We start from the raw sequence: 69,673 nt of genomic DNA on the forward strand, positions 1-69,673 counted from the left end.
AAGTGTAATGTTATTAATAGGAAAAACTGGCTCTTGCCCCCCGCTGGGTCCGATGACATCATCACATTCTAGAACCTGCAACCCACCAATAGGCCCGGCTGTGCAGAGCCGTGCTTTATCCTACCACTAAAACATGTACAATAGGCCCGTGCTTTATCCGACCACTAAAACATGTACAATAGGCCGGGCTGTGTGCGTGAGGCAGTGGTGTGAGGGTAAAACAAACACGACGAAAGCTGATCAGATCATTCTTTTATTTGAGTGAAGTCAAAGCAACACGGTACATAAACATTACGTCACGTCCCAAAAACATAAAAACAGCGGCGGTTCTGTCGAGTTTCCCCTGAACGCACCACGGCCCAAACACAACCCACTGATTTGGTTCTAAACGTTCCCTAAAAATCCCCCACACCAGAAAAAACACCACCCAAACTCCATTCATTTCCCCATAAAAGGTTCAGTTTGAGCTGACACTTAAATATGACTTTATTTTCTTATATTTCTATATTTATTTACACTTCTTTAAACTTTATTACATCTGATTTAAAAAAAAACTCACATCTTTATAGTTGGGTTTTATTTATATATTAATAAGTAATAATGTTATAGTTTTAATAATGATTTTATATTTGTCACGTCTGCAGGAAGAACCAAAGGGAAATACTTGTACTTTTACCCTCACACACAGTAAAAGGATTAGCCCTGTTCGTCTCCATGGAAACCAGACTGTGGACTCTCCGTCCAAACGCTTCCTTCACAGTGAAGGATGTGGGTTCCTCTAATGCCGAACATCCTGTGACTGACAGCAGGGGGCGCTGCATCAGGGGCACATTCCTGTTCAGTTCTAAAGATGCTCCGATCCAGGTTTTCTGCTTCAGATACTGATCCTGGAGGTTTGAGTATCGGCCGATATCCCATATTTAGTGAAATCCCTTTAAGGCGAGACACTTTAGGTGAAAGTATTGATGTTTCCCGCAGTGGTGGAAGTGGAGATTTGTATCTGTTTTCCTCCCTTTACATCTTAGTTTTCATGTCAGATATAAAAATGATGATGTTTATTTGATGATGTTTTGTCTGCGAGGTGGGGGCGACCCGGAAGTAGAAAGGCCGTCTTTCCCGCGGGTTTTCATTCATAAATATTGACAGATTTGACATCCACGTGTCCTGCTAAGGGGCCCCGTGATGACGCTTTCACCCAAATATGGTGTTTTTCCTCCTACGAGACGCTGGAGCGGAAAAGTGGAAGAACGGGCCGAGCATGCGCACTCGCTACAAAACTTCAGGGCTGGTTTTCTCTGAATGAGAGAAGCCGCACTCGGGCAGAGCCTGAGCCCTTATAGAAGCTCCCACAGACTCCAAACTTTACAGGCTGAGACACAACAACATTCTGAAGGTTTTTTCAGAGGGATTTTTTAATATCTAATTCCTAGCCTGATTTATTCAGCTTTGAAACCAAAAAAACAGGCGGAATTTGAGTTTTTACAGATTTTTTCACTGATGATTAGTTTATTGAAAAACTAAACAAAACTATCCAAAATCTGAAAAAATCTTAGTCACTAATATGTCAATAAAATAAAACCATAACATTTAATCTGGCTCAATCCATTATTTTGATTTCGTTGCCCAAAATATAGTTTTAATGCTCAAAATGCCTTATTTTTATGTGAAAACATAAAATGACAGAAAAAATGCAACACATATTTATATCTGTGATGTTCAGCAAAAGTTTCAAACTGACGTCTCTACATTTATGTTTTTCCCTGTTCACCTGCAGCGTCTCGCCTTAAAGTGTGACAAAGTGAAGGTTCCTCTTTTCTCCGGAGTCAAATCTGTAAAAACGTCTCCAGGTTCAGAGCTTCAGAATGAGGGACACGTCCATGTTCATGGTGATGCTTCTCTGACTGAGCTCTTTCTGATCCCAGAGATATCGGCTTTGATCAGCGTTAGATCGGCCCGATATATCGGTCGACCTCTAACACTGACCTGTGATTCTGCCTCCTGTGTTGAAGCCACGCCCCTCAGTTTACAGTCACAAAGTAAAACACATGGTTTCAGCCTCCGTCACGTCTCGCTCTTGTGTTAGCGTGTTAGTGTGTGCTAGAGCGTGCTATAGCGTGTGCTAGAGCGTGTTAGCGTGTGCTAGAGCGTGCTATAGCGTGTGCTAGAGCGTGTTAGCGTGTGCTAGAGTGTGCTATAGCGTGTGCTAGAGCGTGTTAGCGTGTGCTAGAGCGTGTTAGCGTGTGCTAGAGCGTGTTAGCGTGTGCTAGAGCGTGCTATAGCGTGTGCTAGAGCGTGTTAGCGTGTCTTAGCGAGAGGGGTTTCCCAGAGGGAGAGTCCGTGACGTCACTGTAGCGCCCTCTCACTTACTCAGGAGGGGGCGGAGGTCGTTCTGATCCAGGGGCCGCGGAAGTGCCCGGGGCCCCGCGCTGGTGTGAGGTTACCCCCGTGCGCCGCCCCCTGCTGTCGGCCACTGTAACACGAGCCGCAGACCCGGAGGAGGGGCCAAGAGGGTCGTCCCGGGACAGGGGAGAGTCAGGGGGAGAGTCAGGCCCAATTCCACTTCTCCGCCTTCGCCCTTTGCTTTCCTCCTTCTACCCAAAAGGACGCCCCCATTCTGTTTGCCATGAGGGGGGGCGAGGGTGAGGGTAAGGGAGAGGGGGAAGGAGAGGGCGAAGGAGGAGGTGAGGGTGAGGGCAGAGGGAGAGGGCGAGGGAGAGGGGGAAGGAGGAGGTGAGGGTGAGGGCAGAGGGAGAGGGCGAGGGAGAGGGGGAAGGAGAGGGCGAAGGAGAGGGCGAGGGTGAGGGCGAAGGAGAGGGCGAAGGAGAGGGCGAAGGAGAGGGCGAAGGAGAGGGCGAAGGAGAGGGCGAGGGTGAGGGCGAAGGAGAGGGCGAAGGAGAGGGCGAGGGTGAGGGAGAGGGTGAGGGAGAGGGTGAAGGCAGAGGGGAACCAAAGAGAATTGGAATTGGGCCTCAGTGCCCCGAAGGGCGAAGGCGTCTCCAAAGCGTTTGTATCTTTGTCTCTTTGCGTCGCCGTTAATCATGATTCCAGAAGCTTCTGAAAGAGCAGTTTCCTGTGGAGTCTTTATTACAGCAGCCTTTACATTCACGCAGTCGCCTGGTCTGGGCCGCTCCGCCCCGAGGAGCTCCGCCCTGAGGAGCTCCGCCCCGCGCCCCGCAGCACCACCAGGATCTGGTCGCCGTCGCGGATGCCGTAGGAGTGCAGGGCGCGGCTGGGGCACCTCATCTCCGCCGGGCCCAGGACGTGGCACATCTCGCGGTCCACGTGGAAGAGGCGCAGGCCGGAGGCGGGAAGCTCCAGCCGAGCCCGCAGGGTCTTCTTCAGGTCCCCCACCGTCTGCTCCAGGGACAGGCCCAGGGTCTCCACACGCTCCCCCCACAGCACCTCCACCAGGGGGCAGCGCGGCCTCAGGTCCACCTCCGCCAGAGGGGCCAGCTCCCCGTACTTCTGCACCAGGACGCCGTACCTGCCAGGGAGCAGAGGTCAGAGGTGAGAGGTCAGAGGTGAGAGGTCAGAGGTCAGAGGACAGAGGACAGAGGTCAGAGGTCAGAGGTCAGAGGTCTGAGTCAGAGGTCAGAGACAGCCCGGCAAGAGCAGGCGAGAGTCAGCCCCAAACCCGGATAAATGTATGTTAGAGTCAGCCCCAAACCCGGATAAATACAGGTGAGAGTCAGCCCCAAACACGGATAAATGGGGGTCGGCCCGATGTTCCCCGGGTCCGATGTTCCCCCGTACCTCGGGGAACATCAGACCCTCCGAACGCCGGAGGGCCCGGTGTTCCCCGACAGATGCAAGCAGTGAACACGCCCCCGCCTCTCTCTTCACCGCTTGGCACAGAGCGGCCCTATGCGCGGATAAAGGAGCAACAAGCGGCTTGGGTTCGCTCATAACTAGCCTACTGATTAGGCTACTTTATAACATACTATAAGTCTTGTAGACCTCGCCTTGTAACAGCCTACAACATTTTTGTACAACCTCAGAATAAGAACGTGTCGCAGCAACACCAAACTCACCCACAGCCGCTTTTCTTTTTTGTAAACAGATCTCCCCCCGTTTATCCTCGACACCTGCTTGATTGGTTCGTTGTTGTAGCTCGATCGTGCGTAAATCCATGTTTTTTTCTTGTGATTGTCCGTGAGCCCCAGCGTAGTCCATCACGCGGCGTGTGGAGAGCCAAGTGCAGCGGCTCGTGCCATCGCCGCTCCTAACTCTCAGCAAGTCTTTTCTGATGGCTGCGCTCCAGCCTTATACACATTAAATTAGGATCTTTTTACGAATGGGGCAACATGCATTGCGTCCTCACTCCTCTCCCAGTGCCGCCGCCTGTCATACCTGCATTACGCACTGTGCTTTGGCCATCAGACGCTCTGAGAGGCCCCACTGAGGCCACTGTGCTTTGGCATCAGACGCTCTGAGAGGCACCACTGAGGCCACTGTGCTTTGGCATCAGACGCTCCGAGAGGCACCACTGAGGCCACTGTGCTTTGGCATCAGACGCTCTGAGAGGCACCACTGAGGCCACTGTGCTTTGGCATCAGACGCTCTGAGAGGCACCACTGAGGCCACTGTGCTTTGGCATCAGACGCTCTGAGAGGCACCACTGAGGCCACTGTGCTTTGGCATCAGACGCTCCGAGAGGCACCACTGAGGCCACTGTGCTTTGGCATCAGACGCTCTGAGAGGCACCACTGAGGCCACTGTGCTTTGGCATCAGACGCTCCGAGAGGCACCACTGAGGCCACTGTGCTTTGGCATCAGACGCTCTGAGAGGCACCACTGAGGCCACTGTGCTTTGGCATCAGACGCTCCGAGAGGCACCACTGAGGCCACTGTGCTTTGGCATCAGACGCTCCGAGAGGCACCACTGAGGCCACTGTGCTTTGGCATCAGACGCTCTGAGAGGCACCACTGAGGCCACTGTGCTTTGGCATCAGATGCTCTGAGAGGCACCACTGAGGCCACTGTGCTTTGGCATCAGACGCTCTGAGAGGCACCACTGAGGCCACTGTGCTTTGGCATCAGACGCTCTGAGAGGCACCACTGAGGCCACTGTGCTTTGGCATCAGACGCTCTGAGAGGCACCACTGAGGCCACTGTGCTTTGGCATCAGACGCTCTGAGAGGCACCACTGAGGCCACTGTGCTTTGGCATCAGACGCTCTGAGAGGCACCACTGAGGCCACTGTGCTTTGGCATCAGACGCTCCGAGAGGCACCACTGAGGCCACTGTGCTTTGGCATCAGACGCTCCGAGAGGCACCACTGAGGCCACTGTGCTTTGGCATCAGACGCTCTGAGAGGCACCACTGAGGCCACTGACACTGAATGACGTTGAACTGTATTTGCGCCGCTGTTTTTTGACATGAAAACGATCCATAGCCTATATTAAATGAGAACGCTGAGGAAGCGCAGCAAAGGAAAAGTGCTCGGGGCTTATGGCACAATTACGCGGCACCGCGGGTGGACCTGTGAACACATCTGGCCGTCTCTGTGCAGATGTTGCATCGTGTACCAGTTCCTTGTGCCTCGACATGTCATCCCTTCTTGCACCCTCCGCTGTGACCGGCTCCAGAGACACTACAGGCTAACGTAGTGTTGGGGCATGAGTAGCCTTATATTTGCTGCTGATTGTTGTACGTTTTGCCTGATGAATGAAGAGCTGCATTCTGCCTGTGCGTAAGTCTGCCCTGATCGCAGCGCTGGCACTTGTATTGACGGGGGAACATCGGGACTTTTTAATATGCGAGGTACCGATGTTCCCCCGTCAATACAAGTGGGGGAACATCGGACCCGGGGAACATCGGTACGCACCCGATAAATGTATGTTAGAGTCAGCCCCAAACCCGGATAAATACAGGTCACAGTCAGCCCCAAACACGGATAAATATGTCAGAGTCAGCCCAAAACAAGGATAAATATGTTAGAGTCAGCCCCAAACACGGATAAATACATGTGAGCGGGGAAACCGGGTCAGAGGAGGGAATGCGTGATGGAAACGAGGTCGGACCTTCAGGCCCAGGTTAAAGTGAGTGTTTGGAGGTATTTAACACACTCCTCAAACACACTCGGTCTTGTCCGCTCGCCGTGAGAAAGCACTTAGCGGCCGCCGGGGACCGCGCTCCTGATAAGGCCCTAGCAACCGTTAAAAAAGCCCCTAGCAACCACTAAAAAGGCTTCTGTCACAGCTGGCCACAAAGACGTCCCCGCGGGCCACGTCCGGCCAAAACTGTCCCACTCGGGGAGTTCTGCTCCACAAAGTCTCCTTCAAGGAGCTCTTTGCTAAAGTCTAATCATGATCCAGAGATAAGGCTCAACGGCACTTTGTCTCCAGCGCTCTTTCCTAATGGACGTTAAATAACGGCCGCTCTTTCCTAATCAGTGTCCCCCCCCGGCCCCCCCCCCTCGATAGCCTTTGATTATTCCACTTATTTACTCCGGTTTGTGCTTTTTCAGATACTACGCCTTCTTAATCCAGTCTGAGTCGGTAGTTTTTAGTTTGTTTGAAGCTAAATGTAAGAGTTTAGGTGAAGCATCATCAGTTTCACATCAGTGGCTGAAGCTCGGATTCTGGAGAAAGTCTGAACTTGGCCTTCAGCTGATTTCGGCTCCTCTTGTTTAACACAGAGCTGTGACATTTGGTCCAAACTGAGGAACTCACTGATGAATATGAAACATGAATATGAGGAAAACTTAAATAACATCAATCTAATAATAGTATTTAAACACAGTGTTTCCTCCATCATCACAATGTATTAGTTACTTAAACTGAATAATAATGACGGCATGTGGACGGGCGTGGTACCTCTGAGGCGGCTCCTGGTCCACTCGCTCCAGGTGGTACCGGATGAAGAACCTCTCTGCGTCCTCACGCTCGCCCTCAGACACCGTACTGCCGTTCAGCTGCAGGACGGCGGGCAGCCTGTCAAAGAGAGGAGACACTGAGGAGACTCTGAGGAGACACTGAGGAGACACTGAGGAGACACTGAGGAGACTCTGAGGAGACACTGAGGAGACACTGAGGAGACACTGAGGAGACACTGAGGAGACTCTGAGGAGACTCTGAGGAGACTCTGAGGAGACACTGAGGAGACTCTGAGGAGACACTGAGGAGATACTGAGGAGACTCTGAGGAGACACTGAGGAGACACTGAGGAGACACTGAGGAGACTCTGAGGAGACTCTGAGGAGACACTGAGGAGACACTGAGGAGACACTGAGGAGACACTGAGGAGACACTGAGGAGACACTGAGGAGACTCTGAGGAGACACTGAGGAGACACTGAGGAGACTCTGAGGAGACTCTGAGGAGACACTGAGGAGACACTGAGGAGACACTGAGGAGACACTGAGGAGAGTCTGAGGAGACACTGAGGAGACACTGAGGAGACACTGAGGAGACACTGAGGAGACACTGAGGAGACACTGAGGAGACACTGAGGAGACTCTGAGGAGACACTGAGGAGACTCTGAGGAGACACTGAGGAGACTCTGAGGAGACACTGAGGAGACTCTGAGGAGACACTGAGGAGACACTGAGGAGACTCTGGGTGAGGGTGGATGAGGGTGGGTGAGGGTGGGTGAGGGTGGGTGAGGGTGGGTGAGGGTGGGTGAGGGTAGGTGAGGGTGGGTAAGGCTGGGTGAGGGTGGGTGAGGGTGGATGAGGGTGGGTGAGGGTGAGTGAGGGTGAGTGAGGGTGGGTGAGGGTGGGTGGGTGCGGGTGGGTGCGGGTGAGTGAGGGTGAGTGAGGGTGAGTGAGGGTGGGTGAGGGTGGGTGAGGGTGAGTGAGGGTGAGTGAGGGTGGGTGAGGGTGGGTGAGGGTGGGTGAGGGTGGGGGAGGGTGGGTGAGGGTGGGTGAGGGTGGGTGCGGGTGGATGAGGGAGGGTGAGGGTGGGTGAGGGTGGGTGAGGGTGGGTGAGGGTGGGTGAGGGTAGGTGAGGGTGGGTAAGGCTGGGTGAGGGTGGGTGAGGGTGGATGAGGGTGGGTGAGGGTGAGTGAGGGTGAGTGAGGGTGGGTGAGGGTGGGTGGGTGCGGGTGGGTGCGGGTGAGTGAGGGTGAGTGAGGGTGAGTGAGGGTGGGTGAGGGTGGGTGAGGGTGAGTGAGGGTGAGTGAGGGTGGGTGAGGGTGGGTGAGGGTGGGTGAGGGTGGGGGAGGGTGGGTGAGGGTGGGTGAGGGTGGGTGCGGGTGGATGAGGGAGGGTGAGGGTGGGTGAGGGTAGGTGAGGGTAGGTGAGGGTAGGTGAGGGTGGGTGAGGGTGGATGAGGGTAGGTGAGGGAGGGTGAGGGTAGGTGAGGGTGGGTGCGGGTGGGTGCGGGTGGGTGAGGGTGGGTGAGGGTGGATGAGGGTAGGTGAGGGTGGGTGAGGGTGGATGAGGGTAGGTGAGGGAGGGTGAGGGTAGGTGAGGGTGGGTGCGGGTGGGTGCGGGTGGGTGCGGGTGGGTGAGGGTAGGTGAGGGTGGGTGAGGGTGGGTGAGGGTGTGTGAGGGTGAGTGAGGGTGGGTGAGGGTGTGTGAGGGTGAGTGAGGGTGTGTGAGGGTGAGTGAGGGTAGGTGAGGGTGGGTGAGGGTAGGTGAGGGTAGGTGAGGGTGGGTGAGGGAGGGTGAGGGTGTGTGAGGGTGAGTGAGGGTGTGTGAGGGTGTGTGAGGGTGGGTGAGGGTAGGTGAGGGTGGGTGAGGGTGGGTGAGGGTGGGTGAGGGTGAGTGAGGGAGGGTGAGGGTGGATGAGGGAGGGTGAGGGTGGGTGAGGGTAGGTGAGGGTGGGTGAGGGTGGATGAGGGAGGGTGAGGGTGGGTGAGGGTAGGTGAGGGTGGGTGAGGGTGGATGAGGGTAGGTGAGGGAGGGTGAGGGTAGGTGAGGGTGGGTGAGGGTAGGTGAGGGTAGGTGAGGGTGGGTGAGGGTGGATGAGGGTAGGTGAGGGAGGGTGAGGGTGGATGAGGGTAGGTGAGGGAGGGTGAGGGTAGGTGAGGGTGGGTGAGGGTAGGTGAGGGTAGGTGAGGGTGGGTGAGGGTGGATGAGGGTAGGTGAGGGAGGGTGAGGGTAGGTGAGGGTGGGTGCGGGTGGGTGCGGGTGGGTGAGGGAGGGTGAGGGTGGATGAGGGAGGGTGAGGGTGGGTGAGGGTAGGTGAGGGTGGGTGAGGGTGGATGAGGGAGGGTGAGGGTGGGTGAGGGTGGGTGAGGGTGGGTGAGGGTGGATGAGGGTGGGTGAGGGAGGGTGAGGGTAGGTGAGGGTGGGTGAGGGTGGATGAGGGTGGGTGAGGGAGGGTGAGGGTGGATGAGGGAGGGTGAGGGTGGGTGAGGGTAGGTGAGGGTGGGTGAGGGTGGATGAGGGTGGGTGAGGGAGGGTGAGGGTGGATGAGGGAGGGTGAGGGTGGGTGAGGGTAGGTGAGGGTGGGTGAGGGTGGATGAGGGTAGGTGAGGGAGGGTGAGGGTAGGTGAGGGTAGGTGAGGGTGGGTGAGGGTGGGTGAGGGAGGGTGAGGGTAGGTGAGGGTGGATGAGGGTAGGTGAGGGTGGGTGAGGGTGGGTGAGGGTGGGTGCGGGTGGGTGAGGGTGGGTGAGGGTGGGTGAGGGTGGGTGCGGGTGGGTGCGGGTGGGTGAGGGTGGGTGAGGGTGGATGAGGGTAGGTGAGGGTGGGTGAGGGTGGGTGAGGGAGGGTGAGGGTAGGTGAGGGTGGGTGAGGGTGGATGAGGGTAGGTGAGGGTGGATGAGGGTGGGTGAGGGTGGGTGAGGGTGGATGAGGGTGGGTGAGGGTGGGTGAGGGTGGATGAGGGTGGATGAGGGTGGGTGAGGGTGGGTGAGGGTGGATGAGGGTGGGTGAGGGTGGGTGAGGGTGGATGAGGGTGGGTGAGGGTAGGTGAGGGTGGATGAGGGTGGGTGAGGGTGGGTGAGGGTGGATGAGGGTGGGTGAGGGTGGATGAGGGTGGATGAGGGTGGGTGAGGGTGGGTGAGGGTGGGTGAGGGTGTGTGAGGGTGAGTGAGGGTGGGTGAGGGTGGGTGGGGGTGGGTGAGGGTGGATGAGGGTGGGTGAGGGTGGGTGAGGGTGGATGAGGGTGGGTGAGGGTGGATGAGGGTGGGTGAGGGTGGGTGAGGGTGGATGAGGGTGGGTGAGGGTGGGTGAGGGTGGATGAGGGTGGGTGAGGGTGAGTGAGGGAGGGTGAGTGAGGGTGGGTGAGGGTGGATGAGGGTGGGTGAGGGTGGGTGAGGGTGGATGAGGGTGGGTGAGGGTGGATGAGGGTGGGTGAGGGTGGGTGAGGGTGGATGAGGGTGGATGAGGGTGGGTGAGGGTGGGTGAGGGTGGATGAGGGTGGGTGAGGGTGGGTGAGGGTGGATGAGGGTGGGTGAGGGTAGGTGAGGGTGGATGAGGGTGGGTGAGGGTGGGTGAGGGTGGATGAGGGTGGGTGAGGGTGGATGAGGGTGGATGAGGGTGGGTGAGGGTGGGTGAGGGTGGGTGAGGGTGTGTGAGGGTGAGTGAGGGTGGGTGAGGGTGGGTGGGTGAGGGAGGGTGAGGGTGAGTGAGGGAGGGTGAGGGAGGGTGAGGGTAGGTGAGGGTGAGTGAGGGAGGGTGAGGGAGGGTGAGGGTAGGTGAGGGTGAGTGAGGGAGGGTGAGGGTGGATGAGGGAGGGTGAGGGTGGGTGAGGGTAGGTGAGGGTGGGTGAGGGTGGGTGAGGGTGAGTGAGGGAGGGTGAGGGTGGATGAGGGAGGGTGAGGGTGGGTGAGGGTAGGTGAGGGTGGGTGAGGGTGGATGAGGGAGGGTGAGGGTGGGTGAGGGTAGGTGAGGGTGGGTGAGGGTGGATGAGGGTAGGTGAGGGAGGGTGAGGGTAGGTGAGGGTGGGTGAGGGTAGGTGAGGGTAGGTGAGGGTGGGTGAGGGTGGATGAGGGTAGGTGAGGGAGGGTGAGGGTAGGTGAGGGTGGGTGCGGGTGGGTGCGGGTGGGTGAGGGTGGGTGAGGGTGGATGAGGGTGGGTGAGGGAGGGTGAGGGTAGGTGAGGGTGGGTGAGGGTGGATGAGGGTGGGTGAGGGAGGGTGAGGGTGGGTGAGGGTGGGTGAGGGTGGATGAGGGTGGGTGAGGGTAGGTGAGGGTGGGTGAGGGTGGGTGAGGGTGGGTGAGGGAGGGTGAGGGTGGGTGAGGGTGGGTGAGGGTGGGTGAGGGTGGGTGAGGGTGGGTGAGGGTGGATGAGGGTAGGTGAGGGTGGGTGAGGGTGGGTGAGGGAGGGTGAGGGTAGGTGAGGGTGGGTGAGGGTGGGTGCGGGTGGGTGCGGGTGGGTGAGGGTGGGTGAGGGTGGATGAGGGTAGGTGAGGGTGAGTGAGGGTGGGTGAGGGTGGGTGCGGGTGGGTGCGGGTGGGTGAGGGTGGGTGAGGGTGGATGAGGGTAGGTGAGGGTGGGTGAGGGTGGGTGAGGGAGGGTGAGGGTGGGTGAGGGTGGGTGAGGGTGGGTGAGGGTGGGTGAGGGTGGGTGAGGGAGGGTGAGGGTGGGTGAGGGTGGATGAGGGTGGGTGAGGGAGGGTGAGGGTAGGTGAGGGAGGGTGAGGGTAGGTGAGGGTGGGTGAGGGTGGATGAGGGTGGGTGAGGGAGGGTGAGGGTGGGTGAGGGTGGATGAGGGTAGGTGAGGGTGGGTGAGGGTGGGTGAGGGAGGGTGAGGGTGGGTGCGGGTGGGTGCGGGTGGGTGAGGGTGGGTGAGGGTGGATGAGGGTAGGTGAGGGTGGGTGAGGGAGGGTGAGGGTGGGTGCGGGTGGGTGCGGGTGGGTGAGGGAGGGTGAGGGTGGGTGAGGGTGGATGAGGGTAGGTGAGGGTGGGTGAGGGTGGGTGAGGGTGGGTGAGGGAGGGTGAGGGTGGGTGCGGGTGGGTGCGGGTGGGTGAGGGTGGGTGAGGGTGGGTGAGGGTGGGTGAGGGTGGGTGAGGGTAGGTGAGGGTGGGTGAGGGTGGGTGAGGGTGGGTGAGGGAGGGTGAGGGTGGGTGAGGGTGGATGAGGGTAGGTGAGGGTGGGTGAGGGTGGGTGAGGGAGGGTGAGGGTGGGTGCGGGTGGGTGCGGGTGGGTGAGGGTGGGTGAGGGTGGGTGAGGGTGGGTGAGGGTGGGTGAGGGTAGGTGAGGGTGGGTGAGGGAGGGTGAGGGTAGGTGAGGGTGGGTGAGGGTGGGTGCGGGTGGGTGCGGGTGGGTGAGGGTGGGTGAGGGTGGATGAGGGTAGGTGAGGGTGGGTGAGGGTGGGTGAGGGAGGGTGAGGGTGGGTGAGGGTGGGTGAGGGTGGGTGAGGGTGGGTGAGGGTGGGTGAGGGAGGGTGAGGGTGGGTGAGGGTGGATGAGGGTGGGTGAGGGAGGGTGAGGGTAGGTGAGGGAGGGTGAGGGTAGGTGAGGGTGGGTGAGGGTGGATGAGGGTGGGTGAGGGAGGGTGAGGGTGGGTGAGGGTGGATGAGGGTAGGTGAGGGTGGGTGAGGGTGGGTGAGGGAGGGTGAGGGTGGGTGCGGGTGGGTGCGGGTGGGTGAGGGTGGGTGAGGGTGGATGAGGGTAGGTGAGGGTGGGTGAGGGAGGGTGAGGGTGGGTGCGGGTGGGTGCGGGTGGGTGAGGGAGGGTGAGGGTGGGTGAGGGTGGATGAGGGTAGGTGAGGGTGGGTGAGGGTGGGTGAGGGTGGGTGAGGGAGGGTGAGGGTGGGTGCGGGTGGGTGCGGGTGGGTGAGGGTGGGTGAGGGTGGGTGCGGGTGGGTGAGGGTGGGTGAGGGTGGGTGAGGGTGGGTGAGGGTGGATGAGGGTAGGTGAGGGTGGGTGAGGGAGGGTGAGGGTGGGTGAGGGTGGATGAGGGTAGGTGAGGGTGGGTGAGGGTGGGTGAGGGAGGGTGAGGGTGGGTGCGGGTGGGTGCGGGTGGGTGAGGGTGGGTGAGGGTGGGTGAGGGTGGGTGAGGGTGGGTGAGGGTAGGTGAGGGTGGGTGAGGGAGGGTGAGGGTAGGTGAGGGTGGGTGAGGGTGGGTGCGGGTGGGTGCGGGTGGGTGAGGGTGGGTGAGGGTGGATGAGGGTAGGTGAGGGTGGGTGAGGGTGGGTGAGGGAGGGTGAGGGTGGGTGAGGGTGGGTGAGGGTGGGTGAGGGTGGGTGAGGGTGGGTGAGGGAGGGTGAGGGTGGGTGAGGGTGGATGAGGGTGGGTGAGGGAGGGTGAGGGTAGGTGAGGGAGGGTGAGGGTAGGTGAGGGTGGGTGAGGGTGGATGAGGGTGGGTGAGGGAGGGTGAGGGTAGGTGAGGGTGGGTGAGGGTGGGTGAGGGTGGGTGAGGGAGGGTGAGGGTGGGTGAGGGTGGATGAGGGTGGGTGAGGGAGGGTGAGGGTAGGTGAGGGAGGGTGAGGGTAGGTGAGGGTGGATGAGGGTGGGTGAGGGAGGGTGAGGGTAGGTGAGGGTGAGTGAGGGTGGGTGAGGGTGGGTGAGGGTGGGTGAGGGTGGGTGAGGGTGTGTGAGGGTGAGTGAGGGTGGGTGAGGGTGGGTGAGGGTAGGTGAGGGTGGGTGAGGGAGGGTGAGGGTAGGTGAGGGTGGGTGAGGGTGGATGAGGGTGGGTGAGGGAGGGTGAGGGTAGGTGAGGGTGGGTGAGGGTGGATGAGGGTGGGTGAGGGAGGGTGAGGGTAGGTGAGGGTGAGTGAGGGTGGGTGAGGGTGGGTGAGGGTAGGTGAGGGTGGGTGAGGGTAGGTGAGGGTGGGTGAGGGAGGGTGAGGGTGGGTGAGGGTGGGTGAGGGTGTGTGAGGGTGAGTGAGGGTGGGTGAGGGTGGGTGAGGGAGGGTGAGGGAGGGTGAGGGTAGGTGAGGGTGAGTGAGGGAGGGTGAGGGAGGGTGAGGGTAGGTGAGGGTGAGTGAGGGAGGGTGAGGGAGGGTGAGGGTGGGTGAGGGTAGGTGAGGGTAGGTGAGGGTGAGTGAGGGTGGATGAGGGAGGGTGAGGGTAGGTGAGGGTGGGTGAGGGTGGATGAGGGAGGGTGAGGGTGGATGAGGGAGGGTGAGGGTAGGTGAGGGTAGGTGAGGGTGGGTGAGGGTAGGTGAGGGTAGGTGAGGGTGAGTGAGGGAGGGTGAGGGTAGGTGAGGGTAGGTGAGGGAGGGTGAGGGTAGGTGAGGGTGAGTGAGGGAGGGTGAGGGTGGATGAGGGAGGGTGAGGGTGGGTGAGGGTAGGTGAGGGTGGGTGAGGGTGGGTGAGGGTGAGTGAGGGAGGGTGAGGGTGGATGAGGGAGGGTGAGGGTGGGTGAGGGTAGGTGAGGGTGGGTGAGGGTGGGTGAGGGTGAGTGAGGGAGGGTGAGGGTGGATGAGGGAGGGTGAGGGTGGGTGAGGGTGGGTGAGGGTAGGTGAGGGTAGGTGAGGGTGAGTGAGGGAGGGTGAGGGTAGGTGAGGGTAGGTGAGGGAGGGTGAGGGTAGGTGAGGGTGAGTGAGGGAGGGTGAGGGTGGATGAGGGAGGGTGAGGGTGGGTGAGGGTAGGTGAGGGTAGGTGAGGGTGGGTGAGGGAGGGTGAGGGTAGGTGAGGGTAGGTGAGGGTAGGTGAGGGTAGGTGAGGGTGAGTGAGGGAGGGTGAGGGTGGGTGAGGGTGGGTGAGGGTAGGTGAGGGTAGGTGAGGGTGAGTGAGGGAGGGTGAGGGTAGGTGAGGGTAGGTGAGGGAGGGTGAGGGTAGGTGAGGGTGAGTGAGGGAGGGTGAGGGTGGATGAGGGAGGGTGAGGGTGGGTGAGGGTAGGTGAGGGTAGGTGAGGGTGGGTGAGGGAGGGTGAGGGTAGGTGAGGGTAGGTGAGGGAGGGTGAGGGTAGGTGAGGGTGAGTGAGGGAGGGTGAGGGTGGATGAGGGAGGGTGAGGGTAGGTGAGGGTAGGTGAGGGAGGGTGAGGGTAGGTGAGGGTGAGTGAGGGAGGGTGAGGGTGGATGAGGGAGGGTGAGGGTGGGTGAGGGTAGGTGAGGGTAGGTGAGGGTAGGTGAGGGTAGGTGAGGGTGGGTGAGGGAGGGTGAGGGTAGGTGAGGGTGGGTGAGGGTGGGTGAGGGTAGGTGAGGGTGAGTGAGGGAGGGTGAGGGTGGATGAGGGAGGGTGAGGGTGGGTGAGGGTAGGTGAGGGTGGGTGAGGGTAGGTGAGGGTAGGTGAGGGAGGGTGAGGGTGGGTGAGGGAGGGTGAGGGTGTGTGAGGGTGAGTGAGGGTGGGTGAGGGTGGGTGAGGGTGAGTGAGGGAGGGTGAGGGTGGATGAGGGAGGGTGAGGGTGGGTGAGGGTGAGTGAGGGTGGGTGAGGGTGGGTGAGGGTGGGTGAGGGTGAGTGAGGGAGGGTGAGGGTGGATGAGGGAGGGTGAGGGTGGGTGAGGGTAGGTGAGGGTGGGTGAGGGTGGATGAGGGAGGGTGAGGGTGGGTGAGGGTAGGTGAGGGAGGGTGAGGGTAGGTGAGGGTGGGTGAGGGTGGATGAGGGTGGGTGAGGGAGGGTGAGGGTAGGTGAGGGTGAGTGAGGGTGGGTGAGGGTGGGTGAGGGTAGGTGAGGGTGGGTGAGGGTGGATGAGGGAGGGTGAGGGTGGGTGAGGGTAGGTGAGGGTGGGTGAGGGTGGATGAGGGTGGGTGAGGGAGGGTGAGGGTAGGTGAGGGTGAGTGAGGGTGGGTGAGGGTGGGTGAGGGTGGGTGAGGGTGGGTGAGGGTGTGTGAGGGTGAGTGAGGGTGGGTGAGGGTGGGTGAGGGTAGGTGAGGGTGGGTGAGGGAGGGTGAGGGTAGGTGAGGGTGGGTGAGGGTGGATGAGGGTGGGTGAGGGAGGGTGAGGGTAGGTGAGGGTGAGTGAGGGTGGGTGAGGGTGGGTGAGGGTGGGTGAGGGTGTGTGAGGGTGAGTGAGGGTGGGTGAGGGTGGGTGAGGGAGGGTGAGGGTGAGTGAGGGAGGGTGAGGGAGGGTGAGGGTAGGTGAGGGTGAGTGAGGGAGGGTGAGGGAGGGTGAGGGTAGGTGAGGGTGAGTGAGGGAGGGTGAGGGTGGATGAGGGAGGGTGAGGGTGGGTGAGGGTAGGTGAGGGTGGGTGAGGGTGGGTGAGGGTGAGTGAGGGAGGGTGAGGGTGGATGAGGGAGGGTGAGGGTGGGTGAGGGTAGGTGAGGGTGGGTGAGGGTGGGTGAGGGTGAGTGAGGGAGGGTGAGGGTGGATGAGGGAGGGTGAGGGTGGGTGAGGGTAGGTGAGGGTGGGTGAGGGTGGATGAGGGAGGGTGAGGGTGGGTGAGGGTAGGTGAGGGTGGGTGAGGGTGGATGAGGGTAGGTGAGGGAGGGTGAGGGTAGGTGAGGGTGGGTGAGGGTAGGTGAGGGTAGGTGAGGGTGGGTGAGGGTGGATGAGGGTAGGTGAGGGAGGGTGAGGGTAGGTGAGGGTGGGTGCGGGTGGGTGCGGGTGGGTGAGGGTGGGTGAGGGTAGGTGAGGGTGGGTGAGGGTGGATGAGGGTAGGTGAGGGAGGGTGAGGGTAGGTGAGGGTAGGTGAGGGTGGGTGAGGGTGGGTGAGGGAGGGTGAGGGTAGGTGAGGGTGGATGAGGGTAGGTGAGGGTGGGTGAGGGTGGGTGAGGGTGGGTGCGGGTGGGTGAGGGTGGGTGAGGGTGGGTGAGGGTGGGTGCGGGTGGGTGCGGGTGGGTGAGGGTGGGTGAGGGTGGATGAGGGTAGGTGAGGGTGGGTGAGGGTGGGTGAGGGAGGGTGAGGGTAGGTGAGGGTGGGTGAGGGTGGATGAGGGTGGGTGAGGGAGGGTGAGGGTAGGTGAGGGAGGGTGAGGGTAGGTGAGGGTGGGTGAGGGTGGATGAGGGTGGGTGAGGGAGGGTGAGGGTAGGTGAGGGTGAGTGAGGGTGGGTGAGGGTGGGTGAGGGTGGGTGAGGGTGGGTGAGGGTGTGTGAGGGTGAGTGAGGGTGGGTGAGGGTGGGTGAGGGTAGGTGAGGGTGGGTGAGGGAGGGTGAGGGTAGGTGAGGGTGGGTGAGGGTGGATGAGGGTGGGTGAGGGAGGGTGAGGGTAGGTGAGGGTGGGTGAGGGTGGATGAGGGTGGGTGAGGGAGGGTGAGGGTAGGTGAGGGTGAGTGAGGGTGGGTGAGGGTGGGTGAGGGTGGGTGAGGGTAGGTGAGGGTGGGTGAGGGAGGGTGAGGGTGGGTGAGGGTGGGTGAGGGTGTGTGAGGGTGAGTGAGGGTGGGTGAGGGTGGGTGAGGGAGGGTGAGGGTAGGTGAGGGTGAGTGAGGGAGGGTGAGGGAGGGTGAGGGTAGGTGAGGGTGAGTGAGGGAGGGTGAGGGAGGGTGAGGGTAGGTGAGGGTGAGTGAGGGAGGGTGAGGGAGGGTGAGGGTGGGTGAGGGTAGGTGAGGGTGAGTGAGGGAGGGTGAGGGAGGGTGAGGGTGGGTGAGGGTAGGTGAGGGTAGGTGAGGGTGAGTGAGGGAGGGTGAGGGAGGGTGAGGGTGGGTGAGGGTAGGTGAGGGTAGGTGAGGGTGAGTGAGGGAGGGTGAGGGTAGGTGAGGGTAGGTGAGGGAGGGTGAGGGTGGATGAGGGAGGGTGAGGGTAGGTGAGGGTGGGTGAGGGTGGGTGAGGGTGGGTGAGGGTAGGTGAGGGTAGGTGAGGGTGAGTGAGGGAGGGTGAGGGTAGGTGAGGGTAGGTGAGGGTGAGTGAGGGAGGGTGAGGGAGGGTGAGGGTGGGTGAGGGTAGGTGAGGGTAGGTGAGGGTGAGTGAGGGAGGGTGAGGGTAGGTGAGGGTAGGTGAGGGAGGGTGAGGGTGGATGAGGGAGGGTGAGGGTAGGTGAGGGTGGGTGAGGGTGGGTGAGGGTGGGTGAGGGTAGGTGAGGGTAGGTGAGGGTGAGTGAGGGAGGGTGAGGGTAGGTGAGGGTAGGTGAGGGAGGGTGAGGGTAGGTGAGGGTGAGTGAGGGAGGGTGAGGGTGGATGAGGGAGGGTGAGGGTGGGTGAGGGTAGGTGAGGGTAGGTGAGGGTGGGTGAGGGTAGGTGAGGGTAGGTGAGGGTGGGTGAGGGAGGGTGAGGGTAGGTGAGGGTGGGTGAGGGTGGGTGAGGGTAGGTGAGGGTGAGTGAGGGAGGGTGAGGGTGGATGAGGGAGGGTGAGGGTGGGTGAGGGTAGGTGAGGGTGGGTGAGGGTAGGTGAGGGTAGGTGAGGGAGGGTGAGGGTGGGTGAGGGAGGGTGAGGGTGTGTGAGGGTGAGTGAGGGTGGGTGAGGGTGGGTGAGGGTGAGTGAGGGAGGGTGAGGGTGGATGAGGGAGGGTGAGGGTGGGTGAGGGTGAGTGAGGGTGGGTGAGGGTGGGTGAGGGTGGGTGAGGGTGAGTGAGGGAGGGTGAGGGTGGATGAGGGAGGGTGAGGGTGGGTGAGGGTAGGTGAGGGTAGGTGAGGGTGAGTGAGGGAGGGTGAGGGTAGGTGAGGGTGAGTGAGGGAGGGTGAGGGTGGATGAGGGAGGGTGAGGGTGGGTGAGGGTAGGTGAGGGTAGGTGAGGGTGAGTGAGGGAGGGTGAGGGTAGGTGAGGGTAGGTGAGGGTGGGTGAGGGTGGGTGAGGGTGGGTGAGGGTGAGTGAGGGAGGGTGAGGGTGGATGAGGGAGGGTGAGGGTGGGTGAGGGTAGGTGAGGGTAGGTGAGGGTGAGTGAGGGAGGGTGAGGGTAGGTGAGGGTAGGTGAGGGTGTGTGAGGGTGAGTGAGGGTGGGTGAGGGTGGGTGAGGGTGAGTGAGGGAGGGTGAGGGTAGGTGAGGGTAGGTGAGGGTGAGTGAGGGAGGGTGAGGGAGGGTGAGGGTGGATGAGGGAGGGTGAGGGTGGGTGAGGGTAGGTGAGGGTAGGTGAGGGTGAGTGAGGGAGGGTGAGGGTAGGTGAGGGTAGGTGAGGGTGAGTGAGGGAGGGTGAGGGAGGGTGAGGGTGGGTGAGGGTAGGTGAGGGTAGGTGAGGGTGAGTGAGGGAGGGTGAGGGTAGGTGAGGGTAGGTGAGGGAGGGTGAGGGTAGGTGAGGGTGAGTGAGGGAGGGTGAGGGTGGATGAGGGAGGGTGAGGGTGGGTGAGGGTAGGTGAGGGTAGGTGAGGGTGAGTGAGGGAGGGTGAGGGTAGGTGAGGGTAGGTGAGGGAGGGTGAGGGTAGGTGAGGGTGAGTGAGGGAGGGTGAGGGTGGATGAGGGAGGGTGAGGGTGGGTGAGGGTAGGTGAGGGTAGGTGAGGGTGGGTGAGGGTAGGTGAGGGTAGGTGAGGGTGGGTGAGGGAGGGTGAGGGTAGGTGAGGGAGGGTGAGGGTAGGTGAGGGTGAGTGAGGGAGGGTGAGGGTGGATGAGGGAGGGTGAGGGTGGGTGAGGGTAGGTGAGGGTAGGTGAGGGTGGGTGAGGGTAGGTGAGGGTAGGTGAGGGTGGGTGAGGGAGGGTGAGGGTAGGTGAGGGTGGGTGAGGGTGGGTGAGGGTAGGTGAGGGTGAGTGAGGGAGGGTGAGGGTGGATGAGGGAGGGTGAGGGTGGGTGAGGGTAGGTGAGGGTAGGTGAGGGTGGGTGAGGGTAGGTGAGGGTGAGTGAGGGAGGGTGAGGGTGGATGAGGGAGGGTGAGGGTGGGTGAGGGTAGGTGAGGGTGGGTGAGGGTAGGTGAGGGTGAGTGAGGGAGGGTGAGGGTGGATGAGGGAGGGTGAGGGTGGGTGAGGGTAGGTGAGGGTAGGTGAGGGTGGGTGAGGGTAGGTGAGGGTAGGTGAGGGTGGGTGAGGGTGGATGAGGGTAGGTGAGGGAGGGTGAGGGTAGGTGAGGGTGGGTGAGGGTGGGTGAGGGTGTGTGAGGGTGAGTGAGGGTGGGTGAGGGTGGGTGAGGGTGGCTGAGGGACTGACTGGGCGAGCAGCAGGCTGCGGCGCTCCTCCGCTGAGTACGGCTGCAGCAGAGGGATCCCTTTGGCCTTCACCTCCACCAGCTTCGGGAACAAGTTCAGACGCTCGATGTCCTCCCACCGACTCAGCCCTGGACACACACAGACAGGTTTACATGGAACATCAGGACACACACACACACACACACACACACACACAGACACACACAGACAGGTTTACATGGAACATCAGGACACACACACACACACACACAGACACACACAGACAGGTTAACATGCAATATCAGGACACACACACACGCACACACACAGACAGGTTTACATGCAATATCAGGACACACACACACACACACGCGCACACACACAGACAGGTTTACATGCAATATCAGGACACACACACACACACACAGACAGGTTTACATTGAACATCAGGACACACACACAGTTGTGAAGTTGATGTGAGGTTGATGTGAGGTTTAGGTTGATGTAAAGTTGAGGTTGATGTAAAGTTGAGGTTGATGTGAGGTTGAGGTTGATGTAAAGTTGAGGTTGATGTGAGGTTGAGGTTGATGTAAAGTTGAGGTTGATGTGAGGTTGAGGTTGATGTGAGGTTGATGTTTATGTGAGGTTGATGTAAAGTTGAGGTTGATGTAAAGTTGAGGTTGATGTGAGGTTGAGGTTGATGTGAGGTTGATGTTGATGTGAGGTTGATGTAAAGTTGAGGTTGATGTTGATGTGAGGTTGATGTAAAGTTGAGGTTGATGTGAGGTTGATGTAAAGTTGAGGTTGATGTGAAGTTGATGTAAAGTTGAGGTTGATGTGAGGTTGATGTAAAGTTGAGGTTGATGTAAAGTTGAGGTTGATGTGAGGTTGATGTTGATTTGAGGTTGATGTAAAGTTGAGGTTGATGTGATGTTGATGTAAAGTTGAGGTTGATGTGAAGTTGATGTAAAGTTGAGGTTGATGTGAGGTTGAGGTTGATGTGAGGTTGATGTTGATGTGAGGTTGATGTGAGGTTGATGTGAGGTTGATGTAAAGTTGAGGTTGATGTGAGGTTGATGTGAGGTTGAGGTTGATGTGAGGTTGATGTGAGGTTGATGTGAGGTTGATGTTGATGTGATGTTGATGTGAGGTTGATGTGAGGTTGATGTTAGGTTGATGTAAAGTTGAGGTTGATGTGAGGTTGACGTGAGGTTGATGTGAGGTTGAGGTTGATGTGAGGTGAGGTTGATGTTGATGTGAGGTTGATGTTAGGTTGATGTAAAGTTGAGGTTGATGTGAGGTTGACGTGAGGTTAATGTGAGGTTGAGGTTGATGTAAAGTTGAGGTTGATGTGAGGTTGATGTTGATGTGAGGTTGAGGTGAGGTTGATGTGAGGTTGATGTAAAGTTGAGGTTGATGTGAGGTTGATGTGAGGTTGAGGCTGAAGTGAGGTTGATGTGAGGTTGAGGTTGATGTAAAGTTGAGGTTGATGTGAGGTTGATGTTGATGTGAGGTTGAGGTGAGGTTGATGTGAGGTTGATGTAAAGTTGAGGCTGATGTGGGGTTGACTTGAGGTTGAGGTTGATGTGAGGTTGATGTTGATGTGAGGTTGATGTACAGTTGAGGTTGATATGAGGTTGATGTAAAGTTGAGGTTGATGTGAGGTTGATGTGAGGTTGATGTAAAGTTGAGGTTGATGTGAGGTTGATGTAAAGTTGAGGTTGATGTTGATGTGAGATTGATTTTGAGGTGAGGATGATGTGAGGTTGATGTAAAGTTGAGGTTGATGTGAGGTTGATGTAAAGTTGAGGTTGATGTGAGGTTGATGTTGAGGTTGATGTGAGGTTGACGTGAGGTTGAGGTTGATGTGAGGTTGATGTAAAGTTGAGGTTGATGTGAGGTTGATGTTGATGTGAGGTTGATGTTGATGTGAGGTTGATGTTGATGTGAGGTTGAGGTGAGGCTGATGTGAGGTTGGTGTGAGGTTGATGTGAGGTTGGTGTGAGGTTGATGTGAGGTTGACCTGAGGTTGACCTGAGGTTGACGTGAGGTTGGTGTGAGGTTGAGGTTGATGTGAGGTTGATATCAGGTTGATGTGAGGTTGATGTTGATGTGAGGTTGACGTGCGGTTGATGTGATGTTGATGTGAGGTTGATGTGAGGTTGATGTGAGATTGACCTGATGTTGATGTGAGGTTGATGTGAGGTTGAGGTTGATGTGAGGTTGAGGTTGACCTGAGGTGGATGTGAGGTTGATGTGAGGTTAATGTGAGGTTGATGTGAGGTTGGTGTGACGTTAATGTGAGGTTGATGTGGGGTTGACGTGAGGTTGAGGTGAGGTTGGTGTGAGGTTGATGTGAGGTTGATGTGAACTTAATGTGAGGTTGAGGTTGATGTGAGGTTGATGTGAGATTGACCTGAGGTTGATGCGAAGTTGACCTGAGGTTGATGTGAGGTTAATGTGAGGTTGGTGTGAGGTTGATGTGAGGTTGGTGTGAGGTTGATGTGAGGTTGGTGTGAGGTTGATGTGAGGTAGATGTGAGGTTGACGTGAGGTTGAGGTGAGGTTGGTGTGAGGTTGGTGTGAGGTTTGTGTGAGGTTGATGTGAAGTTGACCTAAGGTTGAGGTGAGGTTGGTGTGAGGTTGAGGTGAGGTTGATATCAGGTTGAGGTGAGGTTGAGGTTGACCTGAGATTGATGTGATGTTGATGTGAGGTTGACGTGAGGTTGGTGTGAGGTTGATGTGAGGTTGATGTGAGGTTGATGTGAGCTTAATGTGAGGTTGATGCGAGGTTGATGTGAGGTTGAGGTTGATGTGAGGTTGACCTGAAGTTGATGTGAGGTTGACCTGAGATTGATGTGAGGTTGACCTGATGTTGACCTGAGGTTGATGTGAGGTTGGTGTGAGGTTGATGTGAGGTTGATTGAGGTTGATGTGAGGTTGACGTGAGGTTGACGTGAGATTGGTGTGAGGTTGGTGTGAGGTTGATGTGAGGTTGGTGTGAGGTTGATGTGAGGTTGGCGTGAGGTTGACGTGAGGTTGGCGTGAGGTTGGCGTGAGGTTGATGTGATGTTGATGTGAGGTTGATGTGAGGTTGATGTGAGGTTGATGTGAGGTTGGTGTGAGGTTGATGTGATGTTGATGTGAGGTTGACGTGAGGTTGGCGTGAGGTTGATGTGAGGTTGATGTGAGGTTGGTGTGAGGTTGATGTGAGGTTGATGTGAGGTTGATGTGAGGTCGAAGTGAGGTTGATGTGAGGTTGGTGAGGTTGGTGTGAGGTTGATGTGATGTTGATGTGAGGTCGAAGTGAGGTTGATGTGAGGTTGGTGAGGTTGGTGTGAGGTTGATGTGAGGTTGGTGTGAGGTTGACGTAAGGTTGATGTGATGTTGATGTGAGGTTGACGTGAGGTTGGTGTGAGGTTGATGTGAGGTTGACGTGAGGTTGATGTGAGGTTGACGTGAGGTTGGTGTGAGGTTGATGTGAGGTTGACGTGAGGTTGACGTGAGGTTGATGTGATGTTGATGTGAGGTTGGTGTGAGGTTGATGTGAGGTTGATAATAAATAATATATAGGTCTTATATAGCGCTTTTCAGGAAACACAAAGACGCTTTACAAGTGAGACAATGTGAGGTTGATGTGAGGTTGATGTGAGGTTGACCTGAGGTTGACGTGAGGTTGGTGTGAGGTTGATGTGAGGTTGGTGTGAGGTTGATGTGAGGATGATGTGAGGTTGATGTGAGGTTGATGTGAGGTTGGCGTGAGGTTGGCGTGAGGTTGGTGTGAGGTTGACGTGAGGTTGGTGTGAGGTTGATGTGAGGTTGGTGTGAGGTTGATGTGAGGATGATGTGAGGTTGATGTGAGGTTGATGTGAGGTTGGCGTGAGGTTGATGTGAGGTTGGTGTGAGGTTGGTGTGAGGTTGGTGTGAGGTTGATGTGAGGTTGATGTGAGGTTGATGTGAGGTTGGTGTGAGGTTGACGTGAGGTTGACGTGAGGTTGGCGTGAGGTTGACGTGAGGTTGGCGTGAGGTTGGCGTGAGGTTGGCGTGAGGTTGATGTGAGGTTGACGTGAGGTTGACGTGAGGTTGATGTGGTTGATGTGAGGTTGATGTGAGGTTGGCGTGAGGTTGGCGTGAGGTTGGCGTGAGGTTGGCGTGAGGTTGGTGTGAGGTTGATGTGAGGTTGATGTGAGGTTGATGTGAGGTTGACGTGAGGTTGACGTGAGGTTGGCGTGAGGTTGACGTGAGGTTGGCGTGAGGTTGGCGTGAGGTTGGCGTGAGGTTGATGTGAGGTTGATGTGAGGTTGATGTGGTTGATGTGAGGTTGATGTGAGGTTGATGTGAGGTTGATGTGAGGTTGATGTGAGGTTGGCGTGAGGTTGATGTGAGGTTGATGTGAGGTTGACGTGAGGTTGACGTGAGGTTGACGTGAGGTTGACGTGAGGTTGATGTGAGGTTGATGTGAGGTTGACGTGAGGTTGGCGTGAGGTTGATGTGAGGTTGACGTGAGGTTGACGTGATGTTGACGTGAGGTTGACGTGAGGTTGGCGTGAGGTTGACGTGAGGTTGGTGTGAGGTTGGTGTGATGTTGATGTGATGTTGATGTGAGGTTGATGTGAGGTTGATGTGAGGTTGATGTGAGGTTGATGTGAGGTTGGTGTGAGGTTGATGTGAGGTTGACGTGAGGTTGGCGTGAGGTTGATGTGAGGTTGGTGTGAGGTTGGTGTGAGGTTGGTGTGAGGTTGGTGTGAGGTTGGTGTGAGGTTGATGTGAAGTTGATGTGAGGTTGATGTGAGGTTGATGTGATGTTGATGTGAGGTTGACGTGAGGTTGACGTGAGGTTGACGTGAGGTTGACGTGAGGTTGATGTGATGTTGATGTGAGGTTGGTGTGAGGTTGATGTGAGGTTGATGTGAGGTTGATGTTGATGTGAGGTTGACCTGAGGTGGATTTGATGTTGATGTGAGGTTGATGTGAGGTTGATGTGAGGTTGGTGTGAGGTTGACCTGAGGTTGATGTGAGGTTGACTTGAGGTTGATGTGATGTTGATGTGAGGTTGACCTGAGGTTGATGTGAGGTTGGTGTGAGGTTGACCTGAGGTGGATGTGATGTTGATGTGAGGTTGATGTGAGGTTGACCTGAGGTTGATGTGAGGTTGGTGTGAGGTTGACCTGAGGTTGATGTGAGGTTGGTGTGAGGTTGGTGTGAGGTTGATGTGAGGTTGGTGTGAGGTTGACCTGAGGTTGATGTGATGTTGATGTGAGGTTGATGTGAGGTTGACCTGAGGTTGATGTGAGGTTGGTGTGAGGTTGACCTGAGGTTGATGTGAGGTTGGTGTGAGGTTGACTTGAGGTTGATGTGAGGTTGGTGTGAGGTTGACCTGAGGTGGATGTGATGTTGATGTGAGGTTGATGTGAGGTTGACCTGAGGTTGATGTGAGGTTGGTGTGAGGTTGACCTGAGGTTGATGTGAGGTTGGTGTGAGGTTGACTTGAGGTTGATGTGAGGTTGGTGTGAGGTTGACCTGAGGTTGATGTGAGGTTGGTGTGAGGTTGACCTGAGGTGGATGTGATGTTGATGTGAGGTTGATGTGAGGTTGACCTGAGGTTGATGTGAGGTTGGTGTGAGGTTGATGTGAGGTTGGTTTGAGGTTGATGTGAGGTTGGTGTGAGGTTGACCTGAGGTGGATGTGGGGTTGATGTGAGGTTGATGTGAGCTTAATGTGAGGTTGATGTGAGGTTGATGTGAGGTTGATGTGAGGTTGAGGTTGATGTGAGGTTGACCTGAGGTTGATGTGAGGTTGATGTGAGGTTGAGGTTGATGTGAGGTTGACCTGAGGTTGATGTGAGATTGACCTGAGGTTGATGTGAGGTTGATGTGAGCTTAATGTGAGGTTGATGTGAGGTTGATGTGAGGTTGATGTGAGGTTGGTGTGAGGTTGACCTGCTCACCTGAGTTACTGAGGTTGAGGCTGTGCAGCTCGGGGAACAGTCTGCTCAGCGCCTCCTGGTGGTCGTCCACAGACTGCAGGGGGTTGTTTGCCAGGACGAGGGCGCTGAGGCGCGGGAACATGAGGCCGAGCTTCCGGACCTCGGACCAAAGCCTCAGACGGTTTTCTGTGATGTGGAGCAGCTTCAGCGACGGACACGGCCTCCCAGGGGGCGCTACTGAGGTGAGGTCATTCAGGCACAGGAACAGCTCCTCCAGCCTGAAACAGGGGAACGTCTGAGGAACATCTCACACCTCTGAGGAACATCTCACACCTCTGAGGAACATCCTCTGAGGAACATCTCACACCTCTGAGGAACATCCTCTGAGGAACATCTCACACCTCTGAGGAACATCTCCTCCAACATAATATGATGGGGTACTCACAGTGGTTAGTGTGGTGAGTGTGGGGTACTCACAGCGGCGTGTGGTGAGTGTGGGGTACTCACAGCGGCGTGTGGTTAGTGTGGGGTACTCACAGCGGCGTGTGGTTAGTGTGGGGTACTCACAGCGGCGTGTGGTTAGTGTGGGGTACTCAGAGTGGAGCGTGGTTAGTGTGGGGTACTCACAGCGGCGTGTTCCCGGTCAGCGTGTACACACTGTTCCAGCTGATGTGAGTGTTGATGAGCACCAGTCTCCGGACACGGCTGAAGCTCTGGGCGAGGCCGGTGTCCAGCTGCGCCCCCTGCAGGGGGTTCATGCTCAGGTTGACGAAGTCCAGGTGTGGGATGTTGGACACGATGGTGGAAACCTGCCGCACAGTCACAAGGCGGAATAAACTCCTGGACGACTGAGACCCTAAGTATACACTGCGTTCCAAATTATTATGCAAATGACATTTTTCTAAGATTTTCTAAATTGTCAACTCAAATGAGAGTCAGCATAATTTTTAAGTCTTTAACTGGTAGAGGATCATTTAAATGTGGTGGAAAACATTTCCTAGTGATAACAGTATTTTTTTCAAAAATAAATATAGTAAAAACCTCAAAATCCACTGTTCCAAGTTATTATGCAACTCATCGTTTCAATACATTTTAAAGCTTGTAATTAACTGAAAATGGTCATTTGTTGACTTTGCAGCATCGGGAGGTCATATTTACTGAAATCAAAAGCTATTTCAATCAAAAAAATATTAACAGGTTAAGTTATATTTGACCATAGGAGCCCTTGTGTGAAGCAGCTTCAAAATTCTTAAATCCATTAAAATTGTAAGTTTTTAGACAGTTTCTGCTTGGATTTCTTTGCAGGATGTTAGAATAGCCTCCCAGAGCTGCTGTTTGGATGAAACCTGCCTCCCACCCTCATAGAAGTTTTTTTTGTTGATGCTCCAAAGGTTCTCAACAGGGTTTAGGTCAGGAAAGGAGGGGGTCCACATCATGAGTTTCTCTCCTTTTATGCCCATAGCAGCCAGTGATGCAGAGGTTTTCTTTACAGCAGGACATGGTGCGTTGTCATGAGGAAGAGGATTTTGTTAAGGAAAGAACGGCTCTTCTTTTTGTAGCATAGCAGACAGTGGTCAGTCAGAAACTCCACATATTTTTCAAAGGTCATTTTCACTCCTTCAGGGAGCCTAAAAGGGCCTAAAGGGGCCGACCAGCTCTCTCACCATGATTCTGGCCCAAAACATGACTCCACCACCTCTTTACTGACGTCACAGCCTTGTTGGGACATTGTGGTCATTCACCTCCATCCATCTGACCATCCAGGGTCACACGGCCTCATCAGTGAACAAGACTGTTTGAATAGGAGTCCTCATGTATTTCTGAGCCACTGCAGCCGTTTCTGCATCAGCTTCAATGAACAGTTTAGGGGAGGCCCGGATAGAAGGTTTATGCACAACTGCAGCCTCTGGAGGGTCCGACACCTTGATGTTTGGGGGAGTCCAGAGGCACAAGGAGCTTCAAATACATGTATGCTGCTTTGTGGCATCTGTTCTCTTAATCTGATGTGTTTGTCTGACAGAAACCGTCCATATTGTGCCTTTATCGGCACAAAACGGAGTGTGTCTGAATCATCCACAAATCTCTTATCAGCACAATGATTACACTTAGTCTTTCATGAAATATCGAAGGTTTTCATACTTAGACCAAGGCATTCAACTATTTCACGCTTTTCATCAGCAGAGAGACCCTTTTTCTTTCCCATATTGCTTGAAAATGATGATCTGCATAATAAAGTGGAACACCCTTTTCAGTAGTTTTTCCCTTAACTGGGCTTAACCCGACAACTAATCATCCCAGGTCTCTGAGATTAATGTCAGTGATTCATAGAGCCCCAAGACACGATACCATCCATGAGTTTCATTATTATTGCTTTTTTTTTTACCTTTTTGACACAAAAATCCAATTTGCATAATAATTTGGAACGCAGTGTAAGTCCTTTGAGGTTCCTGTCTCATAATCCCATCACACTTTTTAAAAAGGGTTTTCTACAGTTACTTATGTGAAAATAAAGAAATAGAGAGTGAGGTCTGAGTCGGTTTGAAAGACAGTTCTTTAAAGTCCCTCAGATTCAGACCGAGGCCTGAATCTGAGGGACTTTAAAGAACTGTGTCTGAAAGTGCCGGAGTTAAAGTGGGGGTGTTCTGCTTTAAAGAGGGGGTGTTCTGCTTTAAAGAGGGGGTGTTCTGCTTTAAAGAGGGGGTGTTCTGCTTTAAAGAGGGGGTGTTCTGCTTTAAAGAGGGCGTGTTCTGCATTAAAGAGGGCGTGTTCTGCTTTAAAGAGGGCGTGTTCTGCTTTAAAGAGGGCGTGTTCTGCTTTAAAGAGGGGGTGTTCTGCTTTAAAGAGGGGGTGTTCTGCTTTAAAGAGGGCGTGTTCTGCTTTAAAGAGGGGGTGTTCTGCATTAAAGAGGGGGTGTTCTGCTTTAAAGAGGGGGTGTTCTGCTTTAAAGAGGGGGTGTTCTGCTTTTGTCAGTCCCATAGCACCAGTCTATATCTCACTACAATGATGACAAACCTTCTGTTGGTCTGTAAATGCAGTAAATTAGAATAACTGCCTTGTATAAAATGTCTCTCTCAAAATGGCTGTAGTGAATGTCTTGAAATCGGCCTCTGTCTCTTTAAGAACCTCTGAGCCTTTAGACACGCCCCCTCCACACGCTGTCTGTGGCATCAGTGGGGAGGGGGTTCTGCTGAGGAGCAGTGGTTGGTTACTCGGCTGGTGACCAAAGCTCGGAGGCGTCTCCAGGAGGTGGGGGCGTTCCTAGGAGGACTCAGGCAAACCTATCCCTAAAATGGCCGCCATCAGGCAAACCTATCCCTAAAATGGCCGCCATCAGAGTTTTTACAGATGACTCAGAAATACGTGAATGTGCCAAGGCAACACTTCAGCCATGTTTTTAATGAGGGAGTGACAGAATAACATGAGGGAAAGCTTGAAAAAGTCAATTTTGCAGAATACCCCCCCTTTAAACCAAACAGACTCATCTTAAAAAGTGTCAACATCAGCACCGAGAAAACCTTCGTCATTGGTGTTAAAGTTCAGCATCTCACGTTGATGGAAAACCTCAGACCCGAGGACGACAGTACAAGCATCTTTGCAAACGAGCATCATGTAAGTGTACATTGTCTAGGGTGGTAGTGGGTGGTATTAGGTGGTTTTAGGCGGTAGTGGGTGGTAGTGGGTGGTACTAGGTGGTTTTAGGCGGTAGTGGGAGGTAGTGGGTGGTTTTAGGTGGTAGTGGGTGATAGTGGGCGGTAGTGGGTGGTAGTAGGTGGTTTTAGGCGGTAGTGGGAGGTAGTGGGTGGTTTTAGGTGGTAGTGGGTGGTACTAGGTGGTAGTGGGTGGTAGTGTGTGGTACTAGGTGGTACCTCTTCCCAGTTGCTGAGCTGGTTGTGCGACAGGTCGAGCTCCACCACGTGAGCGCAGACGGCAGCGATGTCAGCGGCGTCTCCGGCCTTTTGGATACTGCAGTCGTTCAGCACCAGGACGCTGGGCAGGAACAGGCGGTCTGCAGAGCGACGCCATGTTACTTCATCTACTTTCATCACTTTAATCACTTTAATCACTTTAATCACTTTATCCACTTTACTCACTTTAATCACTTTAATCACTTTAATCACTTTAATCACTTTCATCACTTTAATCACTTTAACCACTTTCATCACTTTAACCACTTTAATCACTTTCATCACTTTAATCACTTTAACCACTTTAACCACTTTCATCACTTTAACCACTTTAATCACTTTCATCACTTTAATCACTTTAACCACTTTAATCACTTTCATCACTTTAATCACTTTAACCACTTTAACCACTTTAATCACTTTAACCACTTTAATCACTTTAATCACTTTAACCACTTTAATCACTTTCATCACTTTAATCACTTTAACCACTTTAACCACTTTAATCACTTTACTCACTTTAACCACTTTAACCACTTTAATCACTTTAACCACTTTAATCACTTTAATCACTTTAATCACTTTAACCACTTTAACCACTTTAATCACTTTACTCACTTTAACCACTTTAACCACTTTAATCACTTTAACCACTTTAATCACTTTAATCACTTTAACCACTTTAATCACTTTAATCACTTTAATCACTTTAACCACTTTAATCACTTTAATCACTTTAACCACTTTAACCACTTTAATCACTTTAACCACTTTAATCACTTTAATCACTTTAACCACTTTAATCACTTTAATCACTTTAACCACTTTAATCACTTTAACCACTTTAACCACTTTAATCACTTTAACCACTTTAACCACTTTAATCACTTTAACCACTTTAATCACTTTAACCACTTTAATCACTTTAACCACTTTACTCACTTTACTCACGTTCATCACTTTAACCACTTCATCTACTTTCATCACTTTAACCACTTTACTCACTTTACTCACTTTAATCACTTTAATCACTTTACTCACTTTAATCACTTTAATCACTTTACTCACTTTACTCACTTTAATCACTTTAATCACTTTACTCACTTTAATCACTTTAATCACTTTACTCACTTTAATCACTTTAATCACTTTCATCACTTTAACCACTTCATCTACTTTCATCACTTTAATCACTTCATCTACTTTCATCACTTTAACCACTTCATCTACTTTCATCACTTTAACCACTTCATCTACTTTCATCACTTTAACCACTTTAACCACTTTACTCACATTCATCTATCTACACAAACAAACCAGACTATCTACACAAACAAACCGGACTATCTACACAAACAAACCGGACTATCTACACAAACAAACCAGACTATCTACACAAACAAACCAGACTATCTGTACAAACAAACCGGACTATCTACACAAACAAACCAGACTATCTACACAAACAAACCAGACTATCTACACAAACAAACCGGACTATCTACACAAACAAACCAGACTATCTACACAAACAAACCAGACTATCTACACAAACAAACCAGACTATCTACACAAACAAACCGGACTATCTACTCAAACAAACCAGACTATCTACTCAAACAAACCAGACTATCTACACAAACAAACCGGACTATCTACACAAACAAACCGGACTATCTACACAAACAAACCAGACTATCTACTCAAACAAACCAGACTATCTACACAAACAAACCGGACTATCTACACAAACAAACCGGACTATCTACACAAACAAACCAGACTATCTACACAAACAAACCAGACTATCTACACAAACAAACCGGACTATCTACACAAACAAACCGGACTATCTACACAAACAAACCAGACTATCTACACAAACAAACCAGACTATCTACACAAACAAACCAGACTATCTACACAAACAAACTGGACTATCTACACAAACAAACCAGACTATCTACACAAACAAACCGGACTATCTACACAAACAAACCAGACTATCTACACAAACAAACCAGACTATCTACACAAACAAACCGGACTATCTACACAAACAAACCGGACTATCTACACAAACAAACTGGACTATCTACACAAACAAACCAGACTATCTACACAAACAAACCAGACTATCTACACAAACAAACCAGACTATCTACACAAACAAACCAGACTATCTACACAAACAAACCAGACTATCTACACAAACAAACCGGACTATCTACACAAACAAACCAGACTATCTACACAAACAAACCGGACTATCTACACAAACAAACCAGACTATCTACACAAACAAACCAGACTATCTACACAAACAAACCAGACTATCTACACAAACAAACCAGACTATTTACACAAACAAACCAGACTATCTACTCAAACAAACCAGACTATCTACACAAACAAACCAGACTATCTACACAAACAAACCAGACTATCTACACAAACAAACCAGACTATCTACACAAACAAACCAGACTATCTACACAAACAAACCAGACTATCTACACAAACAAACCGGACTATCTACACAAACAAACTGGACTATCTACACAAACAAACCAGACTATCTACTCAAACAAACCAGACTATCTACACAAACAAACCAGACTATCTACACAAACAAACCAGACTATCTACACAAACAAACCAGACTATCTACACAAACAAACCGGACTATCTACACAAACAAACTGGACTATCTACACAAACAAACCAGACTATCTACACAAACAAACCGGACTATCTACACAAACAAACTGGACTATCTGCACAAACAAACCAGACTATCTACACAAACAAACCAGACTATCTACACAAACAAACCAGACTATCTACACAAACAAACCAGACTATCTACACAAACAAACCAGACTATCTACACAAACAAACTGGACTATCTACACAAACAAACCGGACTATCTACACAAACAAACCAGACTATCTACTCAAACAAACCAGACTATCTACACAAACAAACCAGACTATCTACACAAACAAACCAGACTATCTACTCAAACAAACCAGACTATCTACACAAACAAACCAGACTATCTAAACAAACAAACCTGACTATCTAAACAAACAAACCGGACTATCTACACAAACAAACCAGACTATCTACACAAACAAACTGGACTATCTACACAAACAAACCGGACTATCTACACAAACAAACCAGACTATCTACTCAAACAAACCGGACTATCTACTCAAACAAACCGGACTATCTACACAAACAAACCGGACTATCTACACAAACAAACCAGACTATCTACACAAACAAACCAGACTATCTGTACAAACAAACCAGACTATCTGCACAAACAAACTGGACTATCTACACAAACAAACCAGACTATCTGTACAAACAAACCAGACTATCTACACAAACAAACCAGACTATCTGTACAAACAAACCAGACTATCTACACAAACAAACCAGACTATCTACTCAAACAAACCAGACTATCTGCACAAACAAACTGGACTATCTACTCAAACAAACCAGACTATCTACACAAACAAACCGGACTATCTACACAAACAAACCGGACTATCTACACAAACAAACCAGACTATCTACACAAACAAACCGGACTATCTACACAAACAAACCAGACTATCTGCACAAACGGGCTGGGATTCGGATCAAGGGTGTTGTGAATGCGACTTTAGAAAGTGTGTGTGACCTTTGACCGGTGACCCCGGGGGCGTCGGCAGCAGGACGATGCCCAGCCCTTGTCCTCTGGAGTACGGGAAGTTGTCCGGGTTGTATTTGTCGCTGACAACTTGGACGAAAGTGTGCACCTCCTCTTCATCAGAGGAAGACTCCATTTTCCCTCCGCCGCGGGGCTCCTGAAGGCAGCACAGGGTCAGAGCCAAGTCCCGTCGGGCAGGGACCGGGCAGTGCCTCCCTTTGACCGGGCAGTGCCTCCCTTTGACAGGGCAGTGCTTCCTTCTGACGGGCTCTGACCGGGCAGTGCCTCCCTCGGACCGGGCAGTGCCTCCCTTGGACCGGGCAGTGCCTCCCTTGGACCGGGCAGTGCCTCCCTCTGACGGGCTCTGACCGGGCAGTGCCTCCCTCAGACCGGGCAGTGCCTCCCTTGGACCGGGCAGTGCCTCCCTCTGACCGGGCAGTGCCTCCTCACCGGGCGCAGACCAAAGACCAGGCAGATGTGGCGGCCGCCGGTCACATGACGCCGCCCCTGCAGCGACAGAACGTCACACATCAGTTTCATGAAGAGTTTCCTCTCGCTCCTGTTTGAGCTGAGCTTCATGTAAAGCTCTGTGTGACTTTGATCTCTTCAATCATTATAAAAACTACATTTATGTAGTTCATGCTTCAGTGAAACAAGGAAAACTAATGCGTGACCAAAGGTAAATAACAAACTTCAGAGCCAGGTATTCATTTATTCCTTTTCATTTCGTTTTTTTTGTATTATTTTTTGAGGTGAAACAACCAAGAAACGTCTTTAACGACAAAAGGGCAGAAAAAACACTTGTTTCATTGTGTTTCACTTTTTTTCTTTGAAATTGTAATGACCAACAGCATCAAAACTTGAATGTAAAGATTTTATATTTCTTTTCGGTTCCTGCTTTAGACACTGATTTTTTCGATATCAGACTCGGATCGTTTAACAGTGCCCGGTTAGGGCTGGGCGATATGGACTAACCGCCATATCCCGATATTTTGGTTGAATATCGATACACGATATATATCCGATATTTTTTATGCAAAGTGAGAGCTGTGAAATGAACTGTTAAGTCAAAGCCAAATACGAGTAGTTTTATTAACTGTAAACATAAAAACCTAACAAAGCTCCGTAAGGTGCACATTTAAATAAAAAATGATCTTAAATAAAAATAGCCTAGAAAATAAACTAGGGCAATCTTTTTCTGAGGGCCGCGTTTACATATAAAGAGATGAACAAGGCTTGAGATTACCTGTTTCTTTTTGGTTCATAGTTTATCTGAATTTGAAATATCCCGATAAAGCGACATGGTCTAATCCCATATCTCATTTAAAACACATCGATACATCTTAAATATTGATATATCGCCCAGACCTAGTTTTCCTCTCTACAGCGCGAGTGTCAGCCCCCTAAAGGTCAGAACATGATCCTGAAGCTGAAAGGCTGAAGGTGGGGTTGGGTGACAGTGGCTCAGTCTGCAGCTGCCGCTCTCTGGGGGCTCTCCTTCCCTGTGACCCTCACAAAGACCACACACAGCTACACTCGCACATCACTACAACATCACTACAACATGACTACAACACCACTACAACATCACTACAACGTCACTACAACGTCACTACAACATGACGACCCCGTTAGCCTGTAGCACCTCAGCTAAACACTCGCCTTCTGAAGTTTGACGATGTTTCCTTCCACACGTCTGTGAATCTAAAAGGGGGGGTATTCTGTAAAATGGACTTTTCCAGCTTTCCATCCTGTTATTCTGTCACTCCCTCATTAAAAACATGGCTGAAGTGTTGCCTTGGCACATTCACGTATTTCTGAGTCATCTGTAAAAACTCTGATGGCGGCCATTTTAGGGATAGGTTTGCCTGAGTCCTCCTAGGAACGCCCCCACCTCCTGGAGACGCCTCCGAGCTTTGGTCACCAGAACCCCCTCCCCACTGATGCCACAGACAGCGTGTGGAGGGGGCGTGTCTAAAGGCTCAGAGGTTCTTAAAGAGACAGAGGCCTATTTCAAGACATTCACTACAGCCATTTTGAGAGAGACATTTTATACAAGGCAGTTATTCTAATTTACTGCATTTACAGACCAACAGAAGGTTTGTCATCATTGTAGTGTGATATAGACTGGTGCTATGGGACTGACAAAAGCAGAACACGCCCTCTTTAAAGCAGAACACCCCCTCTTTAAAGCAGAACACGCCCTCTTTAAAGCAGAACACCCCCTCTTTAAAGCAGAACACGCCCTCTTTAAAGCAGAACACCCCCTCTTTAAAGCAGAACACCCCCTCTTTAAAGCAGAACACGCCCTCTTTAAAGCAGGCATGAGGAGAACCCGTGTGAACGAGTGAGACACGTGTGTACGGTGAGGGGTTTTACAGCCTTAAAACATACATAATAATAAAAATAAAGTTGTCTTCTTCGCAGACTTCGACCCCGCGATAAACGAGTCCAACGTCCGAACAGAAACGTCACTGATTAACGGCGTCAGAGGAAAACTCAGACAAAACTCATTCTAACGTTTCCTGTCTTTATCTTTTATCTTAAACACTTTGATTCTAATGTTGTGGTTGCTTTGGTTCGCTTTTTGTCACATTTTTACCGTCACTTTATTGACAGTTTAGATTTGGATAAAGCTGGAGGAAATGTGCCGGGCTCAGGTGGGAGGTTTACCTGAACATGTGACTTATTACTGCTTTAGTTTAATCATTATTATAATCAATGGGTATTAGTCGTCTCCATGTTTATAAAGTCACTGTTCGAACCTCGTAATCCCCACATGAACCCAGCACATTTCTGCCAGTGTAGCTTTACCCAAATCTAAAAGCAACAAAAGTACAATGAAAAGGCGACTAAAGAGTGATGAAAAGGCAAGAAACAATCAACAAGAAAACCACGAAAGAGCGACGGAAACGTGACACAAACACTTTAAAATGAGTCGTGTAGGTCTTAGCTTTCAAATGAGGTGTTTCTCTGGCCTATAGACTGTGAGCTCCAGTCGAGACGCTTCAGATTTGGGTAAAGCTGAAGTGGAGAGAGAGGTAAAGGTTAGTGCTAGATGGTCTGCTCCGGAGTCTGCTGTGAAAACGTGAGATATCACGACATAAATGAAGGTTAGGGTCAGATGGTTAACGTCTTAACTCCCGCCTGAACCCAGAGGAGCTTTTTCCTCCGTCAACACATTTGTTTTCCAACATTTTTTTGTTGGGTGTTCAGCTCATTTTTGTAACTTTTTTGTAATTTTTTATCACATTTTTGTCATTTTTTTGTCGATTTTTGGTCATTTTTTCGTCATTTTTTCGTCAATTTTTAATCAATTTTTTGTCATTTTTTTTGTCAATTTTTCATCAATTTTTAGTAATTTTTTCATCATTTTTTTGTCAATTTCTTCTGACATTTTTGTGACATTTTTGCCACTTTTTCATACATTTTTCATCACTTTTTTGTCAATATTTTCTCACTTTTATGTCACTTTTTTGTCAATTTTTCGTCAATTTTTTGTCAATTTTTCATCAATTTTTAATCCATTTTTTGTAATTTTTTCATCATTTTTTTGTCAATTTCTTGTGACATTTTTGTGAATTTTTTGCCACTTTTTCATAAATTTTTCGTCACTTTTTTGTCACATTTCCATCATTGTTTTGTTGCTATTTTCACAGCTTTTTTCCAGAAGCTTTTGGATTGGGGTAAAGCCAAACTGGAGAAAATGTGCTCGGTTCAGGTGGGAGTTAAGGGGTTAACCTTAAGGATTAGGATTATTTGTAACTCATAGATCTGTACAAACAGCAGGCCGTCCCTCCGGAGCAGATCCAGCACTAACGAGAGGTACGAGGTGTGTTTCTCTGTGACAATAGGAAGCAGCTCGTGACGGTTATTCGGGCCGTGTCTCGAACCCCTACGGCACATTTCCTCCGCCGAACTGTCCGCCCCCCCCGCGGGCTCCTGCACTCCGCTCTGAGCCTCATACCTCCGCCGAACTGTCCGCCCCCCCCCCGCGGGCTCCTGCACTCCGCCTGAGCCTCAAACCTCCGCAAAAACACGCATTTACCGTCGATTCTCTGTCAAATCTTATCTTTTCTCAGTGGATTCAGGCGCGGACGTTATCGACGCAGCGCACGAGGACGGTTTAAAAACTGCAGCCAATCAGGAGCCGTCGCTTTGCGTGGTGCAGAAACGATCGAAAACAGGAGGAAAATCAGACTTTAATAAAGATATAAGTGTGATAACTGTGACCGTCCTGACCCGGGCGGCTCCGGGACACCGGGCCGCCGCGCTGTCACCGGGAACCGGAGCCGGACCGCGTTTAACGGACAGAAAATCACCGACTTTAGCGACTCCTCCGCGACAGCAGCGCCGTTTACGGAGAATAAACGGAGAATAAACGGAGAACAAACGGAGAATAAACGCTCTGAGCGCGGATCCGCCCGGTTAACCGAGAGGTCAGAGCAGATTGTTCGAGTTAAAGGTCAGTTTAAAGGTAAAGGCTTTTATATTAAGGTCAGTTCTGTCTCACCGTCCGCTCCGTTTGTTGTTTTCCTTCGAACTGTGGACACGCCTCCAGGAAGTGACGTCGTGAATGCCTTTGTTTTGCTGCGCCTCGTGCGCTGTCACCAGCCTCGTGCCAGAAATAAACAAGAGACCAAAATAAAATAATATTTTATTTTTGTCTCTTAATAAAATAAGAGACAATATTTTATTAAGAGACATATTTTATTAATCCAGAGCTTTCTAAATCCAGAAAGCTCTGGATTTAGTATAATATACTAAATCCAGAGCTTTCTGCAGAAGCTGCTGTCAGGGACGGGTTTAGACTAGATTTATATTTATATTTATATTTATATTTATATTTATATTTGGGTTTGTTTTCACCCACAGCCTCCAGTTCCTCCATGTGGGATGAACACATGTGGGATGAACACATGTGGGATGAACACATGTGGGATGGACACATGTGGGATGAACACATGTGGGATGGACACATGTGGGATGAACACATGTGGGATGGACACATGTGGGATGGACACATGTGGGATGGACACATGTGGGATGGACACATGTGGGATGGACACATGTGGGATGGACACATGCAGAGGTATTTGTTCCAACTCCCAACAGTGTTTTAGTTTTGTGTCACTTTTGAAGAGCCGTAGTTCCGTGATGGAAACTGACATTTGGTCCACGGTCATGTTAACTGTAAATATTTCCCAGAACAATCATCAAAAACACTCCACATTGCAAAGTATTGGATAAATAACCATGTTCTGACCATGTTCTGACCATGTTCTGACCATGTTCTGACCATGTTCTAACCATGTTCTAACCATGTTCTGACCATGTTCTAACCATGTTCTAACCATGTTCTGACCATGTTCTGACCATGTTCTGACCATGTTCTAACCATGTTCTGACCATGTTCTGACCATGTTCTGACCATGTTCTAACCATGTTCTAACCATGTTCTGACCATGTTCTGACCATGTTCTAACCATGACCATGTTCTGACCATGTTCTAACCATGTTCTAACCATGACCATGTTCTAACCATGTTCTAACCATGACCATGTTCTGACCATGTTCTGACCATGTTCTGACCATGTTCTGACCATGTTCTAACCATGTTCTAACCATGTTCTAACCATGTTCTAACCATGTTCTAACCATGTTCTAACCATGACCATGTTCTGACCATGTTCTAACCATGTTCTGACCATGTTCTGACCATGTTCTAACCATGTTCTAACCATGACCATGTTCTGACCATGTTCTGACCATGTTCTAACCATGTTCTAACCATGTTCTAACCATGACCATGTTCTGACCATGTTCTGACCATGTTCTGACCATGTTCTAACCATGTTCTGACCATGTTCTGACCATGTTCTGACCATGTTCTGACCATGTTCTAACCATGTTCTGACCATGTTCTGACCATGTTCTGACCATGTTCTGACCATGTTCTAACCATGTTCTAACCATGTTCAGACTATGTTCTGACCATGTTCTGACCATGTTCTGACCATGTTCTAACCATGTTCTGACCATGTTCTGACCATGTTCTGACCATGTTCTGACCATGTTCTGACCATGTTCTAACCATGTTCTGACCATGTTCTAACCATGACCATGTTCTGACCATGTTCTAACCATGTTCTAACCATGTTCTAACCATGTTCTGACCATGTTCTGACCATGTTCTGACCATGTTCTAACCATGACCATGTTCTGACCATGTTCTGACCATGTTCTGACCATGTTCTGACCATGTTCTGACCATGTTCTAACCATGTTCTGACCATGTTCTGACCATGTTCTAACCATGTTCTAACCATGTTCTGACCATGTTCTAACCATGTTCTGACCATGTTCTGACCATGTTCTAACCATGTTCTGACCATGTTCTGACCATGTTCTAACCATGTTCTGACCATGTTCTGACCATGTTCTAACCATGTTCTAACCATGTTCTGACCATGTTCTAACCATGTTCTGACCATGTTCTGACCATGTTCTAGCCATGTTCTGACCATGTTCTAACCATGTTCTGACCATGTTCTAACCATGTTCTAACCATGTTCTGACCATGTTCTGACCATGTTCTGACCATGTTCTAACCATGACCATGTTCTGACCATGTTCTGACCATGTTCTGACCATGTTCTGACCATGTTCTGACCATGTTCTGACCATGTTCTGACCATGTTCTAACCATGTTCTGACCATGTTCTAACCATGTTCTAACCATGTTCTAACCATGTTCTGACCATGTTCTGACCATGTTCTGACCATGTTCTAACCATGTTCTGACCATGTTCTGACCATGTTCTAACCATGTTCTGACCATGTTCTAACCATGACCATGTTCTGACCATGTTCTGACCATGTTCTAACCATGTTCTAACCATGTTCTGACCATGTTCTGACCATGTTCTAACCATGTTCTGACCATGTTCTAACCATGTTCTGACCATGTTCTGACCATGTTCTAACCATGTTCTGACCATGTTCTGACCATGTTCTGACCATGTTCTGACCATGTTCTAACCATGTTCTGACCATGTTCTAACCATGTTCTGACCATGTTCTAACCATGTTCTAACCATGTTCTAACCATGTTCTGACCATGACCATGTTCTAACCATGTTCTGACCATGTTCTAACCATGTTCTGACCAAGTTCTGACCATGTTCTAACCATGTTCTAACCATGACCATGTTCTAGCCATGTTCTGACCATGTTCTGACCATGTTCTGACCATGTTCTGACCATGTTCTGACCATGTTCTGACCATGTTCTGACCATGTTCTAACCATGTTCTGACCATGTTCTGACCATGTTCTAACCATGTTCTGACCATGACCATGTTCTGACCATGTTCTGACCATGTTCTGACCATGTTCTGACCATGTTCTGACCATGTTCTGACCATGTTCTAACCATGACCATGTTCTAACCATGACCATGTTCTAACCATGTTCTAACCATGTTCTGACCATGACCATGTTCTGACCATGTTCTGACCATGTTCTGACCATGTTCTAACCATGTTCTGACCATGTTCTGACCATGTTCTGACCATGTTCTAACCATGTTCTGACCATGTTCTGACCATGTTCTGACCATGTTCTGACCATGTTCTAACCATGTTCTGACCATGTTCTGACCATGTTCTAACCATGTTCTAACCATGTTCTGACCATGTTCTAACCATGTTCTGACCATGTTCTGACCATGTTCTAACCATGTTCTAACCATGTTCTGACCATGACCATGTTCTAACCATGTTCTGACCATGTTCTGACCATGTTCTGACCATGTTCTAACCATGTTCTGACCATGTTCTAACCATGTTCTAACCATGACCATGTTCTGACCATGTTCTGACCATGTTCTAACCATGTTCTGACCATGTTCTAACCATGTTCTAACCATGTTCTGACCATGTTCTAACCATGTTCTAACCATAACCATGTTCTAACCATGTTCTGACCATGTTCTGACCATGTTCTATCCATGTTCTAACCATGTTCTGACCATGACCATGTTCTGACCATGTTCTGACCATGACCATGTTCTAACCATGTTCTGACCATGTTCTGACCATGACCATGTTCTAACCATGTTCTGACCATGTTCTAACCATGTTCTGACCATGACCATGTTCTGACCATGTTCTAACCATGACCATGTTCTGACCATGTTCTAACCATGTTCTAACCATGTTCTAACCATGTTCTAACCATGTTCTGACCATGTTCTGACCATGTTCTGACCATGTTCTGACCATGTTCTGACCATTTTCTAACCATGTTCTGACCATGTTCTGACCATGTTCTGACCATGTTCTAACCATGTTCTGACCATGTTCTAACCATGTTCTGACCATGTTCTGACCATGTTCTGACCATGTTCTGACCATGTTCTGACCATGTTCTGACCATGTTCTAACCATGTTCTAACCATGTTCTGACCATGTTCTAACCATGTTCTGACCATGTTCTGACCATGTTCTGACCATGTTCTGACCATGTTCTGACCATGTTCTGACCATGTTCTAACCATGTTCTGACCATGTTCTAACCATGTTCTGACCATGTTCTAACCATGTTCTGACCATGTTCTGACCATGTTCTGACCATGTTCTGACCATGTTCTAACCATGTTCTAACCATGTTCTGACCATGTTCTAACCATGTTCTGACCATGTTCTGACCATGTTCTGACCATGTTCTGACCATGTTCTGACCATGTTCTAACCATGTTTTTCTTACCATGTTCTCACCATGTTCTCACCATGTTCTGACCATGTTCTAACCATGTTCTAACCATGTTCTAACCATGTTCTAACCATGTTCTGACCATGTTCTGACCATGTTCTAACCATGTTCTGACCATGTTCTCACCATGTTCTCACCATGTTCTAACCATGTTCTGACCATGTTCTAACCATGTTCTGACCATGTTCTAACCATGTTCTGACCATGTTCTCACCATGTTCTCACCATGTTCTAACCATGTTCTCACCATGTTCTAACCATGTTCTAACCATGTTCTAACCATGTTCTGACCATGTTCTGACCATGTTCTGACCATGACCATGTTCTAACCATGTTCTAACCATGTTCTGACCATGTTCTGACCATGTTCTGACCATGTTCTAACCATGTTCTGACCATGTTCTGACCATGTTCTGACCATGACCATGTTCTAACCATGTTCTAACCATGTTCTGACCATGTTCTGACCATGTTCTAACCATGTTCTGACCATGTTCTCACCATGTTCTCACCATGTTCTGCCCATGTTCTGCTACAGACTGACCAGTGTGGCCTCAGTTATGACCACGTGGACATTTTTAGACGTTCTGATTAGGACCGTCTTTGTCAGGGGTGTCCAAACTTTTTTCACCGAGGGCCGTACAGTTACATGTTTAAGGCATGGAGGGCCACAGATCAGTGGTCAATGCATTCAAACATTCAACTACGTGTATTTAAGAGAGGTTTAAACCATTCTCCAAACTTGTATCTACAGGCTTGGAACCATAAGTCTTACAATAAATGTCAATTTTTGAGATTTTAATTGTGTGGAATTATTAAAATTGCAGGAATATTACCATCTCTGGCGAAGTGTGGCAATAAAACAAGAAGCCTGAGGGCCACCAAAAATGTGTCTGAGGGCCGCATTTGGCCCTCGGGCCACACTTTGGACACCCCTGGTCTTTGTGAAGACTCAGACTGACGTCCAAAGTTACATCCTGATAAACTACAATCTACAACACCCTGTTTTGTAAATTGTGTGTGTGCGTGTGTGTGTGTGTGTGTGTGTGCGTGTGCGTGTGCCTGTGTGTGTGTGCATGTGTGTGTGTGTGTGTGTCTATTCCTTTTTTCCTCCAGCAGATCCCAGGAAATACATCAGACGACGGTCGAGGACCCGAGCAGGAGGAGGAAGAGACGCCCGCGGAGGGGGAGGGAGAGATTTTTTTTTTTATTTTAATTTTTTTTTTATGTCCTCTGCAGTGAAACTCAAGTCACAAATTTGGGACTTGAGACGAACTTGACCAAAGCTCCAAAGAGACTGGATGAGGACTTTCTGTTTGAGACTAAAGACCAATGACTCCCTCCATCCATCCATTTTCTTCCGCTTTATCCGGGGCCGGGTCGCGGGGGCAGCAGTCTTAGCAGAGATGCCCAGACTTCCCGATCCACACACACCTCCTCCAGCTGTTCTGAGCCCGAGGCCACACCTCCTCCAGCTGTTCTGAGCCCGAGGCCACACCTCCTCCAGCTGTTCTGACCCCGAGGCCACACCTCCTCCAGCTGTTCTGAGCCCGAGGCCACACCAGGCCAGCTCGGAGACATAGTCCCACCACCGTGTCCTGGGTCCACGAGGCCTTGTCCCACTAGGACATGCCTGGAACACCTCCCGCGGGAGGCGACCAGGAGGTATCCGGAACAGATGCCCGAGCCACCTCAGCTGCTCCTTTCGACGTGAAGGAGCAGCGACTCTACTCCGAGCTCCTCCCGGGTAACTGAGCTCCTCACCCCCAGCCACCCTGCGAAGGAAACTCATCTCGGCCGCTTGTATTCGCGATCTCGTCCTTTCGGTCATGACCCAAATCACATGACCATAGGTGAGGATCACATGACCATAGGTGAGGATCACATGACCATAGGTGAGGATCACATGACCATAGGTGAGGATCACATGACCACAGGTGAGGATCACATGACCACAGGTGAGGATCACATGACCACAGGTGAGGATCACATGACCATAGGTGAGGATCACATGACCATAGGTGAGGATCACATGACCATAGGTGAGGATCACATGACCACAGGTGAGGATCACATGACCACAGGTGAGGATCACATGACCATAGGTGAGGATCACATGACCACAGGTGAGGATCACATGACCATAGGTGAGGATCACATGACCATAGGTGAGGATCACATGACCATAGGTGAGGATCACATGACCACAGGTGAGGATCACATGACCATAGGTGAGGATCACATGACCATAGGTGAGGATCACATGACCATAGGTGAGGATCACATGACCATAGGTGAGGATCTCATGACCACAGGTGAGGATCACATGACCATAGGTGAGGATCACATGACCATAGGTGAGGATCACATGACCATAGGTGAGGGTCACATGACCACAGGAGAGGATCACATGACCATAGGTGAGGATCTCATGACCATAGGTGAGGATCACATGACCATAGGTGAGGGTCTCATGACCATAGGTGAGGATCACATGACCATAGGTGAGGATCACATGACCATAGGTGAGGATCACATGACCATAGGTGAGGGTCACATGACCATAGGTGAGGATCACATGACCATAGGTGAGGATCACATGACCATAGGTGAGGGTCACATGACCATAGGTGAGGATCTCATGACCATAGGTGAGGGTCTCATGACCATAGGTGAGGATCACATGACCATAGGTGAGGATCACATGACCATAGGTGAGGGTCACATGACCACAGGTGAGGATCACATGACCATAGGTGAGGATCACATGACCATAGGTGAGGATCACATGACCATAGGTGAGGGCGGGAACGTAGATCGATCGGTAAATCGAGAGCTTTGCCCCGACTCAGCTACCTCTTCACCACGACAGACCGATACAGTGAACCAATGACTCCCTGTGCCATTATTTTTCTTATAGATTTGAGTTGAACTGAAGAACAGGCTTTAGTAAACCCAGCGAGTTATGTGTATATGTGGTGTTTAGCCACATGCTTCTTCAGGTGAATAAACGATATATAGTTTACTACAGCACGATTTATTTATATGTCTATTGGCCTGTTGCACGGTGTGGCTATGCTAGCTCCTCTGACCTGAAGTTGTGAGCGCCAGTACTTCCTGTCTGTATTCTTTTCCTATAGAGATGAGCTCAGACCTGCGGGAATAATAATCATATTTTCTAAAGATTACATGGTGGGCAGTGAGTTCCTGGTAGATGATCATTTACTGTGTTCAAGTCTTGATGTAGGGTGTAGCGAGTTCATAAAGGATTGATAGTTTGTCTTGAAGCTAAAGGCTAACACTAACATGCTATACATTTTTTTTTAATAAATACAAATACCAATAAAAAAATGAAAGTAGGACAAGATGGTTTATCTGCAGATTAGTTTATATTTGAGGCACTATTTGAAATTGTATAATGCATGAAATTAATGTTAGCCTTTAGCTTCAAGACAAACTCACTGATCCTTATGAACATAGACGTCTCCACTGAAATATTTATACTGTACAGCAACTCGTTCACCTGCAGTAAATGATCATCTACCAGGAACTCACATCCACCACAGGATCTCTAGGAAATGCGATGATTCGAACAAGTCTAAGCTCATCTTAATGGAAATTAATACGAACAGGAAGTACTAGCGCCCACAGCTTCAGCTCACAGGAACTAGCGTAGCCACATTGTGCAACAAGCCAATTGAGGACAGGACAACGCTTGATCCTCCACTGGTGTGAAATAGACAACTAAAGCTTTAAACATGAAAGACTTTGGCATTTTATTCTAAACAAAGCCTCTCACTTTACCCATGTTCACCCTAATGGTGTGTGTACTTTTACTGCAGTACTTTGTCCTCCTCAGAGGTAGAATGACACGAGGCTAATCTGTGTTGTGTCAGTGTGAGATTATCTCAATCCTCCATCAGAAACAAACCACAGACAAATATAAACACGACCTAAAGAACTGTATCGTCTTTATATTAATGTGAATTAATTTAACAGATTATCCATTTCGGATTTACTCAAATCTAAAGCTTCTGGAGCTTACAGCCAGAGTAACACCTCATTTGAAAGCTAAGACCTACATAACTGAGCTTCCGTTGCTGCCGTGTTGTCGTCTCTTCTTGGTTGTATTTCTGATGCATCTTCATCCTTGTTTACGGCTCGTTTCAGTCGCTGTTTTAGATTTGGCCAAACTGGAGAAAAAGCATTTGGTTCAGGCAGAGGTTAAACTCCACAGAAAGGCCCCGGAATCGAACCTGGGACCTTCCGGCTGTGAGGAAGGAGCAATAACAACTGCGCCACTGTGCCGCCCAAATACAGATACAGTCGGCATCGCATCATAGAAGGTGCCCTAACCCTCAGCCATGCTCCCGTTAGCCCCACATCTAAGCCAGAAGAAAACAGGTCCTAACCGGAATAATGACACGTCGGACTAATGGGCCGACCCGTCATAGAAGGGGGCGCATGCTTGCATCATGCTACATGCATCATGTTAGCATCATGCTACATGCATCATGTTAGCATCATGCTACATGCATCATGTTAGCATCATGCTACATGCATCATGTTAGCATCATGCTACATGCATCATGTTAGCATCATGCTACATGCATCATGTTAGCATCATGCTACATGCATCATGTTAGCATCATGCTACATGCATCATGTTAGCATCATGCTACATGCATCATGTTAGCATCATGCTAGCATCATGCTACATGCATCATGTTAGCATCATGCTACATGCATCATGTTAGCATCATGCTACATGCATCATGTTAGCATCATGCTACATGCATCATGTTAGCATCATGCTACATGCATCATGCTACATGCATCATGCTACGTGCATCATGTTAGCATCATGCTACATGCATCATGTTAGCATCGTGCTACATGCATCATGTTAGCATCATGCTACATGCATCATGTTAGCATCATGCTACATGCATCATGCTACATGGATCATGCTACGTGCATCATGTTAGCATCATGCTACATGCATCGTGCTACATGCATCATGTTAGCATCGTGCTACATGCATCATGTTAGCATCGTGCTACATGCATCATGTTAGCATCGTGCTACATGCATCATGTTAGCATCGTGCTACATGCATCATGTTAGCATCGTGCTACATGCATCATGTTAGCATCATGCTACATGCATCATGCTACGTGCATCATGTTAGCATCGTGCTACATGCATCATGTTAGCATCATGCTACATGCATCATGTTAGCATCATGCTACATGCATCGTGCTACATGCATCATGTTAGCATCGTGCTACATGCATCATGTTAGCATCGTGCTACATGCATCATGTTAGCATCGTGCTACATGCATCATGTTAGCATCGTGCTACATGCATCATGTTAGCATCGTGCTACATGCATCATGTTAGCATCGTGCTACATGCATCATGTTAGCATCATGCTACATGCATCATGCTACGTGCATCATGCTAGCATCGTGCTACATGCATCATGTTAGCATCGTGCTACATGCATCATGTTAGCATCATGCTACATGCATCATGCTACGTGCATCATGTTAGCATCATGCTAACATGATGCATGTAGCATCGTGCTACATGCATCATGTTAGCATCATGCTACATGCATCATGTTAGCATCGTGCTACATGCATCATGTTAGGATCGTGCTACATGCATCATGTTAGCATCATGCTACATGCATCATGTTAGCATCATGCTACATGCATCATGTTAGCATCATGCTACATGCATCATGTTAGCATCATGCTACATGCATCATGCTACATGCATCATGCTACGTGCATCATGTTAGCATCATGCTACATGCATCATGTTAGCATCGTGCTACATGCATCATGTTAGCATTATGCTACATGCATCATGTTAGCATCGTGCTACATGCATCATGTTAGGATCGTGCTACATGCATCATGTTAGCATCATGCTACATGCATCATATTAGCATCATGCTACATGCATCATGTTAGCATCATGCTACATGCATCATGTTAGCATTATGCTACATGCATCATGTTAGCATCATGCTACATGCATCATGTTAGCATCGTGCTACATGCATCATGTTAGCATTATGCTACATGCATCATGTTCAATCAATCAATCAATCAATCAAATTTTATTTGTATAGCGCCCAACAACAACCAGAAGGTGCCCAGAGCGCTTTCCAGGATAAAAACAAGAATCATCGTAGACAACAATAAATACAAAAACACATAAAAACAGCATCGAGTCGGTGGCTATCCGAAGGCTTTCCTGAAAAAATGTGTCTTCAACTGTGATTTAAAAACACTCAGCTCTGTGATGTTTCGAAGCTGTAATGGAAGTGCGTTCCACAGCTTTGGGCCTTGCACTGCAAATGACCGGCCTCCAAACTTTGTGTATTTGAACTTGGGAGTGACCAGGGAGGTGTGTTCAGAGGAGCGCAGAGTTCTGGCTGGTTCGTAGACCGTTACCAATTCGGCAAGGTCGGCCGGGGCCAGACCATTGATGGCCTTGAAAACAAACATCAGGACCTTAAAGTCCACCCTAAACGCCACCGGGAGCCAGTGGAGAGAGCGGAGGCCTGGGCTGATGTGTGAGCGTCTGGAGGTGTTGGAGAGGAGACGAGCTGCTGCGTTTTGTACCAGTTGAAGCCGATTGAGGAGTGATTGGTTAAGTCCAGTGTAGAGGGCGTTACAGTAGTCTATCCTCGAGCTGATGAAGGCATGGATGGCCTTTTCCAGGTCAGCTCGGGACAAGAAAGACTTGATCTTACTCAGTAGCCTAAGCTGGTAAAAGCTCGCCTTCACAACTGCACCTATCTGTTTATCAAGGATCATGCCACTGTCAAAAATAACACCCAGGTTGCGGATGGCGGGGGCAAACTGAGGTGTAGGAGGACCAAAACTGGGGGAACTGTGAGGTGAGTCCGGGGTGAACAGGATGTACTCAGTCTTTCCTTCATTCAGGTGAAGGAAATTCTGGGAGAGCCATTGTTTGATGGTGTGAAGGCAGTTGTAGAGAGGGTCCAATGCAGCACTGTTGCTCAGAGTCACAGGGAGGTAGATCTGGAGGTCGTCTGCATAGAAATGAAAGTGGACGTTGTGTTTAGAGATAAGTTGACCAAGTGGCAGCATGTACAGTGAAAACAGAATAGGGCCAAGAATGGATCCTTGGGGCACACCGGATGACAGAGGAGCAGCTGAGGAGGAACAGTCATTGAGCATTACGGAAAAAGTTCTGTTAGTGAGATATGATGAAAACCATCTGAGAGCCATGCCCTGCAGACCGACAGTGTGTTGAAGTCGGGAGATGAGGATGTTATGATCCACGGTGTCAAATGCAGCGGTCAGGTCCAGTAGCACCAAAACCACAGAGCTTTTACTGTCCAGGGCTCCCAGGATGTCATTGTGGACCCTCAGTAACGCTGATTCGGTGCTATGCCTAGACCTGAAGCCGGACTGGAACTTATCAGCTATTGCGTGCAGTTGGAGGTGAGACTGAAGCTGGGAGACAACAAGCTTCTCCATCAGCTTAGACAGGAACGGCAGATGAGATATAGGGCGGAAGTTGGACAGTGTGGAGGGATCAAGGTTGGGCTTCATGTTAGGATCGTGCTACATGCATCATGTTAGCATCATGCTACATGCATCATGTTAGCATCATGCTACATGCATCATGTTAGCATCATGCTACATGCATCATGCTACATGCATCATGCTACGTGCATCATGTTAGCATCGTGCTACATGCATCATGTTAGCATCGTGCTACATGCATCATGTTAGCATCGTGCTACATGCATCATGTTAGCATCGTGCTACATGCATCATGTTAGCATCATGCTACATGCATCATGTTAGCATCATGCTACATGCATCATGCTACATGCATCATGTTAGCATCGTGCTACATGCATCATGTTAGCATCATGCTACATGCATCATGTTAGCATCGTGCTACATGCATCATGTTAGCATCATGCTACATGCATCATGCTACATGCATCATGCTACATGCATCATGTTAGCATCGTGCTACATGCATCATGTTAGCATCGTGCTACATGCATCATGTTAGCATCGTGCTACATGCATCATGTTAGCATCGTGCTACATGCATCATGTTAGCATCGTGCTACATGCATCATGTTAGCATCATGCTACATGCATCATGCTACATGCATCATGCTACATGCATCATGTTAGCATCGTGCTACATGCATCATGTTAGCATCGTGCTACATGCATCATGTTAGCATCATGCTACATGCATCATGCTACATGCATCATGCTACGTGCATCATGTTAGCATCATGCTACATGCATCGTGCTACATGCATCATGTTAGCATCGTGCTACATGCATCATGTTAGCATCATGCTACATGCATCATGTTAGCATCGTGCTACATGCATCATGTTAGGATCGTGCTACATGCATCATGTTAGCATCATGCTACATGCATCATGTTAGCATCATGCTACATGCATCATGTTAGCATCATGCTACATGCATCATGCTACATGCATCATGCTACGTGCATCATGCTACATGCATCATGCTACGTGCATCATGTTAGCATCATGCTACATGCATCGTGCTACATGCATCATGTTAGCATCGTGCTACATGCATCATGTTAGCATCGTGCTACATGCATCATGTTAGCATCGTGCTACATGCATCATGTTAGCATCATGCTACATGCATCATGTTAGCATCATGCTACATGCATCATTCTACATGCATCATGCTACGTGCATCATGTTAGCATCATGCTACATGCATCGTGCTACATGCATCATGTTAGCATCGTGCTACATGCATCATGTTAGCATCGTGCTACATGCATCATGTTAGCATCATGCTACATGCATCATGTTAGCATCGTGCTACATGCATCATGTTAGCATCGTGCTACATGCATCATGTTAGCATCGTGCTACATGCATCATGTTAGCATCGTGCTACATGTATCATGTTAGCATCGTGCTACATGCATCATGCTACATGCATCGTGCTACATGCATCATGTTAGCATCATGCTACATGCATCATGTTAGCATCGTGCTACATGCATCATGTTAGCATCATGCTACATGCATCATGCTACATGCATCATGCTACATGCATCATGTTAGCATCATGCTACATGCATCATGTTAGCATCATGCTACATGCATCATGTTAGCATCATGCTACATAATTCAGCATTTGTTAAAGTAGTTTTTTAATAATTAAAGAAAGTTTCGATCGTTCTCCTCTTTGTTTTCCCCTAAACTGCTTCAAACATGACCATATATGGGCGAATCCATAACGTTTTTCTGGAGCGAACGCTCAGACGCAGAGTCTGACGCGAAGAGTCTGTCCCTATGGGCGGAGCCTGCCCCTGTGGGCGGAGCCTGTCCCTGTGGGCGGAGTTTGAACAGCGCCTTAATCCCGTCAGGTCCAGGTCTGGATTATCTTCAGGAGCTTTAGTGTGAGGACATGGCGCTGCTGAAGTCGGGCTGGCTGTGGAGACAGAGTGAGTTTATTATTGTTATAGAGCAGAGGGTCTCAACACGAGGCCCGTGGCCCTGCACGGTCCTATATTCATCTGGACAGTTCAGGAGTGTCCTGAGGAGCAGGAGGTTCCGAGGAGCAGAGTGTCCTGAGGAGCAGGAGGTTCCGAGGAGCAGAGTGTCCTGAGGAGCAGATGGAGCAGAGTCTGACAGAGTTTATGTAACGCCTCGTGAGCCTCATTGTTTTTACTTTGTTTGGTTAAAGGTTTAGACGATGATTAATGAGTCTCTAATATAATGTACTAATAATCCATGATTAATGAGTCTCTAATATAATGTACTAATAATCCATGATTAATGAGTTTCTGTAGGGGAGTTTAAAAGCATCAGAGCTAAAAGGCATAGGCACACAAGGCGGCTACACATGTGTCACAGTGACACCACTTCTGTTTGGAGGAATGGACCAAAGCTCATCAACGATAGTGAGAAGCTTGTGGAAGGAAATCCAAACGTTTGACCCGAGTTATACAGTTTTTTTTATTATTTTAATAAAAATACTAACCTCCTGAATGTTCTGCAGGTTAGTATTTTATTATTTTAATAAAATACTAACCTCCTGAATGTTCTGCAGCCTCGGTGAGGTTAGTATTTTTATTATTTTAATAAAATACTAACCTGCTGAATGTTCTGCAGCCTCGGTGCTGCGGCGCTGGCGGCTGAACTGGGCCGACCTGTGGGTCGACGGGTCGCTCTGCTTCTACAGGAGCGACCGCAGGAGGAACCTGGAGCAGAGGCTGAGTCTGAAGACGCTCTGTGTGGACGTGCGCTCAGGCCTGGAGTGTGGAGGTCAGTCGTTCTTGCTACACGTGGACACCAAACATCAGGAGCTCATGTGGACTTTGTTTCAGATGTGGCTCCTCCAGAGACCAACCCCAGGGAGAACCTGCTGGTGGTGCAGCTCCGAGACGGATCCACCGTCAACATGTGCGCCAACAGCGAGGACGAGTCCATGTGAGCGTCTCTCAGACTGTCTCTCTCTCGTCTCATGTCTCGTCTCTCTCTTGTCTCTCTCTCGTCTCATGTCTCTCTCTCGTCTCATGTCTCGTCTCATGTCTCGTCTCATGTCTCGTCTCTCTCGTCTCCAGAGCCTGGAAGCTGACGCTGCTGGAGACTCGCAGGAACCCGGTGAGCGCTGACGCAGTCGTCTGGACCGTGTAGTTTTTAATGTTTTTAATGACCTGCTTTTGTTCTTCAGGTTTTCACCTACGACCCGTACGACGACTACGAGGCCGTCCCCCTGAGCCGATACCAGACCGTCTACATCACCCCAGGGGCGGGGCCAGGTGAGAGGGCGGGGCCAGGTGAGAGGGCGGGGCAAGGGGAGAGGTCCCTATGCTAAAGTGGCTATGATAGTTAGCATCAGAGGTCACTATGCTAAAGTGGCTATGATAGTTAGCACCAGAGGTCCCTATGCTAAAGTGGCTATGATAGTTAGCATCAGAGGTCCCTGTGCTAAAGTGGCTATGATAGTTAGCATCAGAGGTCCCTATGCTAAAGTGGCTATGATAGTTAGCACCAGAGGTCCCTATGCTAAAGTGGCTATGATAGTTAGCACCAGAGGTCACTATGCTAAAGTGGCTATGATAGTTCGCATCAGAGGTCCCTATGCTAAAGTGGCTATGATAGTTAGCATCAGAGGTCCCTGTGCTAAAGTGGCTATGATAGTTAGCATCAGAGGTCCCTATGCTAAAGTGGCTATGATAGTTAGCACCAGAGGTCACTATGCTAAAGTGGCTATGATAGTTAGCACCAGAGGTCCCTATGCTAAAGTGGCTATGATAGTTAGCACCAGAGGTCCCTATGCTAAAGTGGCTATGATAGTTAGCACCAGAGGTCCCTATGCTAAAGTGGCTATGATAGTTAGCATCAGAGGTCCCTATGCTAAAGTGGCTATGATAGTTAGCATCAGAGGTCCCTATGCTAAAGTGGCTATGATAGTTAGCATCAGAGGTCCCTATGCTAAAGTGGCTATGATAGTTAGCACCAGAGGTCCCTATGCTAAAGTGGCTATGATAGTTAGCATCAGAGGTCCCTATGCTAAAGTGGCTATGATAGTTAGCATCAGAGGTCCCTATGCTAAAGTGGCTATGATAGTTAGCACCAGAGGTCCCTATGCTAAAGTGGCTATGATAGTTATCACCAGAGGTCCCTATGCTAAAGTGGCTATGATAGTTAGCACCAGAGGTCCCTATGCTAAAGTGGCTATGATAGTTAGCATCAGAGGTCCCTATGCTAAAGTGGCTATGACAGTTAGCATCAGAGGTCCCTATGCTAAAGTGGCTATGATAGTTAGCATCAGAGGTCCCTATGCTAAAGTGGCTATGATAGTTAGCACCAGAGGTCCCTATGCTAAAGTGGCTATGATAGTTAGCATCAGAGGTCACTATGCTAAAGTGGCTATGATAGTTAGCATCAGAGGTCACTATGCTAAAGTGGCTATGATAGTTAGCACCAGAGGTCCCTATGCTAAAGTGGCTATGATAGTTAGCACCAGAGGTCCCTATGCTAAAGTGGCTATGATAGTTAGCACCAGAGGTCCCTATGCTAAAGTGGCTATGATAGTTAGCATCAGAGGTCCCTATGCTAAAGTGGCTATGATAGTTAGCATCAGAGGTCCCTATGCTAAAGAGGCTATGATAGTTAGCATCAGAGGTCCCTATGCTAAAGTGGCTATGATAGTTAGCACCAGAGGTCCCTATGCTAAAGTGGCTATGATAGTTAGCATCAGAGGTCCCTATGCTAAAGTGGCTATGATAGTTAGCGCCAGAGGTCCCTATGCTAAAGTGGCTATGATAGTTAGCGCCAGAGGTCCCTATGCTAAAGTGGCTATGATAGTTAGCATCAGAGGTCCCTATGCTAAAGTGGCTATGATAGTTAGCATCAGAGGTCCCTATGCTAAAGTGGCTATGATAGTTAGCGCCAGAGGTCCCTATGCTAAAGTGGCTATGATAGTTAGCATCAGAGGTCACTATGCTAAAGTGGCTATGACAGTTAGCATCAGAGGTCCCTATGCTAAAGTGGCTATGATAGTTAGCACCAGAGGTCCCTATGCTAAAGTGGCTATGATAGTTAGCATCAGAGGTCACTATGCTAAAGTGGCTATGATAGTTAGCACCAGAGGTCCCTATGCTAAAGTGGCTATGATAGTTAGCATCAGAGGTCACTATGCTAAAGTGGCTATGATAGTTAGCATCAGAGGTCACTATGCTAAAGTGGCTATGATAGTTAGCACCAGAGGTCCCTATGCTAAAGTGGCTATGATAGTTAGCATCAGTCCCTATGCTAAAGTGGCTATGATAGTTAGCATCAGAGGTCCCTATGCTAAAGTGGCTATGATAGTTAGCATCAGTCCCTATGCTAAAGTGGCTATGATAGTTAGCACCAGAGGTCACTATGCTAAAGTGGCTATGATAGTTAGCATCAGAGGTCCCTATGCTAAAGTGACTATGATAGTTAGCATCAGAGGTCCCTATGCTAAAGTGGCTATGATAGTTAGCATCAGAGGTCACTATGCTAAAGTGGCTATGATAGTTAGCACCAGAGGTCACTATGCTAAAGTGGCTATGATAGTTAGCACCAGAGGTCCCTATGCTAAAGTGGCTATGATAGTAAGCATCAGAGGTCACTATGCTAAAGTGGCTATGATAGTTAGCATCAGAGGTCCCTATGCTAAAGTGGCTATGATAGTTAGCACCAGAGGTCCCTATGCTAAAGTGGCTATGATAGTTAGCACCAGAGGTCCCTATGCTAAAGTGGCTATGATAGTTAGCATTAGAGGTCCCTATGCTAAAGTGACTATGATAGTTAGCACCAGAGGTCCCTATGCTAAAGTGACTATGATAGTTAGCACCAGAGGTCCCTATGCTAAAGTGGCTATGATAGTTAGCATCAGAGGTCACTATGCTAAAGTGGCTATGATAGTTAGCACCAGAGGTCCCTATGCTAAAGTGGCTATGATAGTTAGCATTAGAGGTCCCTATGCTAAAGTGGCTATGATAGTTAGCACCAGAGGTCCCTATGCTAAAGTGGCTATGATAGTTAGCATCAGAGGTCCCTATGCTAAAGTGGCTATGATAGTAAGCATCAGAGGTCACTATGCTAAAGTGGCTATGATAGTTAGCATCAGAGGTCCCTATGCTAAAGTGGCTATGATAGTTAGCACCAGAGGTCCCTATGCTAAAGTGGCTATGATAGTAAGCATCAGAGGTCACTATGCTAAAGTGGCTATGATAGTTAGCACCAGAGGTCCCTATGCTAAAGTGGCTATGATAGTTAGCATCAGAGGTCCCTATGCTAAAGTGGCTATGATAGTTAGCATCAGAGGTCCCTATGCTAAAGTGGCTATGATAGTTAGCACCAGAGGTCCCTATGCTAAAGTGGCTATGATAGTAAGCATCAGAGGTCACTATGCTAAAGTGGCTATGATAGTTAGCATCAGAGGTCCCTATGCTAAAGTGGCTATGATAGTTAGCATCAGAGGTCCCTATGCTAAAGTGGCTATGATAGTTAGCATCAGTCCCTATGCTAAAGTGGCTATGATAGTTAGCACCAGAGGTCCCTATGCTAAAGTGGCTATGATAGTTAGCATCAGAGGTCCCTATGCTAAAGTGGCTATGATAGTTAGCATCAGTCCCTATGCTAAAGTGGCTATGATAGTTAGGATCAGAGGTCCCTATGCTAAAGTGACTATGATAGTTAGCACCAGAGGTCTCTATGCTAAAGTGGCTATGATAGTTAGCATCAGAGGTCCCTATGCTAAAGTGGCTATGATAGTTAGCACCAGAGGTCTCTATGCTAAAGTGGCTATGATAGTTAGCATCAGAGGTCCCTATGCTAAAGTGGCTATGATAGTTAGCATCAGAGGTCCCTATGCTAAAGTGGCTATGATAGTTAGCATCAGAGGTCCCTATGCTAAAGTGGCTATGCTAGTTAGCATTGCTGACGCTCCTGTCTGTTTGTCAGGTGTTCATCAGGTGGTGGTTCACAGAGATCCCTTTGATGATCTGACGGAGCACCTCGTCCTCGGTCTCCTCACGGGGATCGCCGCCGGAGCCGCCATGAGGTCCTTCCTCTGGATGCCCTTCTTCTTCTGCTGAGGCTCCTCCTCCTCCTGGACCTCCTCCTGGACCTCCTCCTCCTCCTGGACCTCCTCCTGGACCTCCTCCTCCTCCTGGACCTCCTCCTCCTCCTGGACCTCCTCCTCCTCCTGGACCTCCTCCTCCTCCTGGACCTCCTCCTGGACCTCCTCCTCCTGGACCTCCTCCTCCTCCTGGACCTCCTCCTCCTCCTGGACCTCCTCCTGCTCGTCTTTAGCAGCCGTTGTAACAGACGTTCACCCCCAGGGGTCCTCGTTTCCCCACAGTTAAGGACAGAATTAAACTGGGACAGTTCTCTGATCTGTCACTAGGGGGCGACAGAGTTACTGCAGGTGTAATTTACATTTACAAGTGTTTGTGTTTGTGTAGACGCTTTAGATCAGGTTCTTGTAAAATAAAGAGTTGTTTAAATGTTTTCTTCTCCTCAGTTGGATCATTTCTTTAAACGTTTAGTTTCTTTGGTGAATCTGTGATGTTTGAAAAGGACCAGGAAGAAAAACAGCAGTTTGGGTTTGAGCTCGAACCAGAAAAATAATTAATCCCTTTGATCAGAGTCAATTATTATCAGTATTATTATTATTATTTGAAAAAACTTCAATATAATAATAATAATAATAATAATAATAATAATAATAATTTATTCTCATTATTATTGTTAATAATCATAATCATAATATATATTTTTATTTCTAATAAATTATATATATAAAAAAAAAAAAAACACTCTTCCTCACCCTCTGCGGGCGTCTCTTTCTCCTCCTGCTCGGGTCCTCTCCCGTCGGCCTGGGAGCTGAGGGTTCTGCGCAGTATCTTTGCTGTTCCTAGAACTGCACTTTTCTGGACCGAGATGTCTGATGTGTTTCCTGGGATCTGCTGGAGTTTGGGGGTCACTGCCCCGAGTGCCCCAACGACCACGGGCACCACTGATGCTTCACCCTCCAGGTTGAAGGCATCAGTGGTGCCCGTATATACATATATATATGTATAAAAAAAAACAACTATATATATATATATATATACATATATACATATATATATATATATATATATATATATATATATATATATATATATATATAAATGTATATTATTAATAATAATCATAGTAATATTGTTATTAACATAATTATAATGATTATTATTATTGGATCCGTGACTTTGGGCTGATTATTTGTGCTGAATGTGTCACATGACTGTTATTAAGGTGTAATAACTCACAGAAACACAGTCGTCTGGACCGGGGCTGAAATGTGATGAAACGAAGCTCAAACAGAAATGTTTTTTATAAAATTAGTTTTTAATCAAAAATGTTTTTTTTTATTTCATAAAAACAGAAACAAAGACAATTTGGCCTCATTAAAACATGTACAACAGTCACAGGCTCCTCCTCCTTTACTCCTCCTCCTGTCCGTATACCTCCCTGTGCCCCTCCCCCTCCCCTCCTTGCCCCTCCCCTCCCTCCCCTCCCTCTCCCTCACCACCTCCCGCGGGCCCCGCCCCTCCAGGCCGCTCGGGTGCCGGTACGACCCCCCCTCTCCTCCCTCTCCTCCCTCTCTCTCCTCTTACTCCTCCTTCTGTCCGTATACCTCCTTGCCCCTCCCCCTCTCCTCCTTGCCCCTCCCCCTCCCCTCCCGCTCCTCCCTCTCTCTTCTTTACTCCTCCTTCTGTCCGTATACCTCCTTGCCCCTCCCCCTCCCCTCCTTGCCCCTCCCCCTCTCCTCCCTCTCCTCCCTCTCCCACACCACCTCCCGCGGGCCCCGCCCCTCCAGGCCGCTCGGGTGCCGGTACGACCCCCCCTCTCCTCCCTCTCTCTCCTCTTACTCCTCCTTCTGTCCGTATACCTCCTTGTCCTTGCCCCTCCCCCTCTCCTCCTTGCCCCTCCCCCTCTCCTCCCGCTCCTCCCTCTCCCGCACCACCTCCCGCGGGCCCCGCCCCTCCAGGCCGCTCGGGTGCCGGTACGACCCCCCCTCTCCTCCCTCTCTCTCCTTTACTCCTCCTTCTGTCCGTATACCTCCTTGCCCCTCCCCCTCTCCTCCCTCTCCTCCCTCTCCCTCCTCTTACTCCTCCTTCTGTCCGTATACCTCCTTGCCCCTCCCCCTCCCCCTCTCCTCCTTGCCCCTCCCCCTCCCCTCCCGCTCCTCCCTCTCCCGCACCACCTCCCGCGGGCCCCGCCCCTCCAGCTCGCTCGGGTGCCGGTACGACCCTCCCTCTCTCTCCTTTACTCCTCCTTCTGTCCGTATACCTCCTTGTCCTTGCCCCTCCCCCTCCCCTCCTTGCCCCTCCCCCTCCCCTCCCTCTCCCGCACCACCTCCCGCGGGCCCCGCCCCTCCAGCCCGCTCGGGTGCCGGTACGACCCTCCCTCTCCCTCCTTTACTCCTCCTTCTGTCCGTATACCTCCTTGCCCCTCCCCCTCCCCTCCCGCCCCTCCCTCTCCCGCCCCTCCCTCTCCTCCCTCTCCTCTCTCTCTCCTCCTCTTACTCCTCCTTCTGTCCGTATACCTCCTTGCCCCTCCCCCTCTCCTCCCGCTCCCGCACCACCTCCCGCGGGCCCCGCCCCCCCAGCCCGCTCGGGTGCCGGTACGACCCCCCCTCTCCCCCCTCTCCCTCCTTTACTCCTCCTTCTGTCCGTATACCTCCTTGCCCCTCCCCCTCCCCTCCTTGCCCCTCCCCCTCCCCTCCCTCTCCTCCCTCTCCCGCACCACCTCCCGCGGGCCCCGCCCCTCCAGCCCGCCCGGGTGCCGGTACGACCCTCCCTCTCCTCTCTCTCCTCCTCTTACTCCTCCTTCTGTCCGTATACCTCCTTGCCCCTCCCCCTCCCCTCCTTGCCCCTCCCCCTCCCCTCCTCCCTCTCCCGCACCACCTCCCGCGGGCCCCGCCCCTCCAGCCCGCTCGGGTGCCGGTACGACCCCCCCTCTCCTCTCCCTCCTCTCCTTTACTCCTCCTTCTGTCCGTATACCTCCTTGCCCCTCCCCCTCCCCTCCTTGCCCCTCCCCCTCTCCTCCCTCTCCCGCACCACCTCCCGCGGGCCCCGCCCCTCCAGCCCGCTCGGGTGCCGGTACGACCCCCCCTCTCCTCTCCCTCCTCTCCTTTACTCCTCCTTCTGTCCGTATACCTCCTTGCCCCTCCCCCTCCCCTCCTTGCCCCTCCCCCTCTCCTCCCGCTCCCGCACCACCTCCCGCGGGCCCCGCCCCTCCAGCCCGCTCGGGTGCCGGTACGACCCCCCCTCTCCTCCCTCTCTCTCCTTTACTCCTCCTTCTGTCCGTATACCTCCTTGCCCCTCCCCCTCTCCTCCTTGCCCCTCCCCCTCTCCTCCCTCTCCCTCACCACCTCCCGCGGGCCCCGCCCCTCCAGGCCGCTCGGGTGCCGGTACGACCCCCCCTCTCCTCCCTCTCTCCTCCTCTTACTCCTCCTTCTGTCCGTATACCTCCTTGCCCCTCCCCCTCCCCTCCCTCTCCTCCCTCTCCCGCACCACCTCCCGCGGGCCCCGCCCCTCCAGCCCGCTCGGGTGCCGGTACGACCCTCTCTCTCCTTTACTCCTCCTTCTGTCCGTATACCTCCTTGCCCCTCCCCCTCTCCTCCTTGCCCCTCCCCCTCTCCTCCCTCTCCCGCACCACCTCCCGCGGGCCCCGCCCCTCCAGGCCGCTCGGGTGCCGGTTCGACCCTCCCTCTCCTCCCTCTCTCTCCTCTTACTCCTCCTTCTGTCCGTATACCTCCTTGCCCCTCCCCCTCTCCTCCTTGCCCCTCCCTCTCCCGCACCACCTCCCGCGGGCCCCGCCCCTCCAGCCCGCTCGGGTGCCGGTACGACCCTCCCTCTCTCTCCTTTACTCCTCCTTCTGTCCGTATACCTCCTTGCCCCTCCCCCTCCCCTCCTTGCCCCTCCCCCGCTCCTCCCTCTCCCGCACCACCTCCCGCGGGCCCCGCCCCTCCAGCCCGCTCGGGTGCCGGTACGACCCCCCCTCTCCTCCCTCTCTCTCCTTTACTCCTCCTTCTGTCCGTATACCTCCTTGCCCCTCCCTCTCTCCTCCTTGCCCCTCCCCCCCTCCCGCTCCCGCACCACCTCCCGCGGGCCCCGCCCCTCCAGGCCGCTCGGGTGCCGGTACGACCCTCTCTCTCCTCCCTCTCTCTCCTTTACTCCTCCTTCTGTCCGTATACCTCCTTGCCCCTCCCCCTCTCCTCCCGCTCCCGCACCACCTCCCGCGGGCCCCGCCCCTCCAGCCCGCTCGGGTGCCGGTACGACCCCCCCTCTCCTCTCCCTCCTCTCCTTTACTCCTCCTTCTGTCCGTATACCTCCTTGCCCCTCCCCCTCTCCTCCCGCTCCTCCCTCTCCCGCACCACCTCCCGCGGGCCCCGCCCCTCCAGCCCGCTCGGGTGCCGGTACGACCCCCCCAGCCGGTCCCACAGGGTGAAGTACTGGCCGTAGTTGAAGTCGAAGAACAGGTGGTGGTCGGTGTGGTGGGCGGAGCCGTTGATGAGCGGCGTGAGGGGGCGGGGCACCCGGTAGTCCCCGTCGTGGATGGAGATGGTCCAGATGTTGACGAACACGTACAGGGCGAGGTACAGACCCTTGTGGAGGGGGAACAGGAACGGGTACACGTGGTACGGCAGCCCCTGCAGGAACCCGTCCACCGGGTGGAAGGCGTGGCTCGCGAACGGAGACGGAACCTTCCAGATGTGGTGCGGCTTGTGGAACAGCTGGGGACGAGAACAGGAGAACATGAGGAGAAGAGGACACGAGAACAGGAGAACATGAGGAGAACATGAGAACACGGACACATCAGACACCGATACGACAGATCATGAACGGACACGGAACCTTCCAGATGTGGTGCACTAGGGCTGCTCGATTATTGAATAAATGATTATTTTTGTCATAATTGAAATCACGATTATTCAAACGATTATTTGTTGCCTTTGAAAAAAGTATTTATTTTATTTATATATTTATTAATAAAAAAACGGTCATAAAAGTACAAATGATTTCAAGTTTGCCTCGATTAAGGAGAGGTCTGTGTTTCACACCTGCCCCCTGCTGCCCTCACACCTGCCCTCACACCTGCCCCCTGCTGCCCTCACACCTGCCCCCTGCTGCCCTCACACCTGCCCTCACACCTGCCCCCTGCTGCCCTCACACCTGCCCTCACACCTGCCCTCACACCTGCCCTCACACCTGCCCTCACTCCTGCCCTCACACCTGCCCTCACTCCTGCCCTCACACCTGCCCCCTGCTGCCCTCACACCTGCCCCCTGCTGCCCTCACACCTGCCCTCACACCTGCCCTCACACCTGCCCCCTGCTGCCCTCACACCTGCCCCCTGCTGCCCTCACACCTGCCCCCTGCTGCCCTCACACCTGCCCCCTGCTGCCCTCACACCTGCCCCCTGCTGCCCTCACACCTGCCCCCTGCTGCCCTCACACCTGCCCCCTGCTGCCCTCACACCTGCCCTCACACCTGCCCTCACACCTGCCCTCACACCTGCCCTCACTCCTGCCCTCACACCTGCCCCCTGCTGCCCTCACACCTGCCCCCTGCTGCCCTCACACCTGCCCCCTGCTGCCCTCACACCTGCCCTCACACCTGCCCTCACACCTGCCCTCACACCTGCCCCCTGCTGCCCTCACACCTGCCCCCTGCTGCCCTCACACCTGCCCCCTGCTGCCCTCACACCTGCCCCCTGCTGGCCTCACACCTGCCCCCTGCTGGCCTCACACCTGCCCCCTGCTGCCCTCACACCTGCCCCCTGCTGGCCTCACACCTGCCCTCACACCTGCCCCCTGCTGCCCTTCAAGCCATAAGGGAAAGAAAAAGGATCTGCTGATGAAAAGTGTGAAATAGTTGAATGTCTTGGTCTCGGTGTGAAAACCTTGGATATTTGAGTAAAGGCCTATTACAGGCCTATCTCCAACCTCACCTTCTTGTCCAAAGTCTTGGAGAGGGTAGTTGCCAGCCAGCTCCAGAACCACCTCAAGTACAACAACTTGTTTGAGAAGTTCCAGTCAGGCTTTGGCTCTGCCCACAGCACAGAGACAGCGTTGCTCAGGGTAACGAATGACCTAATGGCAGCTGATGCCGGATCACCATCTCTACTCCTCCTCCTCGACCTGACGGCCATTCTCTTGGATCGCCTCCACACCGCCATTGGACTGTCAGGCACGGCTTTACAGTGGTTCCAGTCGTACCTATCCGGCAGAACCGAGTCTGTCCAATTGGGGACATGAAAGTCCAGGCCACACCCAGTCACGTGTGGGGTCCCACAGGGGTCGGTGCTCGGCCCCATACTATTCACAACCTACATGTTCCCCCTCGGTAATGTCATCAGCAAACATGGGATATCCTACCACTGTTATGCTGATGACACACAGCTTTATGTCCGAACTGCCCCAAGTCCACCTGCAGCACTGAAGCGAGTCATGGCCTTGAGGAGATAAAGCCATGGATGCATCAAAACTTCCTTCAACTTAACAGCACCAAAACTGAGGCAATACTTGTTGGCACATCTCATCAGACTCACCCCTCATCCAAACCGCAGCTCATCCTTGACAATCAGACCATAAATCTCTCCCCTGCAGTCACAAACCTCGGCGTCCGGTTCGACCCTCAGCTAAACTTCTCTCATCATCTCAAGAACCTGTGTAAAACCTCATTTTTTCACCTCCGAAACATCGCAAAACTCCGTCCTCTGTTAACCGTTCCTGACGCAGAAAAACTTATCCATGTCTTTGTTTCCTCAAGGCTGGGGTTAGGGTTTTGTAACGGACTTTTTATTGGGCTCCTGCCACAGACATCCAGAGACTCCAGTACTTACAGAACAGAGCAGCGAGAACACTTGTGCGAGCCAGGAAGTACGAGCACATCACACCCGTTCTGTTCTCACTGCACTGGCTCCCAGTTTCTGCCCGGATCGACTATAAAATCCTGCTGCTCACCCATAATGCATCACTGGTCACGCTCCACAATACCTGCAAGAACCTGGACTTTTTTAAAGCTAATTTGAAAACGTTCCTTTTTAAGAAAGCTTATAATTGTTGATGTTTTTAATGTGTGTGTTGTCTTGTTGCACTCTGAGATCCTCTGAATGAAGAGTGCGTTACAAATAAAATTTATTATTATTATTATTAAAGATGAAGCGTAATCATCGAGTTTGTGCAGAAAACCCTGTGGTCTGAAACTCCCGCTGCTCCTGAACTCACCTTGTAGATGCTCCTGAACTCACCTTGTAGATGCTCCGGTGGTGGAGGAAGCGGTGGATCCAGTAGATGCACATGTCGGTGAAGAAGAGGAAGGAGACGACGCTGATGAAGAAGCCCGTCCAGCCTGAAACGCCGGATAAAGACTGAAGGTTATTTTGTTCCACCTGATTTAACCTGTTTCATGAAAGTGACGTGAGTTTACGGCAGCGCAGACTCTGACTCAGCGCCTTTAAAGGGAACGTTTACAAAGTTTAGGTGAGACATGATCACTTTAATTATTTTAGTTTTAAATCAATCGTCTCATCGTTATAGGAAGAGCTCGTTCTTTCTGTTCAATAATCAGAGAAAACAAGTTCAGACTGAAGTTTGAAACCTATGAATTAAAGTGGGCGGGGCTTACCGAGGGCGTGGTCGGAGACGCGGTCGTACAGTCGGCTGTAACCTCTGACCTCAAAGAAGAACAGCGCCACCGTGGGGACGCTGATGCACGGCAACGACGTCAGCGCGTAACGGATCTCCCTCCGCACCTGGTTCTGCATGAAAGAAACAAGATGAAGGAACAAGAACGGCATTTAAAGGGGGGGTTTTCTGCAAAATGGCCTTTTTCCAGCTTTCCATCCTGTTATTCTGTCACTCCCTCATTAAAAACATGGCTGAAGTGTTGCCTTGGCACATTCACGTATTTCTGAGTAATCTGTAAAAACTCTGATGGCGGCCATTTTAGGGATAGGTTTGCCTGAGTCCTCCTAGGAACGCCCCCACCTCCTGGAGACGCCTCCGAGCCGAGTAACCAACCACTGCTCCTCAGCAGAACCCCCTCCCCACTGATGCCACAGACAGCGTGTGGAGGGGGCGTGTCTAAAGGCTCAGAGGTTCTTAAAGAGACAGAGGCCTATTTCAAGACATTCACTACAGCCATTTTGAGAGAGACATTTTATACAAGGCAGTTATTCTAATTTACTGCATTTACAGACCAACAGAAGGTTTGTCATCATTGTAGTGAGATATAGACTGGTGCTATGGGACTGACAAAAGAAGAACACCCCCTCTTTAAAGCAGAACACCCCCTCTTTAAAGCAGAACACCCCCTCTTTAAAGCAGAACACGCCCTCTTTAAAGCAGAACACGCCCTCTTTAAAGCAGAACACCCCCTCTTTAAAGCAGAGCACCCCCTCTTTAAAGCAGAACACCCCCTCTTTAAAGCAGAACACGCCCTCTTTAAAGCAGAACACCCCCTCTTTAAAGCAGAACACCCCCTCTTTAAAGCAGAACACCCCCTCTTTAAAGCAGAACACCCCCTCTTTAAAGCAGAACACGCCCTCTTTAAAGCAGAACACGCCCTCTTTAAAGCAGAACACGCCCTCTTTAAAGCAGAACACCCCCTCTTTAAAGCAGAACACCCCCTCTTTAAAGCAGAACACCCCCTCTTTAAAGCAGAACACGCCCTCTTTAAAGCAGAACACCCCCTCTTTAAAGCAGAACACCCCCTCTTTAAAGCAGAACACGCCCTCTTTAAAGAGACAAGAATGGCATTAAAGACATTTCACATGTTGTATGTTTGTATGTAGAATATATATTCGGGGCGGGACTTAAACGCGTTAATTTCGATTAATTAACTACAAAGACTTTGAGGCATATCTCCCCCTGAGCCGGAACCTTTGTATTTGCGTTGTTTCTGGTACGGCCGTATATCTGACGCACATCCGCCCACAACAGCGACGGTCCCTGTGGCAGGCATATCGGGGACAGGAAGAGAATCGGAGCTAGCGAACGCTGGAGAATCGGGGCTACGGTGTTTAGCGCATGCGCAGCCTCGCATGTTTACGCAGCTCTTTGATACTTTATTGATCTCACAGACGGAGAAAGTGTTAATTAGGCAATGTGTAAATTATGTCGGCTATATTTATGTAAAATACATTGAAATAAATAATTGTAATGATGATGATAGAAATGATAATAACAATTATGAAAGATTTGACAAAGCAACAGAACAACAAGTTGTAAATTGTGTATATTTATAGAAAATACAAATAAACAAAATAATGATGATTTTGATGATATAAATTACAATAACAATTACAAACGATCTGATTTGACTAAACAACAACACAACAATTGACTATTTACAAAATTTACAATCTATGATAATATGTATAGGCCTATATATTTACACACAAGGCAGCCAAATATAAGATTTAAATAGGTTAGGTCCTCATAAAGACATTCTTTTCAGCAAAAAAACGCGAAAGAAAACATCCTCGTGGGTAGTTTGCATCTATATGACTGGAATAAGCGGAAAAACAATTAAAATCATCATAATAATCATAAAATATTAATACATTTTAAAGCCGGTGGAACTTCGCGCCTGTAAGAGACGCATGCGCAGAAGTACTAAATATATTGTGCTGAGTTAAAACAAACTTCTTTCAAAACAGTACTTTTGATTTTTATTAAAATGATGTTATACAAAGCATTATGTCTGTGTCAAGATATTTTTTTTATTCGACTCCAACATATTAATCACCGTCTTCTAACTGTCCCCGATATGCTGCCACAACTGTTTTCTAACTGTCGAAAACATAAATTGGCCGTGCGAAGCCTGCGCATGCGCTAAACCCCTGTGTCCAATTCTCTTCCTGTCCCCGATATGCTGCCACAGTCCTGATGCCTTCAGTCACGTAAACACAGCGCAGACGGCGTTAGCATTTAGCCTCTCCCTCTCTCCTCTATAGCTCCAAAACAGGTCAAGATAGAAGCTACCAAGCTCTTCCACGTTTCCCCTATTTAAATATGGTTACGTGAAGTGTTCCACTACAAAGTATAATTACTATTGAAGATTACTGCGCGGATGCCAAACTACTCCTGGTATTATTCCGCCTTACAATATAGTTCCCCCTTTTATCCGCTTAGAAAATCCACATTGTTTAATTGTGTGTAATTATACTTTGTAGTGGAACACTTCACGTAACCATATTTAAATAGGGGAAACGTGGAAGAGCTTGGTAGCTTCTATCTTGACCTGTTTTGGAGCTATAGAGGAGAGAGGGAGAGGCTAAATGCTAACGCCGTCTGCGCTGTGTTTACGTGACTGAAGATCAGACAGGTCCTAAAGAACTCGTCACAGCTCAGGTAAGAACATATCTCAGAAAAACACTGGCCTGTTGCTTTAATGCTAAAAATCTGAATAACTTTCACCCAGAGAGGGGGGGGGCCGTTTCCCACCAAGGCCAGGCCTCGGTGAAGGCCTGAGGGCCGAGGCCGCGCTGATACACGGACACAAACATCAAGGTTCTTCTGCGGAGAAGCCTCATAGAAGAAGAAGAAGATCTTTATTTATACAGCACCTTTCACAGACATGATCACAAAGCGCTTTACATGAGACAGTTGTACATTCACTCCACACTCGGTGGTGTAAACTATGTTTGTAGCTTCAGTTTCCCCTGGGGGAGACTGACACACGTCTGCACCAACGGACCCTCTGACACCACCACACATTCACTCGCACACATCATTCATCCTGGCCTATTGTGCATGTTTTAGTGATAGGGGAAACCGGAGTACCCGGAGGAAACCTACGCAGACACGGGGAGAACATACAAACTCCACACAGAAAGGCCCCGTCCAGGTGGGAATCGAACCCGGGACCTTCTAGCTGTGAAGAGAGAGCACTAACCGCTGAGCCACCGTGCCGCCATTATACTGCATAACACGGAGGGAGTGTCTCACCTTGAGGAGGAGCCTCACCTGGAGGAGGAGCCTCACCTGGAGGAGGAGCCTCACCTGCAGGAGGAGGAGTCTCACCTTGAGGAAGTGCGGGTGCTTCATGAGGGCGTGGTCGAAGACGCAGAAGTAGCTGATGGCCCCCAGCCCCAGGTACAGCACGGCCGCCCCCAGGTTAGTGAGAACCAGCAGACTCAGGATCTGCCTCAGAGCGCCCCCCTCAGGCCAGGAGGAGGGGTACACGTACGGGGTCAGCACATAGTGGTCGGCCACGTCCAGAACCAGGTCCATGACTGACGGAGCCTGAAGACACAAGCTTCATCAGCAACTCCGCCTCCAACAGGTCTGTGGTTAGGGTCTTTCCCCACGCTCATTCATTCACAAATAATGACTTGTTTGGTATCCACGTGTAGCACGAAAGGCAATGATTCAAACATGATCTTTTCCTTTGTGGGAGACACAGGGTTAGTTACACGATAATTATACTATAGTGTACTATAGTATAATTATCGTGTAACTATAGTTATACTATAATTATACTAACCCTAACCCTATACTATAGTTATAGTATAATTATATCTCTGTCCAGGACAGAGCACCCAGGACACTCAGATCAGGAACATCACACACATGTGTCTAACCAAGAGTGTTTCCCCAGTTCAGCTTTACCTAAATCTAACGTAACGCCTCATTTGAAAGCTAAGACCTACAAAACTCTCATTCTTCTTTCTATTTTGTGACGTTTTTTTCTCGAAGCTTTTAGATTTAGGTAAAGCCGAACAGAACGCGCGCGGCTCGGGCGGGGGTTAAGAGGTTAAAGCGCGGTTTCGTAACAGCTGATCAACTTCAGTATTCAGGTTCAAAGTGACTCGTTCCTTCAGACGCAAAGTCACACAGACGGATCATAAAGAGGTAATGAAGTAAACACGTGACATATTAACGTAAACATGTGCCATATTAACGTAAACATGTGACATATTAACGTAAACACGTGACATATTAACGTAAACATGTGACATATTAACGTAAACATGTGCCATATTAAATAATAGACGTTAATAAAGCGTAAACACGGCTTTACCTGCGGAGCTGCGGAGAATCCGGAACACGATCCGCGACGCAGCGCTAAGCACGAGGCCGCAGCCAATCACAGCGTGTTTACGGAGGAGGCGGGTCCACGCGCGGCCAATCAGGGCACGGCTTGTAATCACGGCACGACAGCGCTGCTTCCCATTGGTCAGTGAGGAAATCTGCTCATGAGGCGCTACAGAGGACCCGCCCACAGCCGCAGGAATAATGGAGTGAATAAAATCATAAAACAATAATAATGTGTAAATGATTAATAAGCAATAATAATGACTTATAAATGACATAAAACATAAGTGTAAAAACAAGTGATTCTAACGAAAAGAAAACACTTCCTGTAGTGACGCAGATGCTTCATTATATTATTAATGAAGAGCAAGTCAATGTAACAGATTATTACTGTTGTATCAGGTTTACCCAGAGGAGGCGCCCTCGCTCCATGTTACCGACTTCATTATGAAGAAGAAATGAGACTAAAGCTGAGTTTCATCAAACAGAAGGTGAGGAGACAGAACAAGGTTAAAGAGACAAATGTGCTGAAAAGGATCAAACAGAAACAGGGTAAAACAAATATACCAGAAAAGCAACAATGAAACAATAAATAAGCGAAAACATAAAAAAAGCTGCAATGACTTGTGCAGGTCTTAGCTTTCAAATGAGGCAGAATCGAACCCGGGACCGTCTGAGCAAATCCTAAAGAAACGCATAAAACTGAAAACACTGTTGGACCAATCAGAGCGCGGCACGGGGTCATGTGACCTTTATTCTGTAAAAAAACAAACATAAAAACAATAAAAACAAAGGCATTCGACACAAACCCGACTGAAGGCAAAGTGAATGGAGCTCTCTAGCGCCCCCTCTGGCTCCGCCTCCTCAGAACTCACTGTTTAAACAAGATCTACACCAAACTAAAGAGCCGGCCACAAGGGGGCGCTGCTGTAACCAGTGAGGGACACTCAGACTGGGCTGATAGAACCAGAAGCTTCTTCATCTCAGAGTCCGGAGAGTT

At 50.6% G+C, this 69,673-nt stretch overlaps 3 protein-coding genes across 3 annotated transcripts; 1 reads left to right on the plus strand and 2 right to left on the minus strand.

Moving 5' to 3' along the window:
• Window positions 1-3,102: 3,102 nt before the first annotated feature.
• On the minus strand, window positions 3,103-33,462 carry LOC306970716 (tubulin-specific chaperone cofactor E-like protein; the record flags this gene model as incomplete). The annotated part of the gene is made up of 7 exons (XM_079566743.1): window positions 33,232-33,462; window positions 29,492-29,631; window positions 26,253-26,434; window positions 25,647-25,903; window positions 19,723-19,849; window positions 6,819-6,935; window positions 3,103-3,484 (listed from the first exon to the last, which is right to left on the minus strand). The coding sequence occupies exons 1-7, from the start codon at window positions 33,374-33,376 to the stop codon at window positions 3,103-3,105; spliced, it is 1,350 nt and encodes a 449-aa protein (XP_079422869.1). The 5' UTR covers window positions 33,377-33,462.
• A 2,102-nt stretch (window positions 33,463-35,564) lies between these two features.
• plekhb1 (pleckstrin homology domain containing B1) lies at window positions 35,565-56,675 on the plus strand (the record flags this gene model as incomplete). Its single annotated transcript, XM_079566744.1, has 7 exons — window positions 35,565-35,587; window positions 37,452-37,705; window positions 52,209-52,361; window positions 52,424-52,526; window positions 52,661-52,700; window positions 52,771-52,858; window positions 56,538-56,675. The coding sequence occupies 7 exons, from the start codon at window positions 35,565-35,567 to the stop codon at window positions 56,669-56,671; spliced, it is 795 nt and encodes a 264-aa protein (XP_079422870.1). The 3' UTR covers window positions 56,672-56,675.
• A 4,258-nt stretch (window positions 56,676-60,933) lies between these two features.
• Window positions 60,934-68,697, minus strand: LOC306970718 (lathosterol oxidase-like; the record flags this gene model as incomplete). The annotated part of the gene is made up of 5 exons (XM_079566745.1): window positions 68,660-68,697; window positions 67,660-67,881; window positions 64,259-64,391; window positions 63,882-63,982; window positions 60,934-61,362 (listed from the first exon to the last, which is right to left on the minus strand). The coding sequence occupies exons 2-5, from the start codon at window positions 67,867-67,869 to the stop codon at window positions 60,934-60,936; spliced, it is 873 nt and encodes a 290-aa protein (XP_079422871.1). The 5' UTR covers window positions 67,870-67,881; window positions 68,660-68,697.
• Between the last annotated feature and the right edge of the window lie 976 nt (window positions 68,698-69,673).

The sequence above is a fragment of the Gobius niger genome (assembly GCF_951799975.1).
Source record: "Gobius niger genome assembly, chromosome: 11".
In the NCBI taxonomy this organism is placed as follows: Eukaryota; Metazoa; Chordata; class Actinopteri; order Gobiiformes; family Gobiidae; genus Gobius; species Gobius niger.